Here is a 66,935-nt window from a genome sequence, read left to right as displayed (position 1 = left end):
TAAGAGAGGGAGGGGGAGGGGAAGAGAGGGAGGGGGGAGGGGAAGACAGGGAGGGGTAGGGGGAGGGGAAGAGAGGGAGGGGGAGGGGAAGAGAGGGAGGGGGAGGGGAAGAGAGGGAGGGGGAGGGGAAGAGAGGGAGGAGGGAGGGGAAGAGCGGGAGAAGAGAGGGAGGAGAAGAGAGGGAGGGGGGAGGAGAAGAGAGGGAGGGGGGAGGAGAAGAGAGGGAGGGGAAGAGAGGGAGGGGGGAGGGGAAGAGAGGGAGGGGAAGAGAGGGAGGGGGGAGGGGAAGAGAGGGAGGGGGAGGGGAAGAGAGGGAGGGGGGAAGGGAAGAGAGGGAGGGGGGAAGGGAAGAGAGGGAGGGGGGAGGGGAAGAGAGGGAGGGGGGAGGGGAAGAGAGGAGGGGGGAGGGGGGAGGGGAAGAGAGGGAGGGGGAGGGGGGAGGGGAAGAGAGGGAGGGGGAGGGGGGAGGGGAAGAGAGGGAGGGGGGAGGGGAAGAGAGGGAGGGGGGAGGGGAAGAGAGGGAGGGGGGAGGGAAGAGAGGGAGGGGGGAGGGGAAGAGAGGGAGGGGGGAGGGGAAGAGAGAGAGGGGGGAGGGGAAGAGAGAGAGGGGGGAGGGGAAGAGAGAGAGGGGGGAGGGGAAGAGAGAGAGGGGGGAGGGGAAGAGAGAGAGGGGGAGGGGAAGAGAGAGAGGGGGAGGGGAAGAGAGAGAGGGGGGAGGGGAAGAGAGAGAGGGGGAGGGGAAGAGAGAGGGGGGAGGGGAAGAGAGAGGGGGGAGGGGAAGAGAGAGAGGGGGGAGGGGAAGAGAAAGAGGGGGGGGAAGAGAGAGAGGGGGGGAGGGGAAGAGAGAGGGGGGAGGGGAAGAGAAAGAGGGGGAGGGGAAGAGAGAGAGGGGGAGGGGAAGAGAGAGAGGGGGGAGGGGAAGAGAAAGAGGGGGGGAGGGAAGAGAGAGGGGGAGGGGAAGAGAGAGAGGGGGAAGAGAGAGAGGGGGAGGGGAAGAGAGAGAGGGCAGTAGGGGAAGAGAGAGAGGGGGGGGGAGAGAGAGAGGGGGAGGGGAAGAGAGAGAGGGGGGAGGGGAAGAGAGAGGGGGGGGGAAGAGAGAGGGGGGGGGAAGAGAGAGGGGGGGGGAAGAGAGAGGGGGGGAGGGGAAGAGAGAGAGGGGGGAGGGGAAGAGAGAGAGGGGGGAGGGGAAGAGAAAGAGGGGGGGAGGGGAAGAGAGAGCGGGGAGGGGAAGAGAGAGAGGGGGAAGAGAGAGAGGGGGGAGGGGAAGAGAGAGAGGGCAGTAGGGGAAGAGAGAGAGGGGGAGGGGAAGAGAGAGAGGGGGAGGGGAAGAGAGAGAGGGGGGAGGGAAGAGAGAGGGGGGGGGGAGGGGAAGAGAGAGGGGGGGGAGGGGAAGAGAGAGGGGGGGAGGGGAAGAGAGAGGGGAAGGAGGAGGGGGGTGTACTGGAAAGAGTGAGGAGGGGTGAGGGAAAAAGACACATAGGAACCTAGGGATGTAACTTAGATTGTCAGCTTTTGTGTCAATGCCACTAAATCATGTGTATAAGGATACTGTACATGAGGCAAATATAGTGCCAGCCATGTACACAGCGCGTCACAGCAGTAATACACAACATAATAATATACCACATAGTGGGAATAAACGCTTCAGACATGAAAGTAACAATAGGAAAAGAACAGGGAGTTCCTGCCCCGAAGAGCTTACACTCTAAGTGTGTGCATATATATATATATATATATATATATATACACACACATATACACACACAGAAGTGGGTGGGAGAAAGAACGAAGAGCAGAAACCACACAACGATTAGATTGTGATCTCTGTAGGACAGATTAGTCAGTATTGTACACTGTGTGCTGCTTATACTGTACAGCGTTGTGTATACAGCCAGCGCTATGTAATCGTACCATGCAATGACAAAGAAACGCTGTATACAAAGAGGGGGGGGGGGGAGGGAGCAGCGTGAGAGAGGGGTGGGAGGGTGCAACATAAGAGGGAGGGGGCGAACAGGCAGAGGGAGGGGGCAATAGCAGCGTAAGAGGGAGGGGGGCAGGAGGAAGCTGAGTAAGAGGGAGGGGGAAGAACAGGGAGAGGGGGGAGGAAGCTGAGTAAGGAGGGGGGAAGTAGCGTAAGAGGGAGGGAAGAAGAACAGGGAGGGGGAGCAGTGTAAGAGGGAGGGGGGAAGAAGTAGCAAGAGGGAGGGGGAAGAACAGTGGGGAGTGGGGAGGGGGGAGCAGCAGATGCAGGGATGATTAGGTGGACTGATAGGGGAGGGGAAATGGAGATGGGGTGTTAAATGGAGGGGAGAGAGGTTATTGTATTGTATGTCTTTATTTACATAGCGCCAAAAGTGGACTCAGCGCTTCACAAAGAATACTGTGCGGGGAATTATAATAATACAATAAGTGCAGAAAAATCAGACAATAGGAAAGGTTATGGGGAAAAGCATAGGGCTGGCCATGGGAATTGTGAGTGGAGCAGAGAGCGGCCATGCTATGTGATTGGAGGAGGGAGGAGAGGTGGGATCTGTGAGGGAGAGGAGGGGGATCGAGGATAGCAGAGCGGGAGGGGAGAGATACAGGGGAGGGGGGAGAGATACAGGGGAGGGGGGAGAGATACAGGGGAGGGGGGAGAGATACAGGGGAGGGGGGGAGAGATACAGGGGAGGGGGGAGAGATACAGGGGAGGGGGGAGAGATACAGGGGAGGGGGGAGAGGGAGGAGGAGTATGGGAGAGAGGTGACAATGCCATGCGGGGAGAGGGACAGATAGGACCTTTATAATATAAAGTTTATATACCACATGTTATATTGTACCAGTGACTATCAGAGTAATACATGTAAGCAGGGGAGAATGTAACGGGAATTATAGGGAGCGGTTATAGGAGTAATAGCAATTATAGGGAGGGGGTATATGGGGTAATAGGATTTATAGGGAGTGGTTATATGGGGTAATAGGAGTTATAGGGAGTGGTTATATGGGGTAATAGGAGGGGTTATAGGGAGCGGTTATATGGGGCAATAGGAGGCGTTATAGGGAGCGTTATATGGGGTAATAGGAGTTATAGGGAGCGTTTATATGGAGTAATAGGAGGAGTTATAGGGAGCGGTTATATAGTTTAATAAGAGGCGTTATAGGGAGAGGATATATGGAGTAATAGAAGTTATATTGGGTAATAGGAATTATAGGGAGAGGTTATATGGAGTAATAGGAGGAGTTATAAGGAGGTTATATGGGTACTTATATGGAGTAATAGGAGGAGGTATCGTGAGCGGTTATATGGGCAATAGGAGGGGTTATATGGGGTAATGGAAGTTATAGGGAGCGGTTATATGGGGTAATGGAAGTTATAGGGAGCGGTTATATGGGGTAATAGGAGGAGTTATAGGTAGAGGTTATATGGGGTAATAGGAGGGCTTATAGGGAGCGGCTATATAGGGTAAGAGGAGGACTTATAGGGAGCAATAAGAGGAGTTATAGGGAGCAGTTATATAGGATTATAGGGAGCGGTTATATAGGGTAATAGGAGTTTTAGGGAGCGGTTATATAGGGTAAGAGGAGGACTTATAGGGAGTAGTTATGGAGCAATAAGAGGAGTTATAGGGAGCAGTTATATAGGGTTATAGGGAGCAGTTATATAGGATTATAGGGAGCGGTTATATAGGGTAATAGGAGGAGTTTTAGGGAGCGGTTATATAGGGTAAGAGGAGGAGTTTTAGGGAGCGGTTATATAGGGTAAGAGGAGGACTTATAGGGAGTAGTTATAGAGCAATAAGAGGAGTTATAGGGAGCAGTTATATAGGGTTATAGGAGGAGTTATAGGAGTTACAATTGATGCAACCACATGGAAAATGTTAATGTTTAACCCTTTGGACAGGTTTACAGCTTCCTGTGATCACATGACCACGATCTGCAAGTCCCCCCTCTTAGCCGAGATCTCCATCTCTCCACTACAGGGGAGCGCCACCTAATATGTTACGCCCCAACGTCAGTGCAGCATGCCAAGGGTTAATGGATATCATAATGCTTCATACAGAGGCTGTTAGTGTTGAGCTGGGTCCGTTATTGTGTGACACTGTCACCCCCGCACACACAACTTCACCCACTCACAACCTTACCCCCCCCCCACAAACACTCAAAACCTCACCCCACCTCACATACACCCTATCCCCCCCACAACCTCCCTCACTCACACCCAACCTCACCCCTCCACCCCAAACACCCACAACCTCACCCCCCAACACCCTCACCCACCCCTAACACACACAACCTCACCCCCCATAACCTCACCCACCCACACACACTCATCCCCCACCCAACACACACAACCTCAACCCCACATAACCTCACCCACACCCCAAACCTCACCCCCACATAACCTCACCCACTCACACACAACCTTACCCCCCACCCACTCACACACAACCTCACCCCCCACCCACAACCTCACCCCCCCCAAACACACAACCTCACCCACTCACACACCTCACCCCCACCCAAAACACACACAGCCTCACCCACTCACACAACCTCACCCACTCACACACACACACAACCTCACCCACTCACACCCCCCACAACCTCACCCACCCCAAAACACACACAACCTCACCCACCCCACAACCTCGCTCACCCCCCCAACACACACAACCTCACCCCCAACATACACAACCTCACCCCCAACACACACAGCCTCACCCACTCACACACAGCCTCACCCACACCAAACACATACAAACTCACCCACCCCACAACCTAACCCGCACCCCTAACACACACAACCTCACCCCTAACACACACAGCCTCACCCACTCACACACAGCCTCACCCACTCACACACAGCCTCACCACCAAACACACACAACCTCACCCCACCCCCAACACACACAACCTCACCCACACCAAACACACACAACCTCACCCACACCAAACACATACAACCTCACCCCCACCCCACCCCTAACACACGCAACCTAACCCCTAACACATACAGCCTCACCCACTCACACACAGCCTCACCCCCAAACACAAACAACCTCACCCACACCAAAAACATACAACCTCACCCCCACCCCTAACACACACAACCTAACCCCCACCCCTAACACACACAACCTAACCCCCACCCCTAACATACACAGCCTCACCAACTCACACACAGCCTCACCCACTCACACACAGCCTCAACCCCAAACAGCCTCACCCCCACAAAACACATACAACCTCACCTCCACCCCTAACACACACCATCTCACCCACAGCCTCACCCACTCACACACAGCCTCACCCCCAAACACACACAGCCTCACCCCCACTCACACACAGCCTCACCCCCACTCACACACAGCCTCACCCCCAAACACACACACAGCCTCACCCCCAAACACACACAGCCTCACCCCCAAACACACACAGCCTCACCCCCAAACACACACAGCCTCACCCCCAAACACACACAGCCTCACCCCCAAACACACACAGCCTCACCCCCAAACACACACAGCCTCACCCCCACTCACACACAGCCTCACCCCCACTCACACACAGCCTCACCCCCAAACACACACAGCCTCACCCCCAAACACACACAGCCTCACCCCCAAACACACACAGCCTCACCCCCAAACACACACAGCCTCACCCCCAAACACACACAGCCTCACCCCCACTCACACACAGCCTCACCCCCACTCACACACAGCCTCACCCCCAAACACACACAGCCTCACCCCCACTCACACACAGCCTCACCCCCACTCACACACAGCCTCACCCCCACTCACACACAGCCTCACCCCCAAACACACACAGCCTCACCCCCAAACACACACAGCCTCACCCCCAAACACACAGAGCCTCACCCCCACTCACACACAGCCTCACCCCCACTCACACACAGCCTCACCCCCACTCACACACAGCCTCACCCCCAAACACACACAGCCTCACCCCCAAACACACACAGCCTCACCCCCACTCACACACAGCCTCACCCCCACTCACACACAGCCTCACCCCCACCCATAACACACACAACCTAACCCCCACCCCTAACACACACCATCTCACCCACTCACACACAACCTCACCCACTTACCAACTCACACACACCCTCACCTCCCACTCCTAACCCATTTAGTGCCACTCATGCAGTGCTGCTTAGCATCGTCTCCCCTGGCACGCAATGGGTAACTCAGTCCTGCCGTTGCTAGGTAACAGCACATGCTCTCCGCAGCGCCCAGTAACTACGAGACCCCGCCCACTTCACTCTGATTGACCCACTCGGCCGCCGCTCGCTCACTGTCCCGCCCCCTCGAATTCTGATTGGTTCCACGTCCCCCTCCCTCTCCGGCTGTGTGGTGTCCAGGCCACGCCCCCTGTGTCCTCCCGCCGAACATCCGGGGATCCCCCGCTGCGGGACACCCGCCGGGTACACCGCTCTTAAAGGGGCCGCGGCGCGATCGTCTACTTCCGGATTGGCGACTGCGGGTCCCACACCCCAAAAAGGAGGGCCTATTGATGGGTGAGGCCAGCACAGATCCTATAGGCGCGGCTCAGCCCCCCAGGCACCTATAGACTGAAGGGGTCCCAAACTCAGTCCTCAAGGGCCACAAACAGGTCAGGTTTTATGGGTATCCAATCTTCAGCACAGGTGGCTCAGCCAGTCCCTGCTTCAGCACAGGTGGCGCAATCAGTTGCAGCTTCAGCTCAGGTGGTGCAGTCTCTGCTTCAGCACAAGTGGCTCAGTCTTCAACTTCGGTCTTCGACTGAGCCACTGATTAAGCCACCTATGCTGAAGCAGGGATATCCATAAAAGCTGACCTGTTGGGAGGGACTTCAGGACTGAGTTTGAGACCCCTCTTATATGGCTATGGGGTGTGTGTCTGTGCGTGTTTGTGTGTGTCTGTGTGTATGTATGTGTGTCCGTGTATGTATGTGTGTACACCATACATTTTAAGTTATGGTGGGTGAAAAAGGCGACAGAAAACCTCCACCGTTAGCATATAGCCAATGACATGCCTAGAAATATTGCAAAACAAGTATAAACCAACCTCACACTGATGAGACCCATCAAGGTTGAAACATGTCTGTGAGTGGTTTGACTTGCTTTGCTAGTCCCATGCTGTGCTTAAAAGCGGTGTGAACGACGATGCATCAGCTTAAATGGGCTCCATGTGAATGGATATTCCAGGCAAAAGGAGACGCACTTACCAGAACTCCCTCCTACTGTCTCTGTATGTTCTCCCTACCTACCAATTACACTGTAAGCTCCTCGGGGCAGGGACTCCTCTTCCTTAATGTTACTTTTATGTCTAAAGCACTTATTCCCATGATCTGTTATTTATATTATTTGTTATTTATTTGATTACCACGTGTATTACTGCTGTGAAGCGCTATGTACATTAATGGCGCTATATAAATAAAGACATACAATACAATTTGCATGTCATTTCCCAGAATCCCTTGCTGCAGTGGGAGCACTGTATGCGAGGTGATGATGGTTGAAAGACAGGGTTGCAGACCTGTCTAAGACATGTGAATGTGCTCACAAGTGAATATATATATATATATATATATATATATATATATTTATATATATATATATATATATATATTTATTAAAACATTGTAAGGCTTTACTGTCAGATAAGTGGCCACGTGCTCACAGAACCTTAGGGTCAGGACTAATAACGCAGCTGTCGTTCCCCCGTGGCGTTTAATTGGGTTATCGTAGGGCGATCTGTCCAATGACCCAGTAGGGACACTATGTAACATTTATATTTGTGAGTATTGTGAAGCCTGTTGGCTGCGTTGCAGGGAAGGGTTAATAAAATGGGGTTGTGCAGGTAATGATGATATCGGTGAAGTGCTCAGTAACGGTCCAGCGCTGCAGGTAATGTGGAGTGATGGCCTTATGTGTCATCGATGCCAGCTGTACGGGTTTGTGAATAAGCTTTGGGTTACTTCACTTCTCCTGCCTTAATCTCCTACCCGCTCTGCATGTCAAAATAGTGTGTGTGTGTGTGTGTGTGTGTGTGTGTGTGTGTGTGTGTGTGTGTGTGTGTGTGTGTGTGTGTGACCGATGTGGCAGGCCCTGTATTCCACCACTTCAGAGGCTGTACTTTTGTCACAAACTCTTTGATTCAGAGAATGTCCAGTTTCTTTACTTTCCACCCCCAATTAAATATGACAAAGTGCATATTTCTAACATTCTCAGAGGATTTGGTCTTGGTTGCCGCGACCTGAATCCATGTGTGGACATCACCTGGAGCAGTGTCACTTCAGCTCTGCTGGTCCTTTAGCCCGAGTCCAGCTCTGACTTGCATGTCCTAGGACAGAGTCACTTTCCCTTCTGCAGCTCATCATCCTGCTCCCGGCTTCGCCACGGCCAAAATAACTTCACCTCCCTCTGTGTCCGTCACAGCAAGAGGCAGAGTAAGGTCAGGGTCGGTCACATCTGCCCGTCCTTCCTCTAGGTCTCGTGGCCTTCAGTCCCCGCACCCATATATCTTTGGTTGTTGTGTGCCTTCTGCAGTCGCTTTGTTTACATTTTGTGTCGTTGCAGCTGGGTTTCTTGGTGACCTAAGACTTGGTCCCGCGCCACCTCTCACCCTGATCTCCTTGTCGCAGGCAGCCATGGCGGAGCTGAGGAAGCAGCCAGATGTGGACGAACAGGAGATCGTTTGCTCCAAGCTGGAGTCGGCTCGTTGCATCTCCACCGCCGCCAAGAACCTCGCCATCCTCCAGGAGAGATCCTTCGACATCAACTTCGATGTCGGCGACGAGTACAAGATCATCGAGACCATCGGAACCGGCGCTTACGGCGTCGTGTCCTCCGCCCTCCGAAAGGACACGGGTGAGAGTGCTCTGAGATGTTTAAATGGCTATGGGGCTTCCAATAAACTAGAAAGGCCAGGCTATTCTATGTAGGGCGGGGGACATATAATCCTGGGACAAACGAAACATGACTTTTAGTATGACTGAGGCTCTAACATGAACTCCAAACAGAGCAGGATTTCCAATCTACCCTTTAAGAACCTTAATGGTTGTTTTTTTCCCATATACTGCTTTCCCTACATTACTCTCTCAAATCATTTTAAACGCCATGTTAAACACTAAACAGTTTTTTCTTTTTTTTCTTCTACAAAGGGTACGTTCTTATTTATTTATAAAATGTTTTACCTGGAAGTAATACATTGCGAGTTAGCTCTCGTTTTCACGTATGTCCTGGGCATAGAGTTAAGATGACAGATGGTTACAAATACATAGTTACATTAAGTGAACAGGGTATACATTATATATAAAGACTTTGCATGCACAGTTACAGATAAAATAAGTTATAGGCGTATGTAACAGTTACAGACCAGATTAAAATGTGAGACCGCTTTCAGTTATGAAAGAACTTAGCCTGGTGGCGGCTGTGAGAGTCTTTGGTAGGTTGTTCCAGTTTTGGGGTGCACGGTAAGAGAAGGAGGAGCGGCCGGATACTTTGCTGAACCTTGGGACCATGAACAGTCCCTTGGAGTCAGATCTCAGTAAGCAGGGTGTTCTTCTAACAGGGGCTCCTCCCGTAGGAAAGGGTCTGTCGGATGTTCCTTTTTAGCGAGCATTTTGTGATCGTAATTTCTCTACTCACAGGCCAAAAGGTCGCCATTAAGAAGATCCCAAACGCCTTTGACGTGGTGACGAATGCCAAACGCACCCTGCGGGAGCTGAAGATACTGAAGCACTTCAAACATGACAACATCATCGCCATTAAAGACATCCTGAAGCCCTCCGTGTCCTACGCTGAGTTCCAATCCGTGTACGGAGCCCCAGTGCATGTTTTGCTCCCCTAGTTGTAGGCCGGGGGCTGGGCATTTGGATGGCTTCCATCCCGTCAGTGTCATGCGAATCTGTGATGCACACTGTGCTGCTCAACTGAACCAGGGATATTCCTGGAATCCTTAAAATCTCTCTCTCTCTCTTCTTCCTCTCTTCCTATTCTTCCTCTCTTCATGTTCCCCTCTTCCTCTTCTTCCTCTTCTTCATCTTCCTCTTCTTCATCTTCCTCTTCTTCCCTCTTCCTCTTCTTCCCTCCTTGGAATAGACCATTAATCTTTGGGAAGTGAGCTGTAAATGCTATAAGGGTAATTAATAAGTACACCAATTTTATTTGATAAAAATGCTGTTGCCGCTGGAGTTGGATGGAGACAGGTGGTTTATCTGTGTGGACGAGATCTGGGGATACACGATACAACCCTAGCATCCTTCTGTTCCCTCCCCAGGTACGTGGTGCTGGATCTCATGGAGAGCGACCTGCATCAGATCATCCACTCCTCGCAGCCGCTCACTTTGGAGCACGCGCGCTACTTCCTGTACCAGCTGCTGCGCGGGCTCAAGTACATCCACTCGGCCAACGTCCTGCATCGTGACCTGAAGCCCAGCAACCTCCTCATCAACGAGAACTGCGAGCTGAAGATTGGGGACTTCGGGATGGCGCGGGGCCTCTGCACCAAGCCCGACGAGTACAAGTACTTCATGACGGAGTACGTCGCCACGCGCTGGTACCGCGCCCCTGAACTTATGCTGTCACTCCACGAGTACACGCAGGCCATCGACATGTGGTCTGTGGGGTGCATCTTCGCAGAGATGCTGGGGCGCCGGCAGCTCTTCCCGGGCAAGAACTACATCCACCAGCTGCAGCTCATCATGACTGTGCTGGGGACGCCCTCCAGCCAGGTCATCCGGGCCATCGGAGCGGAAAGGGTGCGGGCGTACATCCAGAGCCTGCCCTCACGCCAGCCGGTGTCCTGGACCAACCTCTATCCACAGGGGGACCGCAAGGCCTTGGACCTGCTGTCCAAGATGCTGCGATTCGACCCGCGAGAGCGGATCTCCGTGCGGGAGGCCCTCAGGCACCCCTTCCTCTCCAAGTACCACGACCCGGACGACGAGCCAGAGTGCGTGCCAGCCTTCGACTTCGGCTTCGACAAGAGGGTGCTGACCAAAGACCAGATCAAAGAGGCCATTGTGGCAGAGATAGACGGCTTCCACCGTAGGAGGGAGGGGTTCCGCAGGCAAATCAGCTTTAAGCCAGTGCTTAGGCCGGCGGTGGAGGGGCCTGTAGGGGATGAGGTGATCCCGGAAGACTCCTTCCAGTCGCCAGAGCTCCCCTCCGTTTCGCAGGGATTGGATGTGGACATGCCCAGCGCCAGCTCCGTGAGGGAGCGGGTGGATTTCCCCATGGAGTCGCCCAGAGCTTCGGCGAAACCGGAAACTATCGACCTGACCTCTCCAGTGGAGGACGAAGAGACGGCGGCGGCACAAGGAGAGAAGGAAGAGGGGGACGAGGAGGCGCCAATGGTCAAAGCAGAGCCGGAGCCTGTGCTAAAGAGGGAAGGGGCCATCTCCGACGACACCAAAGCCGCACTCAAAGCCATCCTCCTGAAGTCGGCTCTGCGGAACAAGAGCAAAGGTAAACGGAGCAAATCGCACACGTCTGTTTATCACACGGGCCTGGAAGGTTAGGGCTTTGTGTGTCCCAGGTCAGAAAAGGCCGGCTCCATTCTTCACGAGCCGGCATTTATGGCACTGGAGATGGTGGTGCGGCTGGAATGAATTCGTCATTAGGTTTCCCTTCGGCACAGCTGCAGGAGGATCGGTTTGTGCTTTTCCCAGAGAAGCAGGAGCCAGTAGGATTAGTTATTAAATGGCGATACACTGCAGCTTCTCTGATACGTCTGGTGTCAAAGTCACAGCTGTCTTATTATAGACTATTCTTATTCATTCCTATAGTGTCCAGTGAACATGGGGTGTATATAGGAATGGGTTGATGCTCAAGTTCTTGGTCCTTTCTTAATAATGATGACTCAATAATAAAAAGGATAACAATAATGGGGACTCTTCACAAGGAACCAACGATTCCAATCACAGTCTTTAACCTGTATTTAGGGCTCTAAGTCACCCTGAAGGTGGGGGGTGGGCATAACTACACCCTTCCCCTCCTCATTGGGGTGGCCCTTAGGTAAAAATGATAATGTACTCACTGTTGTGTCCCCAGGAGTTTTCCTTCAGCGTGCAGCCGAGTCCAGAGAGATCCAAACCGAATGTCTGAGCAGCGCACAGTAAACGGAGAGCAAGGTCTTGCAAAAATAAAAGTGCTTTAGAAACGCGCAGGCGTGTTGCACCTCCCGTTTTTTATGCAGGATCAATAAAGTAGCTTTATTTTTGCAAGACCTTGATCCCTGTTTACGGTGCGCTGCTCATACATTCGGTTTGGATATCTATAGTGTAACGTGTGCATTTCAGTAAATTAAGAGATGAATGGAAAATGCTGCAGGGAAAGAGATTGAGTAATGTCCGGCAGAATTATTAACCCTTTGTAGCACAGAAGCAGGGCCCTGTATGTCAGGGGTGAGCTCCGGTGCTAGAGCTTAACTATCAGTCCCCTTATCTTTCCCACAGACGCCCCCATCTCTGTCTCTGAAAGTCCCAACCTGCGGAAGCCTATAACGGCACAGGAGCGGCAGCGCCAGCGGGAGGACAAGCGGAGGCGGCGTCTGGAGCGCGCCAGGGAGAGGGAGAAAAAACAGAAGGAAAAGGAGCGCCGGGAGGTGAAAAAGGCCGAGGGGTTCGGGGGGCTGGTGCTGAGCGAGAACGATAAGAACCTGCTGGAGCGCTGGTCTCGGATGATCGACCACACGCCGCTGCCGCCGCAACCACTTCCGCCTGCCAGCCAGAAACCAATGGGGTCAAACCCAGCGCCGTGTCCAGTACAAGCAGCCGATACCTGCTGCCCAATGACCCAACCTGTGTCTAAGCCGGTGTATGGCGTAGCTCCGATGGCAGAGGTTGGGCGTCGGCAGAATGGAACCCTACCTGCCCCTGCCGTGCCAGACTCTGGCCTCCAGTTCATGCCTGGGTGCCTGAACCCCTGCCCTGCGCCCAGCCTGCTCCACTACATCCCTGCCCCCCCTGGAAGGTTTCAGATTGGACCGGTGGTGTTGGCACCGCACGCCAAGCAGGAGGCTCCTCCATTGGCTGCCCAGCCAGCCGTTGATGTCAAGTTCATTAGCGGAGGGCAGGTTCTGCCAACTCCATTCCCCGCTCCTGCCAGGTTCAACCCAGCCTGGCCCGGCCACGGACAAGAAGAGAGCTGGCCTGGACCTGACGTGGGGGATGGTGGGAGAGAGACTCTGAGCGTGGACACATCTCTTTTCCTCCATAACTCCACCCATCTAGAACTGGCGTCAAGACCGCCAGGGCCGACGTATCCAGGAGGGGCAAACTGCCATGCACAGGGGGGGCCCAAATCTCAGCATGCCGCCCCGCTCCCGCCCCCTGCGTTCAGCACCGCTGCCACTTCCACCTCTCCGGATATCAACCTGGTGACTCAACAGCTCTCCAAGTCACAGGTCAGACCGGCTTGTGTGTTATCTACAATGTGACTTGCCGTGCCAGAATTTCTCTCCACTGCACCCCAACCCTTAAATGTATGGGAAGCACTGCCAAATGAGCCATGTATTGGGGTGTCCTGTAAGGATCTTTTAACCTTTCCCTGATCTTTCCAGGTGGAGGACCTTCTCCCTCCTGTCTTCTCGGTCACCCCCAAAGGAAGCGGAGCTGGGTATGGGGTAGGGTTCGACCTGGAAGAGTTCCTGAACCAGTCTTTCGAGATGGGATCAGAGAGCCGTGAAAGGTACACGGAGAAACCCAACAGGTTGTCTACCAATGGGCCGGGTCCTTTATCTCTTTGTTTCTCCCCTTCATCATCGCTTTACATTTTTGTTGCTGCCATTAACCTCTGTTTCCAGATCCCAACACTGGGCTGACATTTCTGTCTCGTTAAGATAAAGCCTGTGGTGTCCATAGACGCCCTCTGACCTGTCCTTTTTAATGCCGCCTGGATTTCTTTATTCTGGTATCCCTGATTTCCAGACCATTATTTCCAGGACCACAAGCTGATTTGCCCTGCTGCTGACTGGCATTGAGCTGACACTTGCACACACTGTTTGATCCCCAGACCAGGGTTTGTTATGTTGCACTCTCCGTAGCATTTGCATTGAGACAGCAATGTTTGCTTTTGTTGCGGCTCACATGTCATTCTCTCTCTTTCTCTACAACACAAGCTCCTTATCACTTTACCTTTTTGATTGTCAGGAGTAACTGCTGCCTGACACAGTGCTGACATTGTCATGTCTCTACCATACTAACAACATCGGGGTTCTGTCCCCTATACATGTTCTATCTGTTCGGCACATACCTGCTCTATGCTGGCGCCTTGTTCACGTTGCCCCTATTGTCTCTTGTGGTTCCTGCAGTCAGCTGGCTCGTTGCTGCCATTTTAAAATCCCTGTGTCGCTTTTTCTGCCCTGCAGCCTGGCGGACTCCGCCCCTCTGTCGGCCTCGCTCTTAGCCGATTGGCTGGAAGTTCACCGCATGAACCCCGCAGACATGGCGTCCCTGCAGGAGGATCTCTCGCTGGGGTCTCCCATGATCCTCTCCGATATGCCTGACCTCTAGGACGCCAGCGGACAGGGGCCCTGGTGCATCAGTTTATTCATTTGGGGGTTCAGTGTGAAAAGAAGACCTAGGCTCCGTTACCGTACTCCTTCCTGCGCAGGAAGACCCCTTATAGACCATTCGAGGTCCTGCAGTGGTGGAAGGTGTGTTATAGGAGAAGACTGCTTAGTATATATGGGCCACAATGTATGTTTGTGTGCACATATATAGATACATGTACAGTATGCACACGCAGGGAGGTACAATGCACAGAGACTGCAGCTCTACATCCTTCAGCACTGTTGGGTAAATGGCCCCTGCTTTTATTAAATGTATGTGGCTGTGAGGCAGGGGGTTGGGTTACCTTCTAACCCCTCCGCTTTCTCCTCACCCATCGCAATGTCTCATGGATCTTTCTAGTCCCGATTGTTCTATGAAAATAAGGACTGGGCATTATTGGAGGTAAGAGATTACAAACCAGATCTGGAATACATGGCACCCCTGTACTGCTCCCGCAGGCCCTGCGCGCACGCCTCCCCTGCACTGCTCCCGCAGGCCCTGCGAGCACGCCATCCCTGTACTGCTCCCGCAGGCCCTGCGCGCACGCCTCCCCTGCACTGCTCCCGCAGGCCCTGCGAGCACGCCATCCCTGTACTGCTCCCGCAGGCCCTGCGCGCACGCCTCCCCTGCACTGCTCCCGCAGGCCCTGCGAGCACGCCATCCCTGTACTGCTCCCGCAGGCCCTGCGCGCACGCCTCCCCTGCACTGCTCCCGCAGGCCCTGCGAGCACGCCATCCCTGTACTGCTCCCGCAGGCCCTGCGCGCACGCCTCCCCTGCACTGCTCCCGCAGGCCCTGCGAGCACGCCATCCCTGTACTGCTCCCGCAGGCCCTGCGAGCTCGCCATCCCTGTACTGCTCCCGCAGGCCCTGCGCGCTCACCATCCCTGTACTGCTCCCGCAGGCCCTGCGCGCTCGCCATCCCTGTACTGCTCCCGCAGGCCCTGCGCGCACGCCTTCCCTGCACTGCTCCCGCAGGCCCTGCGAGCTCGCCATCCCTGTACTGCTCCCGCAGGCCCTGCGCGCTCACCATCCCTGTACTGCTCCCGCAGGCCCTGCGCGCTCGCCATCCCTGTACTGCTCCCGCAGGCCCTGCGCGCACGCCTCCCCTGCACTGCTCCCGCAGGCCATGCGAGCACGCCATCCCTGTACTGCTCCCGCAGGCCCTGCGCGCTCGCCATCCCTGTACTGCTCCCGCAGGCCCTGCGCGCTCGCCATCCCTGTACTGCTCCCGCAGGCCCTGCGCGCTCGCCATCCCTGTACTGCTCCCGCAGGCCCTGTGCGCTCGCCTCCCCTGTACTGCTCCCGCAGGCCCTGCCCGCTCGCCATCCCTGTACTGCTCCCGCAGGCTCTGCGCGCTCACCATCCCTGCGCTGCTCCCGCAGGCTCTGCACGCTCGCCGTCCCTGTACTGCTCCCGCAGGCCCTGCGCGCTCGCTATCCCTGCACTGCTCCCGCAGGCCCTGCGCGCTCGCCATCCCTGCACTGCTCCCGCAGGCCCTGCGCGCTCGCCATCCCTGTACTGCTCCCGCAGGCCCTGCGAGCTCGCCATCCCTGTACTGTTCCCGCAGGCCCTGCCCGCACGCCATCCCTGTACTGCTCCCGCAGGCCCTGCGCGCTCGCCATCCCTGCACTGCTCCCGCAGGCCCTGCGCGCTCGTTATCCCTGCAGTGCTCCCGCAGGCTCTGCGCGCTCGTCATCCCTGTAGTGCTCCCGCAGGCTCTGCGCGCTCGTCATCCCTGTACTGCTCCCGCAGGCTCTGCGCGCTCGTCATCCCTGTACTGCTCCCGCAGGCTCTGCGCGCTCGTCATCCCTGTACTGCTCCCGCAGGCCCTGCGCGCTCGCCATCCCTGCACTGCTCCTGCAGGCCCTGCGCGCTCGCCATCCCTGCACTGCTCCCGCAGGCTCTGCGCGCTCGTCATCCCTGTACTGCTCCGCAGGCCCTGCGCGCTCGTCATCCCTGTACTGCTCCCGCAGGCCCTGCGCGCTCGCCATCCCTGTACTGCTCCCGCAGGCTCTGCGCGCTCACCATCCCTGTACTGCTCCCGCAGGCTCTGCGCGCTCACCATCCCTGTACTGCTCCCGCAGGCCCTGCCCGCTCGCCATCCCTGTACTGCTCCCGCAGGCTCTGTGCGCTCACCATCCCTGTACTGCTCCCGCAGGCTCTGCGCGCTCACCATCCCTGTACTGCTCCCGCAGGCTCTGCCCGCACGCCATCCCTGTACTGCTCCCGCAGGCTCTGCCCGCACGCCATCCCTGTACTGCTCCCGCAGGCCCTGCCCGCTCGCCATCCCTGTACTGCTCCCGCAGGCCCTGCCCGCTCGCCATCCCTGTACTGCTCCCGCAGGCCCTGCCCGCTCGCCATCCCTGTACTGCTCCCGCAGGCTCTGTGCGCTCACCATCCCTGTACTGCTCCCGCAGGCTCTGCGCGCTCACCATCCCTGTACTGCTCCCGCAGGCTCTGCCCGCACGCCATCCCTGTACTGCTCCCGCAGGCTCTGCCCGCACGCCATCCCTGTACTGCTCCCGCAGGCCCTGCCCGCTCGCCATCCCTGTACTGCTCCCGCAGGCCCTGCGCGCTCACCATCCCTGCACTGCTCCCGCAGGCTCTGCGCGCTCGGCATCCCTGTAGTGCTCCCGCAGGCCCTGCGCGCTCGTCATCCCTGTACTGCTCCCGCAGGCTCTGCGCGCTCGTCATCCCTGTACTGCTCCCGCAGGCCCTGCGCGCTCGCTATCCCTACACTGCTCCCGCAGGCTCTGCGCGCTCGTCATCCCTGTACTGCTCCCGCAGGCTCTGCGCGCTTGTCATCCCTGTACTGCTCCCGCAGGCTCTATGCGCACGCCGTCCCGTACTACACCTGCACGCGTGACATCCTTGTGCTCCTGCCTGCTCTACGCACACGGCGTCCCTTACTGATCACATGCTAATCACAGGTTCACTATGCACGCTACAAAATGCAGCCATTTTCTTCTAACCCCAGATCACTTCTGCTCAGGCACTGGGCATCCTGTATGAATCCCGGCTTCCCCACACACCTCACATGAACACTGCTAACACCTTCACAATACAAAAGGGGGAGGTGCACAGCTGGGGAGGGGTCCAGGACAGAGGCCGGGAGGTGCACAGCTGGGGAGGGGTCCAGGACAGAGGCCGGGAGGTGCACAGCTGGGGAGGGGTCCAGGACAGAGGCCGGGAGGTGCGCAGCTGGGGAGGGGTCCAGGACAGAGGCCGGGAGGTGCACAGCTGGGGAGGGGTCCAGGACAGAGGCCGGGAGGTGCGCAGCTGGGGAGGGGTCCAGGACAGAGGCCGGGAGGTGCGCAGCTGGGGAGGGGTCCAGGACAGAGGCCGGGAGGTGCGCAGCTGGGGAGGGGTCCAGGACAGAGGCCGGGAGGTGCGCAGCTGGGGAGGGGTCCAGGACAGAGGCCGGGAGGTGCGCAGCTGGGGAGGGGTCCAGGACAGAGGCCGGGAGGTGCGCAGCTGGGGAGGGGTCCAGGACAGAGGCCGGGAGGTGCGCAGCTGGGGAGGGGTCCAGGACAGAGGCCTGGAGGTGCACAGCTGGGGAGGTGGTCTGGAACAGGCCGGGAGGGGTCCAGGACAGAGGCCTGGAGGTGCACAGCTGGGGAGGTGGTCTGGAACAGGCCGGGAGGTGCGCAGCTGGGGAGGGGGTCTGGAACAGGCCGGGAGGTGCACAGCTGGGGAGGGGTCCAGGACAAAGGCCGGGAGGTGCACAGCTGGGGAGGGGTCCAGGACAGAGGCCGGGAGGTGCACAGCTGGGGAGGGGTCCAGGACAGAGGCCTGGAGGTGCACAGCTGGGGAGGTGGTCTGGAACAGGCCGGGAGGGGTCCAGGACAGAGGCCTGGAGGTGCACAGCTGGGGAGGTGGTCTGGAACAGGCCGGGAGGTGCGCAGCTGGGGAGGGGGTCTGGAACAGGCCGGGAGGGGTCCAGGACAAAGGCCGGGAGGTGCACAGCTGGGGAGGGGTCCAGGACAGAGGCCGGGAGGTGCACAGCTGGGGAGGGGTCCAGGACAGAGGCCGGGAGGGGTCCAGGACAGAGGCCGGGAGGTGCGCAGCTGGGGAGGGGTCCAGGACAGAGGCCGGGAGGTGCACAGCTGGGGAGGGGTCCAGGACAGAGGCCGGGAGGTGCACAGCTGGGGAGGGGTCCAGGACAGAGGCCGGGAGGTGCGCAGCTGGGGAGGGGTCCAGGACAGAGGCCGGGATGTGCGCAGCTGGGGAGGGGTCCAGGACACAGGCCGGGAGGTGCACAGCTGGGGAGGGGTCCAGGACAGAGGCCGGGAGGTGCACAGCTGGGGAGGGGTCCAGGACAGAGGCCGGGAGGTGCGCAGCTGGGGAGGGGTCCAGGACAGGCCGGGATGTGCGCAGCTGGGGAGGGGTCCAGGACAGAGGCCGGGAGGTGCGCAGCTGGGGAGGGGTCCAGGACAGAGGCCGGGAGGTGCACAGCTGGGGAGGGGTCCAGGACAGAGGCCGGGAGGTGCACAGCTGGGGAGGGGTCCAGGACAGAGGCCGGGAGGTGCGCAGCTGGGGAGGGGTCCAGGACAGAGGCCGGGATGTGCGCAGCTGGGGAGGGGTCCAGGACACAGGCCGGGAGGTGCACAGCTGGGGAGGGGTCCAGGACAGAGGCCGGGAGGTGCACAGCTGGGGAGGGGTCCAGGACAGAGGCCGGGAGGTGCGCAGCTGGGGAGGGGTCCAGGACAGAGGCCGGGAGGTGCGCAGCTGGGGAGGGGTCCAGGACAGAGGCCGGGAGGTGCGCAGCTGGGGAGGGGTCCAGGACAGGCCGGGATGTGCGCAGCTGGGGAGGGGTCCAGGACAGAGGCCGGGAGGTGCGCAGCTGGGGAGGGGTCCAGGACAGAGGCCGGGATGTGCGCAGCTGGGGAGGGGTCCAGGACAGAGGCCGGGAGGTGCACAGCTGGGGAGGGGTCCAGGACAGAGGCCGGGAGGTGCACAGTTAGGGGAGGGGTCCAGGACACAGGCCGGGAGGTGCACAGCTGGGGAGGGGTCCAGGACAGAGGCCGGGAGGTGCACAGCTGGGGAGGGGTCCAGGACAGAGGCCGGGAGGTGCACAGTTAGGGGAGGGGTCCAGGACACAGGCCGGGAGGTGCACAGCTGGGGAGGGGTCCAGGACACAGGCCGGGAGGTGCGCAGTTAGGGGGGGGGGTGTCACAGCTGCTCCCTCTAGCATTTCTGACATACTGTAATTTTCCAATTACTGTCAATAAAATGATATTTATTTAACCCGCGTGGTATAGTATACACAGGCGTATGTATGTGTCTAGTAAACGGAGGGATGTCGTTATAAGCCTTTCCTCTGCATGGAAACAGTAATCTCTCATCTCCTTAACCCCTTCACTGCTGTGCAGGCCCCTCTGGCAGAGAAGGGGTTAATCAGAGTGAGAGCACAAGGTGAGAAGCGTCTCAGACAGAGGTATTGTGTACAAGTCCCTTCCCTGAGGCTGGGAATGAGCACGGGTCTGCGCTCTCTCACTGCAGGCTGTGCGCTCTCACTGCAGGCAGAGCGCTGTCTCACTGCAGGCTGCGCGCTCTCTCGCTGCAGGCGGCGCGCTGTTGCTGCAGGCGGCGCGCTGTTGCTGCAGGCGGCGCGCTGTCGCTGCAGGCGGCGCGCTGTCGCTGCAGGCGGCGCGCTCTCTCGCTGCAGGCGGCACGCTCTCTCGCTGCAGGCGGCGCGCTCTCTCGCTGCAGGCGGCGCGCTCTCACTGCAGGCTGTGCGTTGTCTCACTGCAGGCGGCGCGCTCTCACTGCAGGCTGTGCGCTCTCTCACTGCAGGCGGCGCGCTCTCTCACTGCAGGCGGCGCGCTCTCTCACTGCAGGCGGCGCGCTCTCTCACTGCAGGCGGCGCGCTCTCTCACTGCAGGCGGCGCGCTCTCTCACTGCAGGCGGCGCGCTGTCTAAATGCAGGCGGCGCGCTCACTGCAGGCGGCGCGCTCTCACTGCAGGCGGCGCGCTCTCACTGCAGGCGGCGCGCTCTCACTGCAGGCTGTGAGCTGTCCCCCCCGCAGGCTGTGCGCTGTCTCACTGCAGGCGGCGCGCTCTCACTGCAGGCGGCGCGCTCTCACTGCAGGAGGCGCGCTCTCACTGCAGGCGGCGCGCTCTCACTGCAGGCGGCGCGCTCTCACTGCAGGCGGCGCGCTCTCACTGCAGGCGGCGCGCTCACTGCAGGCGGCGCGCTGTCTCTCTGCAGGCGGCGCGCTGTCTCACTGCAGGCGGCGCGCTGTCTCACTGCAGGCGGCGCGCTGTCTCACTGCAGGCGGCGCGCTGTCTCACTGCACGCGGCGCGCTCTCTCACTGCAGGCGGCGCGCTGTCTCACTGCAGGCGGCGCTCTCGCTGCAGGCGGCGCGCTCTCGCTGCAGGCGGCGCGCTCTCGCTGCAGGCGGCGCGCTGTCTCGCTGCAGGCAGCGCGCTCTCGCTGCAGGCGGCGCTCTCTCGCTGCAGGCGGCGCGCTCTCACTGCAGGCGGCGCGCTCTCTCACTGCAGGCGGCGCGCTCTCACTGCAGGCGGCGCGCTCTCTCGCTGCAGGCGGCGCGCTCTCTCGCTGCAGGCGGCGCGCTCTCACTGCAGGCGGCGCGCTTTCTCACTGCAGGCGATCCGTTGACTTTACACACCAGCCATATAAACAGGTTCTTGTTGTCTGGGCTCCTAGTCAGATGACCATCTGTGTTCCCCGAGCTTCACAATCAGGATTGGTCTAATGTTCCCTGAGCTTCACAATCGGGGCTGGTCTAATGTTCCTGAGCTTCACAACCAGGGCCGGCCTAATCCCGAGCTCCACAATCAGGGCCGGCCTAATGTTCCCCGACCTTCACAATCAGGGCTGGCCTAATGTTCCCCGACCTTCACAATCAGGGCTGGCCTAATGTTCCCCGACCTTCACAATCAGGGCCGGCCTAATGTTCCCTGAGCTTCACAATCAGGGCTGGCCTAATGTTCCCTGAGCTTCACAATCAGGGCCGGCCTAATGTTCCCGAGCTCCACAATCAGGACTGGCCTAATGTTCCCGAGCTTCACAATCAGGGCCGGCCTAATGTTCCCAAGCTTCACAATCAGGACTGGCCTAATGTTCCCAAGCTTCACAATCAGGGCTGGCCTAATGTTCCCAAGCTTCACAATCAGGGCTGGCCTAATGTTCCCAAGCTACACAATCAGGGCCGGCCTAATGTTCCCAACTTCACAACCAGGGCCGGCCTAATGTTCCCCACGCTTCATAATCAGGACTGGCCTAATGTTCCCCAAGCTTCATAATCAGGGCTGGCCTAATGTTCCCGAGCTTCACAATCAGGACTGGCCTAATGTTCCCCGAGCTTCACAATCAGGGCCGGTCTAATGTTCCCTGTGGCGAAAATGGGGGTAATCAGCGCATTAATAAAGGCAGTGTGCTCAGCTGGTTACCCCTATTTCGTATTGGGGATGAAGGGGTTAATTTGATATGCTGTTCCCATGTACCATTCTCCCCTCTATGCATTGTTGTCCCCTTGACTGCTAATTTAGGAACGGAGTGAGCCAGCACCCTGATTTTTGGTGTGCAGCCTCAGTGTAACCCCCCAAGAACACACATATTAAAAATATAACTTTGTCATAAGGGAAACATATATTTTTGATAAAGTGCCTTTCTGTTGGAGTTTTAAAATGTACCGGCAGGATGCTATTGTTTCTGCCTACCTTTGTAATGCATTAAGGAACAAATGTTATGCATATGTGGACCCCCTGTTGGGAGATGCCGATGCGTCTAGGGACGTGTGGGGGGGATGAAAGACCCCAGAGTCTTAAAGTGTCACTTAATCAGGATGTTTCTGAGTAGCAGATCCTGTTACTCATCCTGGATATTTGACACCTTGGGACCAAACTCCAGATGTTACATCCCCAGAAATGAGTGGCCCCTTTTTACTTAGCAGTGCTACCAAGCTGCTTACTGAGCATGCTGAGTTACCTGGGCTGGCTGTAGGATTTGCTCATGTGACAGCTACGATTCCAGAATGCAAGGGGTTAAAAATATTGCAATACGGAAACTTGCCCTGCTTCAGGATTTCGTTAGCCTTGGGGATTCTAGAACGAACCCCAGAGAACCAGAAAAGACTTTGCACTTTCACAGAAGGATTGGACTGGCTATTTATTTGGCAATTTGCAAAAGGACTACATTTTAAAAGACAATCTTCTGGTGTTGCACCTTTCTGGACATTATCCCCTGTTCCTATACCCGTAAGTATAATTATTAAGTTTATTCTGCAGTTGTCGTGTGTTTGCCTATCAAGGGAATAAATCTCAGTTTATTTTGCTCAACCTGTTCTGCTCAATCAGGATCCACGAAATATAAATGTGTTATTAAGCGCGTCTCCCGTCACATTCCCCAAGCTTCATAATCAGGGCTGGTCTAATGTTCCCCGAGCTCCACAATCGAGGCCGGCTTAATGTTCCCCGAGCTCCACAATCAGGGCCGGCCTAATGTTCCTGAGCTCCACAACCAGGGCCGGCCTAATGTTCCTGAGCTTCACAACCAGGGCTGCCTAATGTTCCTGAGCTTCACAACCAGGGCTGCCTAATGTTCCTGAGCTTCACAATCAGGACTGGCCTAATGTTCCCGAGCTTCACAATCAGGGCCGGCCTAATGTTCCCCGAGCTTCACAATCAGGACTGGCCTAATGTTCCCCAAGCTTCACAATCAGGGCTGCCTAATACTCTACTTTTTAATGTAATATAAATCTGATTATAAATGCAGAATTTGTATTCGTACTAGTGCACGTTTTCTAAATTTAATTGGGGGGGGAAGGGGGTTAATTTTCTACTTTTTCCTTAATAGAAGTTCCATCATCCCAGGGTCACAGATCAGGGGTCAGTGCTCCTTTACTGAGGTCATGTGAGATCAGAGGGTCAGCGCTCCTTTACTGAGGTCATGTGAGATCAGTGTCAGCATTCCTTTACTGGGGTCACAGTGAGATCAGAGGGTCAGCGCTCCTTTTCTGGGGTCACAGTGAGATCAGGAGGTCAGCGCTCTGTTACTGGGGTCACAGTGAGATCAGAGGGTCAGCGCTCTGTTACTGGGGTCACAGTGAGATCAGAGGGTCAGCGCTCTGTTACTGGGGTCACAGTGAAATCAGAGGGTCAGCGTTCTGTTACTGGGGTCACAGTGAGATCAGGAGGTCAGCGCTCTGTTACTGGGGTCACAGTGAGATCAGAGGGTCAGCGCTCTGTTACTAAGGTCACAGGGAGATCAGACGGTCAGTGTTCCTTTACTGGGGTCACAGTGAGATCAGAGGGTCAGCGTTCTGTTACTGGGATCACAGTGAGATCAGAGGGTCAGCGCTCTGTTACTGGGGTCACTGAGATCAGAGGGTCAGCGCTCTGTTACTGGGGTCACTGAGATCAGAGGGTCAGCGCTCTGTTACTGGGGTCACTGAGATAAGAGGGTCAGCGCTCTGTTACTGGGGTCACAGTGAGATCAGAGGGTCAGCGCTCTGTTACTGGGGTCACAGTGAGATCAGGGTCAGCGCTCTGTTACTGGGGTCACAGTGAGATCTGAGGGTCAGCGCTGTTACTGGGGTCACTGAGATCAGAGGGTCTGCGCTCTGTTACTGGGGTCACAGTGAGATCAGGGGTCAGCGTTCCTTTACTGGGGTCACTGAGATCAGAGGGTCTGCGCTCTGTTACTGGGGTCACAGTGAGATCAGGGGTCAGCGTTCCTTTACTGGGGTCACTGAGATCAGAGGGTCAGCTCTCTGTTACTGGGATCACAGTGAGATCAGAGGGTCAGCGCTCTGTTACTGGGGTCACAGTGAGATCAGAGGGTCAGCGCTCTGTTACTGGGGTCACAGTGAGATCAGAGGGTCAGCGCTCTGTTACTGGGATCACAGTGAGATCAGAGGGTCAGCGCTCTGTTACTGGGGTCACAGTGAGATCAGAGGGTCAGCGCTCTGTTACTGGGATCACAGTGAGATCAGAGGGTCAGCGCTCTGTTACTGGGATCACAGTGAGATCAGAGGGTCAGCGCTCCTTTACTGGGGTCACAGGGAGATCAGAGGGTCAGCGCTCCTTTACTGGGTTCACAGGGAGATCAGAGGGTCAGCGCTCCTTTACTGGGGTCACAGGGAGATCAGAGGGTCAGCGCTCTGTTACTGGGGTCACAGTGAGATCAGAGGGTCAGCGCTCTGTTACTGGGGTCACAGTGAGATCAGATCGTCAGCGCTCTGTTACTGGGGTCACAGTGAGATCAGAGGGTCAGCGTTCTATTACTGGGGTCAAAGTGAGATCAGGAGGTCAGCGCTCTGTTACTGGGGTCACGGAGATCAGAGGGTCAGCGCTCTGTTACTGGGGTCACAGTGAGATCTGAGGGTCAGCGCTCTGTTACTGGGGTCACAGTGAGATCAGAGGGTCAGCGCTCTGTTACTGGGGTCACAGGGAGATCAGAGGGTCAGCGCTCTGTTACTGGGGTCACAGGGAGATCAGAGGGTCAGCGCTCTGTTACTGGGGTCACAGTGAGATCTGACGGTCAGCGCTCTGTTATTGGGGTCACAGGGAGATCAGAGGGTCAGCGCTCTGTTACTGGGGTCACAGGGAGATCAGAGGGTCAGCGCTCTGTTACTGGGGTCACAGTGAGATCTGACGGTCAGCGCTCTGTTACTGGGGTCACACGGAGATCAGAGGGTCAGCGCTCTGTTACTGGGGTCACAGGGAGATCAGAGGGTCAGCGCTCTGTTACTGGGGTCACAGGGAGATCAGAGGGTCAGCGTTCTATTACTGGGGTCACAGTGAGATCAGGAGGTCAGCGCTCTGTTACTGGGGTCACGGAGATCAGAGGGTCAGCGCTCTGTTACTGGGGTCACAGTGAGATCTGAGGGTCAGCGCTCTGTTACTGGGGTCACAGTGAGATCAGAGGGTCAGCGCTCTGTTACTGGGGTCACAGGGAGATCAGAGGGTCAGCGCTCTGTTACTGGGGTCACAGGGAGATCAGAGGGTCAGCACTCTGTTACTGGGGTCACTGAGATCAGAGGGTCAGCGCTCTGTTACTGGGGTCAACTTGCCCTGCTTCAGGATTTCGTTAGCCCTGGGGATTCTAGAACGAACCCCAGAGAACCAGAAAAGACTTTGCACTTTCACAGAAGGATTGGACTGGCTATTTATTTGGCAATTTGCAAAAGGACTACATTTTAAAAGACAATCTTCTGGTGTTGCACCTTTCTGGACATTATCCCCTGTTCCTATACCCGTAAGTATAATTATTAAGTTTATTCTGCAGTTGTCGTGTGTTTGCCTATCAAGGGAATAAATCTCAGTTTATTTTGCTCAACCTGTTCTGCTCAATCAGGATCCACGAAATATAAATGTGTTATTAAGCGCGTCTCCCGTCACATTCCCCAAGCTTCATAATCAGGGCTGGTCTAATGTTCCCCGAGCTCCACAATCGAGGCCGGCTTAATGTTCCCCGAGCTCCACAATCAGGGCCGGCCTAATGTTCCCCGAGCTCCACAATCAGGGCCGGCCTAATGTTCCTGAGCTCCACAACCAGGGCCGGCCTAATGTTCCTGAGCTTCACAACCAGGGCTGCCTAATGTTCCTGAGCTTCACAATCAGGACTGGCCTAATGTTCCCGAGCTTCACAATCAGGGCCGGCCTAATGTTCCCCGAGCTTCACAATCAGGACTGGCCTAATGTTCCCCAAGCTTCACAATCAGGGCTGCCTAATACTCTACTTTTTAATGTAATATAAATCTGATTATAAATGCAGAATTTGTATTCGTACTAGTGCACGTTTTCTAAATTTAATTGGGGGGGGAAGGGGGTTAATTTTCTACTTTTTCCTTAATAGAAGTTCCATCATCCCAGGGTCACAGATCAGGGGTCAGTGCTCCTTTACTGAGGTCATGTGAGATCAGAGGGTCAGCGCTCCTTTACTGAGGTCATGTGAGATCAGTGTCAGCATTCCTTTACTGGGGTCACAGTGAGATCAGAGGGTCAGCGCTCCTTTTCTGGGGTCACAGTGAGATCAGGAGGTCAGCGCTCTGTTACTGGGGTCACAGTGAGATCAGGAGGTCAGCGCTCTGTTACTGGGGTCACAGTGAGATCAGAGGGTCAGCGCTCTGTTACTGGGGTCACAGTGAGATCAGAGGGTCAGCGCTCTGTTACTGGGGTCACAGTGAAATCAGAGGGTCAGCGTTCTGTTACTGGGGTCACAGTGAGATCAGGAGGTCAGCGCTCTGTTACTGGGGTCACAGTGAGATCAGAGGGTCAGCGCTCTGTTACTAAGGTCACAGGGAGATCAGACGGTCAGTGTTCCTTTACTGGGGTCACAGTGAGATCAGAGGGTCAGCGTTCTGTTACTGGGATCACAGTGAGATCAGAGGGTCAGCGCTCTGTTACTGGGGTCACTGAGATCAGAGGGTCAGCGCTCTGTTACTGGGGTCACTGAGATCAGAGGGTCCGCGCTCTGTTACTGGGGTCACTGAGATAAGAGGGTCAGCGCTCTGTTACTGGGGTCACAGTGAGATCAGAGGGTCAGCGCTCTGTTACTGGGGTCACAGTGAGATCAGAGGGTCAGCGCTCTGTTACTGGGGTCACAGTGAGATCTGAGGGTCAGCGCTGTTACTGGGGTCACTGAGATCAGAGGGTCTGCCCTCTGTTACTGGGGTCACAGTGAGATCAGGGGTCAGCGTTCCTTTACTGGGGTCACTGAGATCAGAGGGTCTGCGCTCTGTTACTGGGGTCACAGTGAGATCAGGGGTCAGCGTTCCTTTACTGGGGTCACAGTGAGATCAGAGGGTCAGCTCTCTGTTACTGGGATCACAGTGAGATCAGAGGGTCAGCGCTCTGTTACTGGGGTCACAGTGAGATCAGAGGGTCAGCGCTCTGTTACTGGGGTCACAGTGAGATCAGAGGGTCAGCGCTCTGTTACTGGGATCACAGTGAGATCAGAGGGTCAGCGCTCTGTTACTGGGGTCACAGTGAGATCAGAGGGTCAGCGCTCTGTTACTGGGATCACAGTGAGATCAGAGGGTCAGCGCTCTGTTACTGGGATCACAGTGAGATCAGAGGGTCAGCGCTCCTTTACTGGGGTCACAGGGAGATCAGAGGGTCAGCGCTCCTTTACTGGGTTCACAGGGAGATCAGAGGGTCAGCGCTCCTTTACTGGGGTCACAGGGAGATCAGAGGGTCAGCGCTCTGTTACTGGGGTCACAGTGAGATCAGAGGGTCAGCGCTCTGTTACTGGGGTCACAGTGAGATCAGATCGTCAGCGCTCTGTTACTGGGGTCACAGTGAGATCAGAGGGTCAGCGTTCTATTACTGGGGTCAAAGTGAGATCAGGAGGTCAGCGCTCTGTTACTGGGGTCACGGAGATCAGAGGGTCAGCGCTCTGTTACTGGGGTCACAGTGAGATCTGAGGGTCAGCGCTCTGTTACTGGGGTCACAGTGAGATCAGAGGGTCAGCGCTCTGTTACTGGGGTCACAGGGAGATCAGAGGGTCAGCGCTCTGTTACTGGGGTCACAGGGAGATCAGAGGGTCAGCGCTCTGTTACTGGGGTCACAGTGAGATCTGACGGTCAGCGCTCTGTTATTGGGGTCACAGGGAGATCAGAGGGTCAGCGCTCTGTTACTGGGGTCACAGGGAGATCAGAGGGTCAGCGCTCTGTTACTGGGGTCACAGTGAGATCTGACGGTCAGCGCTCTGTTACTGGGGTCACACGGAGATCAGAGGGTCAGCGCTCTGTTACTTGGGTCACAGGGAGATCAGAGGGTCAGCGCTCTGTTACTGGGGTCACAGGGAGATCAGAGGGTCAGCGTTCTATTACTGGGGTCACAGTGAGATCAGGAGGTCAGCGCTCTGTTACTGGGGTCACGGAGATCAGAGGGTCAGCGCTCTGTTACTGGGGTCACAGTGAGATCTGAGGGTCAGCGCTCTGTTACTGGGGTCACAGTGAGATCAGAGGGTCAGCGCTCTGTTACTGGGGTCACAGGGAGATCAGAGGGTCAGCGCTCTGTTACTGGGGTCACAGGGAGATCAGAGGGTCAGCGCTCTGTTACTGGGGTCACTGAGATCAGAGGGTCAGCGCTCTGTTACTGGGGTCAACTTGCCCTGCTTCAGGATTTCGTTAGCCCTGGGGATTCTAGAACGAACCCCAGAGAACCAGAAAAGACTTTGCACTTTCACAGAAGGATTGGACTGGCTATTTATTTGGCAATTTGCAAAAGGACTACATTTTAAAAGACAATCTTCTGGTGTTGCACCTTTCTGGACATTATCCCCTGTTCCTATACCCGTAAGTGTAATTATTAAGTTTATTCTGCAGTTGTCGTGTGTTTGCCTATCAAGGGAATAAATCTCAGTTTATTTTGCTCAACCTGTTCTGCTCAATCAGGATCCACGAAATATAAATGTGTTATTAAGCGCGTCTCCCGTCACATTCCCCAAGCTTCATAATCAGGGCTGGTCTAATGTTCCCCGAGCTCCACAATCGAGGCCGGCTTAATGTTCCCCGAGCTCCACAATCAGGGCCGGCCTAATGTTCCCCGAGCTCCACAACCAGGGCCGGCCTAATGTTCCCCGAGCTCCACAATCAGGGCCGGCCTAATGTTCCTGAGCTTCACAATCAGGGCCGGCCTAATGTTCCTGAGCTCCACAACCAGGGCCGGCCTAATGTTCCTGAGCTTCACACCAGGGCTGCCTAATGTTCCTGAGCTTCACAATCAGGACTGGCCTAATGTTCCCGAGCTTCACAATCAGGGCCGGCCTAATGTTCCCCGAGCTTCACAATCAGGACTGGCCTAATGTTCCCCAAGCTTCACAATCAGGGCTGCCTAATACTCTACTTTTTAATGTAATATAAATCTGATTATAAATGCAGAATTTGTATTCGTACTAGTGCACGTTTTCTAAATTTAATTGGGGGGGAAGGGGGTTAATTTTCTACTTTTTCCTTAATAGAAGTTCCATCATCCCAGGGTCACAGATCAGGGGTCAGTGCTCCTTTACTGAGGTCATGTGAGATCAGAGGGTCAGCGCTCCTTTACTGGGGTCACAGTGAGATCAGAGGGTCAGCGCTCCTTTTCTGGGGTCACAGTGAGATCAGGAGGTCAGCGCTCTGTTACTGGGGTCACAGTGAGATCAGGAGGTCAGCGCTCTGTTACTGGGGTCACAGTGAGATCAGAGGGTCAGCGCTCTGTTACTGGGGTCACAGTGAGATCAGAGGGTCAGCGCTCTGTTACTGGGGTCACAGTGAGATCAGAGGGTCAGCGTTCTGTTACTGGGGTGATAATGAGATCAGGAGGTCAGCGCTCTGTTACTGGGGTCACAGTGAGATCAGAGGGTCAGCGCTCTGTTACTAAGGTCACAGGGAGATCAGACGGTCAGTGTTCCTTTACTGGGGTCACAGTGAGATCAGAGGGTCAGCGTTCTGTTACTGGGATCACAGTGAGATCAGAGGGTCAGCGCTCTGTTACTGGGGTCACTGAGATCAGAGGGTCAGCGCTCTGTTACTGGGGTCACTGAGATCAGAGGGTCAGCGCTCTGTTACTGGGGTCACTGAGATAAGAGGGTCAGCGCTCTGTTACTGGGGTCACAGTGAGATCAGAGGGTCAGCGCTCTGTTACTGGGGTCACAGTGAGATCAGAGGGTCAGCGCTCTGTTACTGGGGTCACAGTGAGATCTGAGGGTCAGCGCTCTGTTACTGGGATCACAGTGAGATCAGAGGGTCAGCGCTCTGTTACTGGGATCACAGTGAGATCAGAGGGTCAGCGCTCCTTTACTGGGGTCACAGGGAGATCAGAGGGTCAGCGTTCCTTTACTGGGGTCACAGGGAGATCAGAGGGTCAGCGCTCCTTTACTGGGGTCACAGGGAGATCAGAGGGTCAGCGCTCTGTTACTGGGGTCACAGTGAGATCAGAGGGTCAGCGCTCTGTTACTGGGGTCACAGTGAGATCAGATCGTCAGCGCTCTGTTACTGGGGTCACAGTAAGATCAGAGGGTCAGCGCTCCTTTACTGGGGTCACAGGGAGATCAGAGGGTCAGCGCTCCTTTACTGGGGTCACAGGGAGATCAGAGGGTCAGCGCTCTGTTACTGGGGTCACAGTGAGATCAGAGGGTCAGCGCTCTGTTACTGGGGTCACAGTGAGATCAGATCGTCAGCGCTCTGTTACTGGGGTCACAGTGAGATCAGAGGGTCAGCGTTCTATTACTGGGGTCACAGTGAGATCAGGAGGTCAGCGCTCTGTTACTGGGGTCACGGAGATCAGAGGGTCAGCGCTCTGTTACTGGGGTCACAGTGAGATCTGAGGGTCAGCGCTCTGTTACTGGGGTCACAGTGAGATCAGAGGGTCAGCGCTCTGTTACTGGGGTCACAGGGAGATCAGAGGGTCAGCGCTCTGTTACTGGGGTCACAGGGAGATCAGAGGGTCAGCGCTCTGTTACTGGGGTCACAGTGAGATCTGACGGTCAGCGCTCTGTTATTGGGGTCACAGGGAGATCAGAGGGTCAGCGCTCTGTTACTGGGGTCACAGGGAGATCAGAGGGTCAGCGCTCTGTTACTGGGGTCACAGTGAGATCTGACGGTCAGCGCTCTGTTACTGGGGTCACACGGAGATCAGAGGGTCAGCGCTCTGTTACTGGGGTCACAGGGAGATCAGAGGGTCAGCGCTCTGTTACTGGGGTCACAGGGAGATCAGAGGGTCAGCGTTCTATTACTGGGGTCACAGTGAGATCAGGAGGTCAGTGCTCTGTTACTGGGGTCACGGAGATCAGAGGGTCAGCGCTCTGTTACTGGGGTCACAGTGAGATTTGAGGGTCAGCGCTCTGTTACTGGGGTCACAGTGAGATCAGAGGGTCAGCGCTCTGTTACTGGGGTCACAGGGAGATCAGAGGGTCAGCGCTCTGTTACTGGGGTCACAGGGAGATCAGAGGGTCAGCGCTCTGTTACTGGGGTCACTGAGATCAGAGGGTCAGCGCTCTGTTACTGGGGTCACTGAGATCAGAGGGTCAGCGCTCTGTTACTGGGGTCACTGAGATAAGAGGGTCAGCGCTCAGTTACTGGGGTCACAGTGAGATCAGAGGGTCAGCGCTCTGTTACTGGGGTCACAGTGAGATCAGAGGGTCAGCGCTCTGTTACTGGGGTCACAGTGAGATCTGAGGGTCAGCGCTGTTACTGGGGTCACTGAGATCAGAGGGTCTGCGCTCTGTTACTGGGGTCACAGTGAGATCAGGGGTCAGCGTTCTGTTACTGGGGTCACAGTGAGATCAGAGGGTCAGCTCTCTGTTACTGGGATCACAGTGAGATCAGAGGGTCAGCGCTCTGTTACTGGGGTCACAGTGAGATCAGAGGGTCAGCGCTCTGTTACTGGGATCACAGTGAGATCAGAGGGTCAGCGCTCTGTTACTGGGGTCACAGTGAGATCAGAGGGTCAGCGCTCTGTTACTGGGATCACAGTGAGATCAGAGGGTCAGCGCTCCTTTACTGGGGTCACAGGGAGATCAGAGGGTCAGCGCTCGGTTACTGGGGTCACAGTGAGATCAGAGGGTCAGCGCTCCTTTACTGGGGTCACAGGGAGATCAGAGGGTCAGCGCTCCTTTACTGGGGTCACAGGGAGATCAGAGGGTCAGCGCTCTGTTACTGGGGTCACAGTGAGATCAGAGGGTCAGCGCTCTGTTACTGGGGTCACAGTGAGATCAGATCGTCAGCGCTCTGTTACTGGGGTCACAGTGAGATCAGAGGGTCAGCGTTCTATTACTGGTGTCACAGTGAGATCAGGAGGTCAGCGCTCTGTTACTGGGGTCACGGAGATCAGAGGGTCAGCGCTCTGTTACTGGGGTCACAGTGAGATCTGAGGGTCAGCGCTCTGTTACTGGGGTCACAGTGAGATCAGAGGGTCAGCGCTCTGTTACTGGGGTCACAGGGAGATCAGAGGGTCAGCGCTCTGTTACTGGGGTCACAGGGAGATCAGAGGGTCAGCGCTCTGTTACTGGGGTCACAGTGAGATCTGACGGTCAGCGCTCTGTTATTGGGGTCACAGGGAGATCAGAGGGTCAGCGCTCTGTTACTGGGGTCACAGGGAGATCAGAGGGTCAGCGCTCTGTTACTGGGGTCACAGTGAGATCTGACGGTCAGCGCTCTGTTACTGGGGTCACACGGAGATTAGAGGGTCAGCGCTCTGTTACTGGGGTCACAGGGAGATCAGAGGGTCAGCGCTCTGTTACTGGGGTCACAGGGAGATCAGAGGGTCAGCGTTCTATTACTGGGGTCACAGTGAGATCAGGAGGTCAGCGCTCTGTTACTGGGGTCACGGAGATCAGAGGGTCAGCGCTCTGTTACTGGGGTCACAGTGAGATCTGAGGGTCAGCGCTCTGTTACTGGGGTCACAGTGAGATCAGAGGGTCAGCGCTCTGTTACTGGGGTCACAGGGAGATCAGAGGGTCAGCGCTCTGTTACTGGGGTCACAGGGAGATCAGAGGGTCAGCGCTCTGTTACTGGGGTCACAGTGAGATCTGACGGTCAGCGCTCTGTTACTGGGGTCACAGGGAGATCAGAGGGTCAGCGCTCTGTTACTGGGGTCACAGGGAGATCAGAGGGTCAGCGCTCTGTTACTGGGGTCACAGTGAGATCTGACGGTCAGCGCTCTGTTACTGGGGTCACACGGAGATCAGAGGGTCAGCGCTCTGTTACTGGGGTCACAGGGAGATCAGAGGGTCAGCGCTCTGTTACTGGGGTCACAGTGAGATCTGACGGTCAGCGCTCTGTTACTGGGGTCACACGGAGATCAGAGGGTCAGCGCTCCTTTACTGGGGTCACAGGGAGATCAGAGGGTCAGCGCTCTGTTACTGGGGTCACAGGGAGATCAGAGGGTCAGCGCTCCTTTACTGGGCTTAGGTAATCACTTTTCCTTAAAAGTGAATCCAGTGCTGCATATATAAACACAAAAGAAAATAATATACCTCTCACAGCTTCTGTAATGAGACTACAACTCCCATGAGCCCCTTCCTCCCTTCTTCACTGGTCCCATTCCCAAGTGGACTACAACTCCCATGAGCCTCCTCCCTCCCTTCACTGGTCCCATTCCCAACTGGACTACAACTCCCATGAGCCTCCTCCCTCCCTTCACTGGTTCCATTCCCACCTGGACTACAACTCCCATCATTCTCTCCTTCTTTGTTCCACTGTTTCTTTTTCTATCGCATCTTCCCAAACGGAACTACAACTCCCATGAGCCTCTAGTCCCCAAGCCCCGCCCCTTGCTGCGCTGCTCCAGTAGGATTTGCCCCTGGCTGATGGACAGCTGGCCCTTGCACAGTGCCCACGTCAGCCGGTCCGGTGGTCAGTGAGTGGGGACCATGGCTGTGCCCGGCTGGGAGAGGGCGGCCAGGCTGCTCCTGTGCGCCCTGGGCATCGCCCTGTCAGTGTATGCCTACCACGTGGAGACCTCCAAGGAGAGGGACGGGGGCTACACTGCGCTGTGTGACATTAACCCCTCCATCAGCTGCTCCAAGGTGTTCACCTCCAGGTGAGGCGGGATCCGACACAGACAGGGTTAATAGGGAGTGCGGGATCTGGCACTGAAGGGGTTACTCCTCATTGCTGGGAGTGCGGGATCCGGCACTGAAGGGGTTACTGCTCATTGCTGGGAGTGCGGGATCCGGCACTGAAGGGGTTACTGCTCATTGCTGGGAGTGCAGGATCCGGCACTGAAGGGGTTAGTCCTCATTGCTGGGAGTGCGGGATCCGGCACTGAAGGGGTTACTGCTCATTGCTGGGAGTGCGGGATCCGGCACTGAAGGGGTTACTGCTCATTGCTGGGAGTGCGGGATCCGGCACTGAAGGGGTTACTTCTCATTGCTGGGAGTGCGGGATCCGGCACTGAAGGGGTTACTGCTCATTGCTGGGAGTGCGGGATCCGGCACTGAAGGGGTTACTGCTCATTGCTGGGAGTGCGGGATCCGGCACTGAAGGGGTTACTGCTCATTGCTGGGGGTGCAGGATCCGGCACTGAAGGGGTTACTGCTCATTACTGGAGGCGTTAAATGGAATCGCCATACAATGGGCTAATGTGGAATATAGCTACTTCTAGCACTGTAGGGGTTAATTATATTAGCAATGCTTCGCTAGGGAATACATCCCCCCACCCCCACCCCACATGGAAGGGGTTAATTGTAAATAACTTGTACTTTGTGTACTAGAAATACTTGTGTCTGGTACAGAGGGCAGATTACAGTCAGTGTGCGCTGTGGTAATAGGGGAAACAGGCAGTGATGGGGTTAATTATAATCACTATTGCGTAGTAATAGGATAGAGCAGAGGCGGCCAACTCCAGTAATCAGGGGCCAACAACAGGCCAGGTTTTCAGGATATCTCTGCTTCAGCACAAGTGATGCAGTCAAAAACTGAGCCACTGATTGAACCACCAGTGCTGAAGCATGGATATCCTAAAAACCTGACCTGTTGGCCGCCCCTGCGGTATAATGTACAGAGATCACAATGCATTGTTCCTATAAAGGTGACACAGTACCACTGATTTTTTTTATTCGGGGGAAACATTCACACATTCATTTGATAAACCAGGCCCGTTACTGTGTACATAACCCTGAGCGTGTCTGACCGCGGACTTTGCTCCCGTAACGCCACACAGTGTCAGAGGTGAACGGAGCACATTAACCACTACACCATGTGACTCCCCATTCTAATCACACCCCCGCCTCCCCCCGGGGGGGGCGTCCTGCTTTATTCCAGGTGGGGCCGCGGATTTGGGCTGCTGGAGAACATCTTCGGGCCGCAGAGTGTGGTGAACCAGCCAAACAGCGTCTTCGGGGTTCTGTTCTATGGGCTGCAGGTCCTGCTGGGTAAGAGAGGAACACGTGTGTGACGTGTCATTACCAGCCCGGGTCCCGCTGGGTAAGAGAGGGACACGCGTGTGACGTGTCATTACGAGCCCGGGTGCTGCTGGGTAAGAGAGGAACACGCGTGTGACGTGTCATTACCAGCCCGGGTGCTGCTGGGTAAGAGAGGAACACGCGTGTGACGTGTCATTACCAGCCCGGGTCCTGCTGGGTAAGAGAGGGGACACGCGTGTGACGTGTCATTACCAGCCCGGGTGCTGCTGGGTAAGAGAGGAACACGCGTGTGACGTGTCATTACCAGCCCGGGTGCTGCTGGGTAAGAGAGGAACACGCGTGTGACGTGTCATTACCAGCCCGGGTCCTGCTGGGTAAGAGAGGGGACACGCGTGTGACGTGTCATTACCAGCCCGGGTGCTGCTGGGTAAGAGAGGAACACGCGTGTGACGTGTCATTACCAGCCCGGGTCCTGCTGGGTAAGAGAGGGACACGCGTGTGACGTGTCATTACCAGCCCGGGTCCTGCTGGGTAAGAGAGGGACACGCGTGTGACGTGTCATTACCAGCCCGGGTCCTGCTGGGTAAGAGAGGGGACACGCGTGTGACGTGTCATTACCAGCCCGGGTCCTGCTGGGTAAGAGAGGGGACACGCGTGTGACGTGTCATTACCAGCCCGGGTCCTGCTGGGTAAGAGGGGACACGCGTGTGACGTGTCATTACCAGCCCAGGTGCTGCTGGGTAAGAGAGGAACACGCGTGTGACGTGTCATTACCAGCCCGGGTCCTGCTGGGTAAGAGAGGGACACGCGTGTGACGTGTCATTACCAGCCCGGGTCCTGCTGGGTAAGAGAGGGACACGCGTGTGACGTGTCATTACCAGCCCGGGTCCTGCTGGGTAAGAGAGGGGACACGCGTGTGACGTGTCATTACCAGCCCGGGTCCTGCTGGGTAAGAGAGGGGACACGCGTGTGACGTGTCATTACCAGCCCGGGTCCTGCTGGGTAAGAGAGGGGACACGCGGGTGACGTGTCATTACCAGCCCGGGTCCTGCTGGGTAAGAGAGGGGACACGTGTGTGACGTGTCATTACCAGCCCGGGTCCTGCTGGGGAAGAGAGGGTACTGGGGACGTGTCATTACCAGCCCGGGGCCCGCTGGGTAAGAGAGGAACACGCGTGTGACGTGTCATTACCAGCCCGGGTCCTGCTGGGTAAGAGAGGGCACTGGGGACGTGTCATTACCAACCCGGGTCCTGCTGGGGAAGAGAGGGGACACGTGTGTGACGTGTCATTACAAGCCCGGGTCCTGCTGCGTAAGAGAGGGGACACGCGTGTGACGTGTCATTACCAGCCCGACACCTTCTCCCTTTATCTGCTTTGTGTCATGTAACCTTTGTAGTATCTCCCTGCAATAATGTAACAATACGTAGCATGCAAGCGGTTGTGTAACGATCTGTGTACACGCGTGACTGACGGCTATCTGTAGTATGCGAGTGCACATATATGACCTATGTGTAAAAATATATATGTAACAGGCATGACAATGAAAAGCATCCGTGGTTGAGGAGATTCATTTGGGACAAGGCAACACAGTTAGAAGCCAAGTCCTCAACCATCCGTGGTTTGCGTGTCATCTCACCACCATCACCTCTCTATAGTCCTCATCTCTCCCTCCCTCATATAACAACCTTTCTTCCCCGTGTGCCAGGATTCCAGGGGACGGTGGCGGCAGCGGTGGCACTGCTGGGGACATCGCTGGCGTCCATCGCTGGCTCTCTCTACCTGGCCTACATCCTCTTCTATATCCTGGAAGACTTCTGCGTTGTCTGCATCACCACGTACATCCTGAACGTCGCTCTCCTCCTCCTGAACGTCCAGCGGCTCCGAGGACTCGGGGCGGAACCCGTGAAGCAGAGAGCCAAACACAAGAAGAACTGACGGGGTTAGGGGCGTTCACTCGGCCTCCCCATCGGAGGTTTCCTTCTCCGGTCTCCAACATCACAACCTAAACCAGCAGTGGCCATCTCCTGTCCTCAAGGGCCACCAACAGGTCAGGCTTTCAGGCTGTACCTGCCTCAGCACATTTCGGTCAATCATTGAGCTACCTGTGCTGAAGCAGATATTTTCTTAAGTTGACCTGTTGGTGGTCCTTGACCGGAGTTGTCCACCCCCGACCTAAACCACCTGCCCTCGGAGAAAACCACCTCGGGACAGCACGCATCACGGAAAACGCGGCCATTTTATTGCAGAAATCTGCGTCGCCGCATAGACACGTCTGCTAAGGGGGTTTTAGGTCTCAATTCTCCAACTATTTTTTTTATAATGCCAAAGAAATGGTTTTGAGCTGCGAGTCGGTGACCCCATAACTGAGGAGCAGGAACCCAGAGCCGGTCACGCATTAACTCCCCATCATTCACCAGACGGTGACACATGGGCCGCGGCAGCCATCCTGATCCCTTAGGTCAGGGGGGCGCAAACTTTTTTCCCTGCGCCCCCCTGACGGCTGTCCCCTCGCTCCCGCGCCCCCCCCCCAACCCCAACTTACCCGCGCTCCGGCGTAATGACGTCACGTTGCCATAGCATTTTGACGCCGCGTTGCCATGGCGCCGCAGGGAGGAAGCCGCCGGAGCCACGGTAAGTTAGGTTTACAGAGGCCCTGCAGCTCCCCCGGCACTTAATTTAAGTGCCTTCGGGAAGCGCGCGGGGCCTCTGTAAACCCCGCGCCCCCCGTCGGCAGTGTCGCGCCCCCCCTGGGGGTCGCGCCCCACAGTTTGCGCACCGCTGCCTTAGGTTACCGAGTTAAAGTCCCAATTTGATTGTTGCTGTACCGCCCTCTACAGGCGGATAGGTCACAGTGCAGTTAATGCACGGGTCAAACTCTGTGCCGTCCGATGAAATGGTTAATGACAAATGTTACCCAAACATTCCGTTTTCTATGGGATTTTATAATAAACTGTAATGTTTTACCATATGGAGGTGTGCGCTACTGATGTGCTTAGGTGTGCGCTACTGATGTGCTTAGGTGTGCGCTACTGATGTGCTTAGGTATGCGCTACTGATGTGCTTAGGTGTGCGCTACTGATGTGCTTAGGTGTGCGCTACTGATGTGCTTAGGTGTGCGCTACTGATGTGCTTAGGTGTGCGCTACTGATGTGCTTAGGTGTGCGCTACTGATGTGCTTAGGTGTGCGCTACTGATGTGCTTAGGTGTGTGCTACTGATGTGCTTAGGTGTGCGCTACTGATGTGCTTAGGTGTGCGCTACTGATGTGCTTAGGTGTGCGCTACTGATGTGCTTAGGTATGCGCTACTGATGTGCTTAGGTGTGCGCTACTGATGTGCTTAGGTATGCGCTACTGATGTGCTTAGGTGTGCGCTACTGATGTGCTTAGGTGTGCGCTACTGATGTGCTTAGGTGTGTGCTACTGATGTGCTTAGGTGTGCGCTACTGATGTGCTTAGGTGTGCGCTACTGATGTGCTTAGGTGTGCGCTACTGATGTGCTTAGGTGTGCGCTACTGATGTGCTTAGGTGTGCGCTACTGATGTGCTTAGGTGTGCGCTACTGATGTGCTTAGGTGTGCGCTACTGATGTGCTTAGGTGTGCGCTACTGATGTGCTTAGGTGTGCGCTACTGATGTGCTTAGGTGTGCGCTACTGATGTGCTTAGGTGTGCGCTACTGAGGTGCTTAGGTGTGCGCTACTGATGTGCTTAGGTGTGCGCTACTGATGTGCTTAGGTGTGCGCTACTGATGTGCTTAGGTGTGCGCTACTGATGTGCTTAGGTGTGCGCTACTGATGTGCTTAGGTGTGCGCTACTGATGTGCTTAGGTGTGCGCTACTGATGTGCTTAGGTATGCGCTACTGATGTGCTTAGGTGTGCGCTACTGATGTGCTTAGGTGTGCGCTACTGATGTGCTTAGGTGTGCGCTACTGAGGTGCTTAGGTGTGCGCTACTGAGGTGCTTAGGTGTGCGCTACTGAGGTGCTTAGGTGTGCGCTACTGATGTGCTTAGGTGTGCGCTACTGATGTGCTTAGGTGTGCGCTACTGATGTGCTTAGGTGTGCGCTACTGATGTGCTTAGGTGTGCGCTACTGATGTGCTTAGGTGTGCGCTACTGATGTGCTTAGGTGTGCGCTACTGATGTGCTTAGGTGTGCGCTACTGATGTGCTTAGGTGTGCGCTACTGATGTGCTTAGGTGTGCGCTACTGATGTGCTTAGGTGTGCGCTACCGATGTGCTTAGGTGTGCGCTACCGATGTGCTTAGGTGTGCGCTACCGATGTGCTTAGGTGTGCGCTACTGATGTGCTTAGGTATGCGCTACTGATGTGCTTAGGTGTGCGCTACTGATGTGCTTAGGTGTGCGCTACTGATGTGTTTAGGTGTGCGCTACTGATGTGCTTAGGTGTGCGCTACTGATGTGCTTAGGTAGCATTTGTGTGTGTGGCTATGTATCCTTTTTGGCTACTAATCTACCCTGCCTAACACATAAACCCAGGTACCAGTGCAGGAAGTGTTAGGGTTAATCTGGGTTTTCCCCTGCAGTAAGATGCTCCCTTGAGTGACGGGGGTGGGACTAGGTCTGTGTTCTGCCCAATCAGGGGCTCAGACCTAAGACCCTCATCCTGGGCACAAAAGATGCTGCAGAGCCTAAATTTAGTGCAGTTCTGGAAGCCTTTCAAAGTGGGCTCTGTTGGAAGCGCGGAGCCAGGGTCTCTGTGTGGGAAGCGCGGAGCCAGGGTCTCTGTGTTGGAAGCGCGGAGCCAGGGTCTCTGTGTTGGAAGCGCGGAGCCAGGGTCTCTGTGTTGGAAGCGCGGAGCCAGGCTCTCTGTGTGGGAAGCGCGGAGCCAGGGTCTCTGTGTGGGAAGCGCGGAGCCAAGGTCTCTGTGTTGGAAGCGCGGAGCCAGGGTCTCTGTGTGGGAAGCGCGGAGCCTGGGTCTCTGTGTTGGAAGCGCGGAGCCAGGGTCTCTGTGTTGGAAGCGCGGAGCCAGGGTCTCTGTGTTGGAAGCGCGGAGCCAGGGTCTCTGTGTTGGAAGCACGGAGCCAGGGTCTCTGTGTTGGAAGCGCGGAGCCAGGGTCTCTGTGTTGGAAGCGCGGAGCCAGGGTCTCTGTGTTGGAAGCGCGGAGCCAGGTTCTCTGTGTTGGAAGCGCGGAGCCAGGGTCTCTGTGTTGGAAGCGCGGAGCCAGAGTCTCTGTGTTGGAAGCGCGGAGCCAGGGTCTCTGTGTGGGAAGCGCGGAGCCAGGGTCTCTGTGTGGGAAGCGCGGAGCCAGGGTCTCTGTGTTGGAAGCGCGGAGCCAGGGTCTCTGTGTTGGAAGCGCGGAGCCAGGGTCTCTGTGTGGGAAGCGCGGAGCCACGGTCTCTGTGTTGGAAGCGCGGAGCCAGGGTCTCTGTGTTGGAAGCGCGGAGCCAGGGTCTCTGTGTTGGAAGCGCGGAGCCAGGGTCTCTGTGTTGGAAGCGCGGAGCCAGGGTCTCTGTGTGGGAAGCGCGGAGCCAGGGTCTCTGTGTTGGAAGCGCGGAGCCAGCGTCTCTGTGTTGGAAGCGCGGAGCCAGGGTCTCTGTGTTGGAAGCGCGGAGCCAGGGTCTCTGTGTGGGAAGCGCGGAGCCAAGGTCTCTGTGTTGGAAGTGCGGAGCCAGAGTCTCTGTGTTGGAAGCGCGGAGCCAGGGTCTCTGTGTTGGAAGCGCGGAGCCAGGGTCTGTGTGTTGGAAGCGCGGAGCCAGGGTCTCTGTGTGGGAAGCGCGGAGCCAGGGTCTCTGTGTTGGAAGCGCGGAGCCAGGGTCTGTGTGTTGGAAGCGCGGAGCCAGGGTCTCTGTGTTGGAAGCGCGGAGCCAGGGTCTCTGTGTGGGAAGCGCGGAGCCAGGGTCTCTGTTGGAAGCGCGGAGCCAGGGTCTCTGTGTGGGAAGCGCGGAGCCAGGGTCTCTGTGTTGGAAGCGCGGAGCCAGGGTCTCTGTGTTGGAAGCGCGGAGCCAGGGTCTCTGTGTTGGAAGCGCGGAGCCAGGGTCTCTGTGTTGGAAGCGCGGAGCCAGGGTCTCTGTGTTGGAAGCGCGGAGCCAGGATCTCTGTGTGGGAAGCGCGGAGCCAGGGTCTCTGTGTTGGAAGCGCGGAGCCAGGGTCTCTGTGTTGGAAGCGCGGAGCCAGGGTCTCTGTGTTGGAAGCGCGGAGCCAGGGTCTCTGTGTTGGAAGCGCGGAGCCAGGGTCTCTGTGTTGGAAGCGCGGAGCCAGGGTCTCTGTGTTGGAAGCGCGGAGCCAGGGTCTCTGTGTTGGAAGCGCGGAGCCAGGGTCTCTGTGTTGGAAGCGCGGAGCCAGGGTCTCTGTGTTGGAAGCGCGGAGCCAGGGTCTCTGTGTTGGAAGCGCGGAGCCAGGGTCTCTGTGTTGGAAGCGCGGAGCCAGGGTCTCTGTGTTGGAAGCGCGGAGCCAGGGTCTCTGTGTTGGAAGCGCGGAGCCAGGGTCTCTGTGTTGGAAGCGCGGAGCCAGGGTCTCTGTGTTGGAAGCGCGGAGCCAGGGTCTCTGTGTTGGAAGCGCGGAGCCAGGGTCTCTGTGTTGGAAGCGCGGAGCCAGGGTCTCTGTGTTGGAAGCGCTGAGCCAGGGTCTCTGTGTGGGAAGCGCGGAGCCAGGGTCTCTGTGTTGGAAGCGCGGAGCCAGGGTCTCTGTGTGGGAAGCGCGGAGCCAGGGTCTCTGTGTTGGAAGCGCGGAGCCAGGGTCTCTGTGTGGGAAGCGCGGAGCCAGGGTCTCTGTGTTGGAAGCGCGGAGCCAGGGTCTCTGTGTTGGAAGCGCGGAGCCAGGGTCTCTGTGTTGGAAGCGCGGAGCCAGGGTCTCTGTGTTGGAAGCGCGGAGCCAGGGTCTCTGTGTTGGAAGCGCGGAGCCAGGGTCTCTGTGTGGGAAGCGCGGAGCCAAGGTCTCTGTGTTGGAAGCGCGGAGCCAGGGTCTCTGTGTTGGAAGCGCGGAGCCAGGGTCTCTGTGTTGGAAGCGCGGAGCCAGGGTCTCTGTGTTGGAAGCGCGGAGCCAGGGTCTCTGTGTTGGAAGCGCGGAGCCAGGGTCTCTGTGTTGGAAGCGCGGAGCCAGGGTCTCTGTGTTGGAAGCGCGGAGCCAGGGTCTCTGTGTTGGAAGCGCGGAGCCAGGGTCTCTGTGTGGGAAGCGCGGAGCCAGGATCTCTGTGTTGGAAGCGTGGAGCCAGGGTCTCTGTGTTGGAAGCGCGGAGCCAGGGTCTCTGTGTTGGAAGCGCGGAGCCAGGGTCTCTGTGTTGGAAGCGCGGAGCCAGGGTCTCTGTGTTGGAAGCGCGGAGCCAGGGTCTCTGTGTTGGAAGCGCGGAGCCAGGGTCTCTGTGTGGGAAGCGCGGAGCCTGGGTCTCTGTGTTGGAAGCGCGGAGCCTGGGTCTCTGTGTTGGAAGCGCGGAGCCAGTGTCTCTGTGTTGGAAGCGCGGAGCCAGGGTCTCTGTGTTGGAAGCGCGGAGCCAGGGTCTCTGTGTTGGAAGCGCGGAGCCAGGGTCTCTGTGTTGGAAGCGCGGAGCCAGGGTCTCTGTGTTGGAAGCGCGGAGCCAGGGTCTCTGTGTGGGAAGCGCGGAGCCTGGGTCTCTGTGTTGGAAGCGCGGAGCCTGGGTCTCTGTGTTGGAAGCGCGGAGCCAGTGTCTCTGTGTTGGAAGCGCGGAGCCAGGGTCTGTGTGTTGGAAGCGCGGAGCCTGGGTCTCTGTGTTGGAAGCGCGGAGCCAGGGTCTCTGTGTTGGAAGCACGGAGCCAGGGAATCTGTGTGGGAAGCGTGGAGCCAGGGTCTGTGTGTTGGAAGCGCGGAGCCAGGGTCTGTGTGTTGGAAGCGCGGAGCCAGGGTCTCTGTGTTGGAAGCGCGGAGCCAGGGTCTCTGTGTTGGAAGCGCGGAGCCAGGGAATCTCTCCTGTCTGATTATCTGCTCTGTGTTTGTGAGAGATGTGTTACCCCTCACTGTGTGTGTGAGGGAGATGTGTTACCCCTCACTGTGTGTGTGAGGGAGATGTGTTACCCCTCACTGTGTGTGTGAGGGAGATGTGTTACCCCTCACTGTGTGTGTGGGAGATGTGTTACCCCTCACTGTGTGTGTGGGAGATGTGTTACCCCTCACTGTGTGTGTGGGAGATGTGTTACCCCTCACTGTGTGTGTGAGGGAGATGTGTTACCCCTCACTGTGTGTGTGTGTGTGTGTGTGTGTGTGTGTGTGTGTGTGTGTGTGTGTGTGTGTGTGTGTGTGTGTGTGTGTGTGTGTGTGGGAGATGTGTTACCCCTCACTGTGTGTGTGTGTGTGGGAGATGTGTTACCCCTCACTGTGTGTGTGTGTGTGTGGGAGATGTGTTACCCCTCACTGTGTGTGTGTGTGGGAGATGTGTTACCCCTCACTGTGTGTGTGAGGGAGATGTGTTACCCCTCACTGTGTGTGTGTGTGTGTGGGAGATGTGTTACCCCTCACTGTGTGTGTGTGTGGGAGATGTGTTACCCCTCACTGTGTGTGTGAGGGAGATGTGTTACCCCTCACTGTGTGTGTGGGAGATGTTACCCCTCACTGTGTGTGTGAGGTAGATGTGTTACCCCTCACTGTGTGTGTGGGAGATGTGTTACCCCTCACTGTGTGTGAGGGAGATGTGTTACCCCTCACTGTGTGTGTGTGTGTGTGTGTGTGTGTGTGTGTGTGTGTGTGTGTGTGTGTGTGTGTGTGTGTGTGTGTGTGTGTGTGGGAGATGTGTTACCCCTCACTGTGTGTGAGGGAGATGTGTTACCCCTCACTGTGTGTGTGTGGGAGATGTGTTACCCCTCACTGCTTATTCTAGTACAGACTCACACAGGACACACACAGGTAATTGTATAGGTTTTATTGTAATCATTATCCTCTTTATATAGCGTTTCCTGTATAATAATTAAGTGCACGTGCTGCTAATTACAACCTGTTACAGTCGCATACATTAGCAGTTCTGCCTGCTATACAATTAGTATCAGATTAGATACAGTAGCACCCGGCGGGGAATTTCCAGATCCGCCGCCCTCCGGCACTGCCTTGGTGCCGCGTCCTCCTCTGTCTTTGAAATTCCAGCATCAGGACGTCACCAACATGACGTCACACGGCGTCTTATTACCTCCATGGCAACGCAACGTCATTTGGCGCTGCAGAAAGAAGGGGAAGGCAGCTGCAGGTAAGGATCTTCCCATCAGGCCCGAGAGCGCGGCCTCTGCCCGGCGCTGGGCGCGGCCTCTGCCCGGCGCTGGGCGCGGCCTCTGCCCGGCGCTGGCTTCGGCACTCTAGGCCCGGGCCTAATGGGAAATCCGCCTTATAGAAAGTCAGATTGGCACATATATCGTATACTATATTAGTGAAAGCACTGTATGCCTGTCTGGATGTCCGGTGTCCCTAGGGGAAATCTAATTGGTCCCTTGGGCCGCCCGCCCCCGCACACCTCTTATTGGCCTGAGGCGGAGTGACGGGCCAAACACACACACACACACACACACACACACACACAAGGTAGGGGGGCGCGAGCAGCTTGCAGGGAAACCTGGGGGCGCTCCGTGCTGCTTCTATGTCTTTGTCTTGCAGAGGGGGCGGGGCCAGAAGATCCGTGCTGCTGCTTCTATGTCTGTCTTGCAGAGGGGGCGGGGCCTGCAGAGGGGGCGGGGCCAGAAGCTCCGTGCTGCTGCTTCTATGTCTGTCTTGCAGAGGGGGCGGGGCCAGAAGATCCGTGCTGCTGCTTCTATGTCTGTCTTGCAGAGGGGGCGGGGCCTGCAGAGGGGGCGGGGCCAGAAGCTCCGTGTTGCTGCTTCTATGTCTGTCTTGCAGAGGGGGCGGGGCCAGAAGATCCGTGCTGCTGCTTCTATGGCTGTGTCTTGCAGAGGGGGCGGGGCCAGAAGATCCATGCTACTGCTTCTATGTCTGTGTCTTGCAGAGGGGGCGGGGCCTGCAGAGGGGGCGGGGCCAGAAGATCCGTGCTGCTGCTTCTATGTCTGTGTCTTGCAGAGGGGGCGGGGCCTGCAGAGGGGGCGGGGCCAGAAGATCCATGCTGCTGCTTCTATGTCTGTGTCTTGCAGAGGGGGCGGGGCCTGCAGAGGGGGCGGGGCCAGAAGATCCGTGCTACTGCTTCTATGTCTGTGTCTTGCAGAGGGGGCGGGGCCTGCAGAGGGGGCGGGGCTTCTCTCTGCACACAGCCCCTCCTTCTCTTCCTGTCTGCTTCCCGTTTTCAGCAGCATGGGGGGTTGGGGGATCGGAGCATGTCGCCCCCCCAGGTGAAATTGTGGACTGATTAAGTGTGTGTGTGTTGGCGGTGGTGGTGGGGGGGAGTGATTGTGTGTGTGGGGGGTGGGGGGGATTGAGTGTGTGTGTGTGGGGGGGAAGTGTGTGATTGTGTGTGTGTGTGTGGGGGGGGGGATTGTGTGTGTGGGGGGGGGGGTTGTGTGTGTGTGTGTGGGGCGGGATTGTGTGTGTGTGGGGGGATTGGGGGGGGGGGATTGTGTGTGTGTGTGTGGGGGGATTGTGTGTGTGGGGGGGGATTGTGTGTGTGTGGGGGGGGGGGGATTGTGTGTGTGTGTGTGTGGGGGGGGGGGGATTGTGTGTGTGGGGGGGGGGGGGGTTGTGTGTGTGTGTGTGGGGCGGGATTGTGTGTGTGTGGGGGGATTGGGGGGGGGGGATTGTGTGTGTGTGTGGGGGGGGATTGTGTGTGTGGGGGGGATTGTGTGTGTGTGGGGGGGGGGGATTGTGTGTGTGTGTGTGGGGGGGGGGGGGATTGTGTGTGTGTGTGGGGGGGGTCGAGTCTCCTCCTCCCTGCCCTTTGCCCCCCCTCCCTGCCCTTTGCCCCCCCTCCCTGCCCTTTGCCCCCCCCCCCCTTCCACTCCATGCCCCCTGCCCTTCCACGCCCGGGTAACGCCGGGTATATCAGCTAGTATATATATATATAAATAGTGCTGCTGTATCTAATCGGATACTTCTTGTATAGGGTCAGAACTTGCTGAGATGAGTACAGTAGCACTATTTAAGATTTGTAATATATAGTCAGATTAGCACTATATAAGGTTAAATTAGGTAGAGACGTGGAGGAAAGGAACCACCCAAAAAAAACAGCTCAAGAGCATGTGAGTAGGCACTTTGTATGATGATATAATTGAATATAATCAATCCAGTATAATTTCATCCATAATACAATGATCTGGACCCTATTGTGCTCCTATGTAAGGTTCTCGAACCCAATAAGTATAGGGATGTTGTCTGAGAAGACCCTGTAACAGGCGACCAGACCCCAAACTTGTTGGTGATTAAGTTCCTGGAACTGGATCACAACATGTGAGTAGAAAAACACAGAAATGAGTGTGTACTCACTGATTCTTTTCCTGGATGAGCGTGCGACAGCTTCAACGACAGCCGCAGGATAGTATTTCTCCCATCAAGGAGAATGTGGGCGTGCCCGGCATTCGTGTGTGTGCCGAGGAAAGGGGGATATCGCCGGGTCACTCAAATTTGGTTTATTTGCATCTTCAATCCATAAAGCAGCTGCGGGTGCCTCGAGGAGAACGCTCTGACGCGTTTCGTGCCGCCGGGCACTTTGTCAGAGACTAGCGTTCTCCTCGAATGTGCCGGCATGTGTAGTGATTGGTTGCTGGATGCTCCGCCCCCAAACGTCATCCTTTGGGTCTCCAGTAATGCAAGATCGCGGGAGGCTGTCGGTGACGCGGCGGGAGGCTGTCGGTGACGCGGCGGGAGGCTGTCGGTGACGCGGCGGGAGGCTGTCGGTGACGCGGCGGGAGGCTCTCGGTGACGCGGCGGTAGAGATAACTCCGGTTGACATTATACAAAAATGTCTAAGCACATCTAGTATATACGTTAAAAACAATACGTATACACAATTAAATAAAACAAAGAAACACACATACACAGATAAATGATATGGTCAGCTGACCTACAACATAGCAAAAAGAATCAAACAAATTATAACAACTTTAAGAATATATATAATCCTACACAAATAAAGTATATAATCAATAGCGGACTATGAGAACAAGTCTCTCTATGTACAAAGACACACACACACACACACACACACACACACACACACACACACACACACACACACACACACACACACACACACACACACACACACACACACACACACACACACACACACACACACACACACACACACGTTGACAAATCACCCAAAAATCTACTCGCCGAACCAAAAACTCTACTCGCCACCTAGTCCCGCCCCCTTATCCCACCCTGCTTGGGCGGCCATGAGGAGGTCTCCACGGGGTCAAATCCAGTCGCCACGGGCCTGTAGTTTACTTGATTTGTCGAACACTGTAATATATATATATATAATGTGTATGTGTATATAGCAAATGGAAATATAACTGTATGCTCATTTGCATGTCTTAGGGAGGTCTGCAACCCCGCCTTTCACCATTATCACCCAGCACACAGCACTTCCACTGCAGCAAGGGATTCTGGGAAATGACATGCAAATGAGCACACAGTGCCACTTTTTGCTTCAAAACCATTTTAAACATGGTTCCCTATAGGCTTAAGCTTGCTGGATGGTCACAGCTTTAAGCACAGCCAGGGTTAAGATGCATAGCCAGTAAACCCACCCACAGACAGCCGTTTCGACCTTAATGGGTCTCATCAGTGTGGGGTTGGTTACTGGCTTTGCAACGCTGAAGCAATAAGGATGGGGTTTACCATACTTAGTTAAGTTATGGTGAGTAAAAAAAGTGACAAAAACCCTCCACAGCAAAGCTTATAGCAAATGAGGGTTTTTGTCACTTTTTTTACTCACCATACCTTAACTAAGTATATATATATATATATATATATATATAAACAGTGGTTGACAAATCACCAAAAAATCTACTCGCCACACAAAAAAATCTACTCGCCACCTAGTACCAAACGTGTGCTGCTTGGGCCAATATTTTCTCGCCCGGGGGTTAAATCCACTCGCCCGGGGCGAGCAAATGTATAGGTTTGTCGAACACTGTATATAAATATAATCACTAATGGAGATACTTAATGATTTTATTTATTTATTTATAAAATGTTTTACCAGGAAGTAATACACTGAGAGTTACCTCTCGTTTTCAAGTATGTCCTGGGCACAGAGTTAAGACAAATAATACATGGTTACTAATGCAGTTACATAAATGAGCCGGGTATACATTATATACAAGACATTGCATGCACAGTTAGAGAAGATGTATACTATGGGCGTATGTAACCGTTACAGACCAGATTAAAATGTGAGACGGCCTTAGCTATGAAAGAACTTAAACTGGTGGCGGCTGTGAGAGTCTGCGGTAGGTTGTTCCAGTTTTGGGGTGCACGGTAAGAGAAGGAGGAGCTGCCGGATACTTTGTTGAACCTTGGGACCATGAACAGTCTTTTGGAGTCTGATCTCAGGTGATAGGTGCTGCGTGTGGTAGGGGTGAGGAGCTTGTTCAGATAGCTGGGTAGCTTGCCCAGAAAGTATTTGAAGGCAAGACAGGAAAGGTGAACTTTGCGCCTAGACTCTAGTGATGACCAATCTAGTTCTTTGAGCATTTCACAGGGATGTGTGTTGTAGTTGCATTGGAGAACGAAACAACAAATTGAATTGTAGAGGGTGTCAAGTTTGCCAAGGTGGGTTTGGGGTGCTGAGCCATATACTATGTCTCCGTAGTCAATAATTGGCATTAGCATCTGCTGTGCAATACGCTTTCTGACCAGCAGGCGTAGGGAGGATTTGTTCCTGTAAAGTACACCTAGTTTGGCATAGGTCTTGGTTGTCAGGGTATCAATGTGCATTCCGAATGTTAAGTGGGAGTCAAACCATATGCCCAGGTATTTGAAACTAGTAACAGGAGTAAGGGCGGTATTAACGTTGGTTCTAATCAGGAGCTCAGTCACTGGAAGCTTTAAAAATGTAGTCTTGGTCCCAAATACCATTGTTACAGTCTTGTCAGTGTTTAAAAACAGTTTGTTTTGGGAAATCCAGTTTTCGAGTCTCAAAAAGTCAGACTGAAGTATGTGTTGAAGGTCAGAGAGGCTATGGCTGTGTGCATACAGGATTGTGTCATCTGCATACATGTGTATTGAGGCTCCCTTACAAGCTGTGGGAATATCATTGATGAACACTGAGAAGAGTAGGGGCCCCAGAACAGAGCCTTGTGGGACGCCACAGGTGATATCCAGGGGGTTGGAATTAGCGCCTGAGATGACACATGTCGGGATCTTCCTGATAGTGATAATGATCATAGTTACCTTAATATTATTATTTTTTAAACACTGTTAATGTTGATATTTAAAAAAAAATTAATTTACACTTAGACGTAGATAGTTATATATAATTATATTAAGGACTGGACTGTAGCAACTCATATCGTTAAGGAGAAACAAAGACCAAAGGAGTATTGAGATAGTTATAATTCAAACCCTTTTGAATAATCTTAAACAATATGTGCAAAGTTCATTCGTTTAATTTTGCTCTTCATTCTAATAAATGTGACCAGAATGGAAATAGTCAATAGATAACTTGCAAAATACTAGATGTTAGTTCCTTATTTGTCATAACAAAAGAGGACACCAGAGTTCACTAAAGTGAAGGAAATTCGCATAATTGATGTATTATCTTATAACTTGTAACTGTTTACAACAGACGACAGAGAAGCCCGATGCTACATCCAACATGACAGAAATACACAGTAAAATACTTATATATTCTCTTGAAATAGGGTCATTTAGTTTAACCCTTTGGCCAAAGCGTTGTAAGCTTGCGAGCCACGTCAAGGCAGACACCTTTAGGTGGAAGGAAACCTTTAGTGGTTTTTTAGGGGTTGTAAAAAGACTCTGTGACAGATATGTAGAGAGGGTGTTCGCTCTCCTAAAAGTAAATTTAGGTGGATTACTCACAAAAGGTCTTAAGGCCGTATCTAATTTCAAAACATGCCAATGTTTTAATACTATTGATTTTATGTAATTTGAATGATGACTGTATTGAGTAATAAACATATAAACAATGGGTTATCAGTGAATTTTTCTTTGGTCATTCTTCCAAACTCTGCTTTAGATTTTTTCGATGTACTCTTTAATAAATCTGTTTGTGGTGTGTTAAAGGCATTTTCAAAGGATGTTTGTATTTCGTCACATCTGTACCCCCCTTTTTCTCTGAACCTTTGGGCCAATTCTTTGGACTGCTCAATGAACATCTCGGTATTAGAGCAAATTCTCTTTATTCTTAGAAACTGAGCTTCTGGAATCCCTTTTATGGTTGATTTCGGGCGGCTGCTCGTAGCGCTGAGGAGAGTATTTCTTGAGTTTTCTTTTTGAAATATGTTACTCTGAATTGAGTTGTCCATATCAATAAATAGAAGCATGTCCAAGTATTTAATATGTGCAGTGTGTGTGCAGTGTGTGTGCAGTGTGTGCAGTGTGTGTGCAGTGTATATTCTTCATTCCTTTCACAGCTGAGCGGAGTTCTTGATTTGGGAATCCTTTTACAAGTCATTAATAATAAAGAGACGGCCTTTTTGTCCCCCACTGATCCTGTGGTTCCAATCTTTCACCATCTCCCACAGATCCATAAGTATCTGACCTGCCCTCCTGGCAGGTCAGTCACCCACTCAGCCACTCACCCACCCAGCCACTCACCCACCCACCCAGTCACTCTCATCCACCCACCCAGTCACCCACTCAGCCACTGACCCACTCCCCCAGTGAGCTGCCACCGCACAACCCTCCCGCCCACCCCCCCAGTGCGCCGCCGTCGCACAACCCTACCGCCCACCCCCCAGTGCGCCGCCGCCGCACAACCCTCCCGCCCACCCCCCCAGTGCGCCGCCGCCGCACAACCCTCCCGCCCACCCCCCCAGTGAGCCGCCGCCGCACAACCATAAGTGAGCCGCCGCCGCACAACCCTCCCGCCAGATAGGGGGTGAGCGGAGAGCGAGGAGCAGCGGGAAAATTACATCCCGGGCAACGCCAGGTATCTCAGCTAGTATTGTATACACCCCCCATGCTATGTAGCAGCAGCAGATCCATCTCCACCCGTCCCCTGGGGGGAAGAGATCTCTTAATAAGCCAATCACGTGTGTTCCAGGACCCACTGATTAAGCTCAAAACCCAGCACATTGTACATATCTTTGTGCCATACAGAGCGCTACGGGGTTTATTTCACTGTAATTATTAGGACACTAACACTGTAACACTGCCACGCTGTGCTCACCACAAACCAGGCGGACCACGGTGCGGAGGTGGGAATGGATATGACGCCAGCCACGGGGACACGTCTTGAGTGTAGATTGGTCTGGATAGCCGGGCCGGGGTAGGAGAGGTACGGGTAGTTGAAGGTACTGTTAGCCGTATCCGGGGTTGGAGAGGGTGACGTAGTCGTATTGCCGTAGCCAAGGTCGGGTGCGGAGAGAGCGGCGTGGTCGATGCCGAGGTCGGGTGCCAGGGGTTCAGAGTAGTCGAGGAGGAAGCCGGTTAAGTACACCGGGACGGGACTAGGGAGGCCGAAGTGCAGTGGCACAGCCGAGCATAAGTAGGTGAGAGAGTCCAATGGGAGAACGGCAGCGTGGAGGTGTGCGCAGGAGTGAGGCTGCGATAGGAGGGGGTAAGCAGATTCAGGTCAGCTCCCTTGGGTGGAGCTTGAGAGGGCCGCGCGTCCGTCCGTGCGTGCGTGCGTGCTTGTGCGTCTGCCGTCCTCGAGGCGGTATGCCTTTAAGAGGCAGAAGTGGGTGGGTGTGCGCGTGCGGCAGGCATTGACGTGCGCCGGAGGGACAGGCGGGACCTGCGGAGGCAGGAGCGGGGAGAGCCGGGACCGGTGAGCGGGGATTGCGCCGAGGGCGGCGTGGCGCCCCGAGCCTTACAAACACATATAGAGCTTCTTACATTTTAACCCGTGAGGCACCACATATGTCACCCCCCCGCCCCCTCCATGCTGTATGCTGCAGCGTGCGTTTCCTGCTCTCTATGCAGCGTTAGAAATACATAACAGAGTATGATATTGGTAGTAACAGAGTATGATATTGGTAGTAACAGAGTATGATATTGGTAGTAACAGAGTATGATATTGGTAGTAACAGAGTATGATATTGGTAGTAACAGAGTATGATATTGGTAGTGTAGGACCTACTGACATGGGGTCACCGGGACCTGGTCGCAGGCGGAACATATTTTGGCCAAAGTATTGAACCAAATGACCCATATTTATGATGAAAGAATATTGGTAAAATAAATAGTAATGTGCTAATGATTTGTCCTACTGGGTGTAGCATTGGGGCCTCGTCTTTCACTGCACGGGTTTATAAATAAAAGCAGTACTGGTACCCCACACACACTGGTACCCCACACTCACTGGTACCCCACACTCACTGGTACCCCACACTCACTGGTACCCCACACTCACTGGTACTCCACTCTCACTGGTACCCCACTCTCACTGGTACTCCACACTCACTGGTACTCCACAATCACTGGTACCCCACACTCACTGGTACTCCACACTCACTGGTACCCCACACACACTGGTACTCCACACTCACTGGTACCCCACACTCACTGGTACCCCACACACACTGGTACCATTACACCAAGGCCATTGATTTCAATCCTACTTGAAGTCCACTCTCACTCTCCTCTCCAGGTCTGGATGGGAGTAGCGCCATCTTCAGATGCGACTCAACTAACGTCAGCTTAAATCCGTGTGTTAACGTTAGCGGGAATCTGTGGCCAGGCGCTGATAAGGGGGAGGCCTCCTGTACATATACTGATCACTAACATCCATTATATTTAACACAATGAAAACCTGAGCTGTTGGGGGGCTTGAGGACTGGAGTTGAGCCCCCTGCATTACAGTATGTATTTTTCCAACCTCATCTACTATGTAACTATGTAACTACTGTGTGTAACTATGCAACTACTGTTTGTAACTATGTAACTACTGTGTGTAACTATGTCATTAGTGTGACAGGGCTGAGCAGTGGGAATCATGGCAGGTATTCCTTCTACTTAGGTTTCTAGAGCCTTGTGTTGATCTTGGCCTGGGTTTCAGTGTCCCCAATCTTCACCCCATGTTTCCCTTTACTGGTCTTGGTAGTAGGTGGGTGGCTAAGAAGCACAAACAATACAATCATGGGGAAGTAAGATAATCACTGGCTTGCCGCCCTCAATGTGTCACCTCTGAATAAGTGTCATATCTGTGTGTGACATCTAAAGACGTTTATCACTTCTGAGAAGGCCACTTTCTTGGTGTCACTCCCGAAGAGGTCATAAACAAAGGCCTGCCCGTATGAGGTGTCAGCACATCGGCTGGTCCAGGGCTGCGTGTATTTATTTATCACTTACACATCGAGTGTGTTACTTCTCTTTTAAATTGAAAAGGAACTTTTTTTTGTTGATCTGAGTTTGAATTTGACATAAAAAGAACAAGTAACATACAGAATAGCAATAATATATATATATATATATATATATATATATATATATATATATATATATATAGGATTGGAGGTATGTGCCTAAAGGAGGCACCAAAAGATCCCTTTTGAAAGGCGCACAGCAAAACCTAGGTTTTAGGCACATACCTCCAATCCTATATGTACACTCCCTTGGCAGCACGCTAATACCACCTAGGGGGTTTTTTTGAGCGAGGTTTTTCTCCACAGTAATTATATATATATATATATATATATATATATATATATATATATATATATATATATATATATGTAGCCAGGTCCCCTCTGGCTCCCCGGTTCCCCCTTTGCCCCTCCCTTACTTATTAATAACCTTTCCATTTACATATCAACCATGGCAGGTCACCTGGGGATTTATTCACGCATTGCGCAAAGAATAGATTATATTTAATAACCATCTCGCTAAAATCACATAATACCCTCGGCATTTAAATCTTTTCAGGCCCCTATGGAACTCAAGGGCTTTTAATACTGTGCCTATTGTACATACTGTGCCTATTGTACATACTGTGCCTACTGTACATACTGTACCTATTGTACATACTGTACCTATTGCACATACTGTGCCTACTGTACATACTGTACCTATTGCACATACTGTGCCTATTGTACATACTGTGCCTATTGTACATACTGTGCCTACTGTACATACTGTACCTATTGTACATACTGTGCCTATGGTACATACTGTGCCTATTATACATACTGTGCCTATTGTACATACTGTACCTATTGCACATACTGTACCTGTAAGAGAAACTGTCCTGTCCATAGGAGAACGGCTGGAGTCCTGTGACTGGATACACACACAACACTGCACCTTGCAGACTTTCCCGGGAAGACTTAGCACGTCCTGACACTGCCCGCTCTGATCAGATAAGACGGACGGGCCCGGGAAATCGAAGAAATGAAACGAAACACAAGCCAGGTTTCAAATCCTTTGTCTCAGTTTATTAATCATAGGGTAATGACTTTTATACAGGAAAAAGAAGATATTGATTAGAGGCGTAACATAGGCGTAACTTGGGCGTGCTTTAGGGGCAGGACATAGTGGGCGTAATTCTCACAAGACAGGCACTGTCTGAAATACATAGCCCTTTCATTGTCCATGTTACAAAACATCCTTGAATTAGCAACTATGTAAGGTACATTTTGCCTTTCCCAGACAACGAGTCTATGGCTTACTTGTTTAAAACAGCAGAAAGCTGACTGTCATGGGAGAGGGGGTTTGGCCCGGTATTAAAGGGGTTACACCCCATTTGGCCACCCCCTGATCTCACTTGGGAAGCAAGGGGTTAACTGGACTGCGGTCCAGTAGTGTGTTTTTACCCTGCTTCAGCAACCAAATGTATATTCCCCTATAACTGTGTATTGTTCCCATTCCAGTGTTTGCACCAACACATACACTGGGATTGGTGCGGGAGGGAAAGGGTTAATGTTAATTCAACTTTTATAGCCCTTTGTTCCATTTTCCTGCCTTTTCAGGCTCCATTTTGCAGCTCTCCATAGGTCGCCATTGCAGCCCAATGCAACCTTATGGAGATTCCGGCGATTTGGCCCGTTTCGGAAGAAGACCAGCAGGTGGCACCCGAGAGGAGGAGCGGCGGTTCCCCATTGTAAGTCAATGGAGCCATTCAGTTCAATGGGGATTCCTGGACGCCGACCTCCAGGAACGGGTTGGCAGCCATCCAAACCGCAGACCGCAGAAGCGGATACATTTTCTTAAAAAGAGCTTTTATCACACTAGTTCAAGGTCGAACACAATTGGCGTGGGAAACTTAGGTGCTAGGGCACCCAGGAATAAAATTCTTTTTGCCCCTAGATCCTAGGAAACCCCACACTCGACCACCACCGGGTCCGAGGATTAAGGACCCCCGTAAAGGGTCGCGCCATTGACTCTAATGGCGGAGCGGAGGTCCCATTGGATCCAATGGCGGCGCTGGCCCATGCATTTCCTATGGCGGCGCCGCCGCCATGTTGATTACAATGGGGGAAAGCCGCCTGGCGTTAAAACAGCTAAGTCCGAAAGTGTAAAATGTGTAAGCCCATATCTCCGGTTCTGTGAGGACCAGAGGGCTGGGATTTGGGTCGCATGTAGTCACTGTTCCGGCATGACTGCATGGCCATTTCCAGCCCTCTCCGAACAAACAGACGGAGTATGGGCAACTGTGAAAAATTGTGGTTTCCCTATAGACTTCAATGGCGGAGTTGCTCCATTGAAAGACTATAGCGGCGGGGCCCATAGACTTCAATGGCGGAGTTGCTCCATTGAAAGACTATAGCGGCGGGGCCCATAGACTTCAATGGTGGAGTTGCTCCATTGAAAGACTATAGCGGCGGGGCCCATAGACTTCAACGGCGGAGTTGCTCCATTGAAAGACTATAGCGGAGGAGCCCATTGATTTCAATGGGAGAGTGAAAAGCAGAGATTTATTTTAGCTATGGCGGAGAATCCTGTATTAAAGTTAATGGGGGATTTTAACTTGTTTTTTGTATCTCCGGTTCTGGGGGTCGAGGTAGGCTGAAACTTGGCCACTATGGCAAAGGTCCTCCGGCATGAGGACCTGGCAAATTTCAGCCCGCTCAGACCCACAGAACTGATTATTTTAATATGTGAAGATATTAAAGAGTGAATTGTATTTTGGGTCTGGTATAAAAACTCAGAGCCCCTATGTTATGTTAATGCTCAGGGAGGGAGACAAATGGTCTGCAATAAAACCCCTGATCAAAGACTCCCCCACCCTGCTTGTGTATGCGAGCACAACAGCAAGCAGGACGTGGGTACTTGAGGATAAGTGTTATAAGTCACACCCTAGGACAAAGGGTTTCCTGGCCCAGGTAGACATTCAGGCACCGGGCTTGTGGGCGGGGGGCTAGGGAAATAAGCCCCTGATTAGAATAATACCCACCCAGTGGGCAGGTATTACGGTGCCCCTCAGGTGAGGTGGCAAGGAGAGATTGGGTGCAGGTGATTGTTCTCCAATGACCTGCACTCAATGATAAGGTAAAGGACTGGAATTACATATAAACCAGTGACAGTCCTATGCTTGTGTTGTTCCTGTTTTCGTGACTTCAAGTTTATCAACTATTTGATGCCTGATGAATTGCTAATCCTGTTTCCTGATTACTTCATCATCCCCATTCCTGAGTAAGTGTCTATATTTTGCCTGTTATTTGTATATCTTGAGTTCACCTTCTTTAAGGAATAAACTATATTTATTATATCTAAGTCGTGTTCAATTCAACCCAGATATTTTGGTGTGTATTATTATAACCTATCACTAGCTACCGTGACACTGACAGCATAGCAAAAATGTATCTCAGCAAAAAGCTGAGTAAAGAGAAAAATGCATCCTGGCAGAAACTGAATATATGGGAAATAATATTTCAGCAAAAGGCTGACTACATGATTTTAACTGGTTATGAACAGACGAAATGGATGATTTTACACAAAGCAGCTTCTGGCCTACTGTTCCTAACACACCGCGTTCGTTTTTTTACAAAAAATTAAAAACTATATATAGTTTATTAAAAACGCGACAAAATTGACATTTATATTAAAACGACGGGACGATCAGGAAATATGAAATAAAAACGGTACTGTCCCGTTTTAAACCGGTACGTATGGTCAGCCTACTATATACAGTATATGTATACTGCTGGCAGTGCTGTATATGTGTACTGTATATAGCGCTGGTGGTGTATGCAGTATCATGGCTATATACAGTATATGTATACTGCTGGCAGTGTGGGCAGTGCTGTATATGTGTATATAGCACGGTGGTGTATGCAGTATCATGGCTATATACAGTATATATATACTGCGGGCAGTGCTGTATATGTGTATATAGCGCTTGTGGCGAATGCAGTATCATGGCTATATACAGTATATGTATACTGCTGGCAGTGCGGGCAGTGCTGTATATGTGTATATAGCACGGTGGTGTAAGCGGTATCATGGCTATATACAGTATATGTATACTGCTGACAGTGCTGTATATGTGTATATAGCACGGTGGTGTATCAATTATAAAATCACACAGCATGACATGTTTGGGACATGTTACCCATCTGTAGACAGCCGATCACCAGTGGCAGAGGCTCGCCTGGATCAGCTCGCCGCTGGAGGTCACTCAGCAATGGCAGAGGCTCGCCTGGATCAGCTCGCCGCTGGAGGTCACTCAGCAATGGCAGAGGCTCGCGTGGATCAGCTCGCCGCTGGAGGTCACTCAGCAATGGCAGAGGCTCGCGTGGATCAGCTCGCCGCTGGAGGTCACTCAGCAATGGCAGAGGCTCGCGTGGATCAGCTCGCTGATGGAGGTCACTCAGCAATGGCAGAGGCTCGCGTGGATCAGCTCGCCGCTGGAGGTCACTCAGCAATGGCAGAGGCTCGCCTGGATCAGCTCGCTGATGGAGATCACTCCTAGAGTCTGGCGATGTCACCGTAGTCTCTGAGGAACTCCTTCGCTTCCTGACACGTGCGCAGTGGCGTCTGACGTCATCAGATGGCGTCCGGTAGTGTCTCAGTGTCTTGGGTTCGTCGCGCTAGATGGCGCCACACCGGCGAAAAAGTCACAGAAGGACAACAGGTCCCAGGCAGGCAGTGTGATGAAAAATACCACAATGGGTATATAGAGCATAAGTAGGGAATGCGCCCACTCCTACGCGTTTCGTTATAGAAAACTTCTTCACGCGACGAACCCAAGACACTGAGACACTATCGGACGCCATCTGATGACGTCAGACGCCACTGCGCACGTGTCAGGAAGCGAAGGAGTTCCTCAGAGACTACGGTGACATCGCCAGACTCTAGGAGTGATCTCCATCAGCGAGCTGATCCACGCGAGCCTCTGCCATTGCTGAGTGACCTCCAGCGGCGAGCTGATCCAGGCGAGCCTCTGCCATTGCTGAGTGACCTCCAGCGGCGAGCTGATCCACGCGAGCCTCTGCCATTGCTGAGTGACCTCCAGCGGCGAGCTGATCCAGGCGAGCCTCTGCCATTGCTGAGTGACCTCCAGCGGCGAGCTGATCCACGCGAGCCTCTGCCATTGCTGAGTGACCTCCAGCGGCGAGCTGATCCAGGCGAGCCTCTGCCATTGCTGAGTGACCTCCAGCGGCGAGCTGATCCACGCGAGCCTCTGCCACTGGTGATCGGCTGTCTACAGATGGGTAACATGTCCCAAACATGTCATGCTGTGTGATTTTATAATAGATGTACGTGCAATACTCACCTTTTAATTATAAACTGAATTTCTAAATATACTACACTATGAGGTTTTTCTTTGCGCTGTTCTCTTTCTTTTTTTCTGTATTAGCCTGGAGCGCTGACCTCTATATTTGAACAGCTGCATCAAACCTCATCCTTACAAGGTTGTATTCACATTTATTTTGTTTTTTGAATCACTTCACTTTTATTTTATTTATTCCATATATGAGCGCAGTTTTTTGTTACTTCACGGTGGTGTATGCAATATCATGGCTATATACAGTATATGTATACTGCTGGCAGTGCTGTATATGTGTATATAGCACGGTGCTGTATGCAGTATCATGGCTATATACAGTATATGTATACTGCTGGCAGTGCGGGCAGTGCTGTATATGTGTATAGCACGGTGGTGTATGCAATATCATGGCTATATACAGTATATGTATACTGCTGGCAGTGCGGGCAGTGCTGTATATGTGTATATAGCACGGTGGTGTATGCAGTATCATGGCTATATACAGTATATGTATACTGCTGGCAGTGCTGTATATGTGTATATAGCACGGTGGTGTATGCAGTATCATGGCTATATACAGTATATGTATACTGCTGGCAGTGCGGGTAGTGCTGTATATGTGTATATAGCACGGTGGTGTATGCAGTATCATGGCTATATACAGTATATGTATACTGCTGGCAGTGCTGTATATGTGTATATAGCACGGTGCTGTATGCAGTATCATGGTTACATATACAGTATATGTATACTGCTGGCAGTGCTGTATATGTGTATATAGCACGGTGGTGTATGTAGTATCATGGCTATATACAGTATATGTATACTGCTGGCAGTGCTGTATATGTGTATATAGCACGGTGCTGTATGCAGTATCATGGCTATATACAGTATATGTATAGTGCGGGCAGTGCTGTATATGTGTATAGCACGGTGGTGTATGCAGTATCATGGCTATATACAGTATATGTATACTGCTGGCAGTGCTGTATATGTGTATATAGCACGGTGGTGTATGCAGTATCATTTCTATATACAGTATATGTATACTGCTGGCAATGCGGGCAGTGCTGTATATGTGTATATAGCACGGTGGTGTATGCAGTATCATGGCTATATACAGTATATGTATACTGCTGGCAGTGCGGGAAGTGCTGTATATGTGTATATAGCACGGTGGTGTATGCAGTATCATGGCTATATACAGTATATGTATACTGCTGGCAGTGTGGGCAGTGCTGTATATGTGTATATTGCACGGTGGTGTATGCAGTATCATGGCTATATACAGTATATGTATACTGCTGGCAGTATGGGCAGTGCTGTATATGTGTATATAGCACGGTGGTGTATGCAGTATCATGGCTATATACAGTATATGTATACTGCTGGCAGTGTGGGCAGTGCTGTATTTGATGATTACTAATCTCTGGATGAGGATTTGTTGCTAGAGGAAAATACAGAAGGTGTTGATTCCCACAGCTCACGTCACGTGCAGCCACCTCTTGTCCACATCCTGTGTGAGCATTATGATCAGAAGAAAGAGATCTCATTTCCCAGCCAGCACGTCGGCAGCAGGTAAGATCGCCAATGTGACAGCGTGCGCCTGTATAATATAGCGCGCCTGTATAATGTAGCGCGCCTGTATAATATAGCGCGCCTGTATAATATAGCGCGCCTGTATAATATAGCGCGCCTGTATAATATAGCGCGCCTGTATAATATAGCGCGTCTGTATAATATAGCGCGCCTGTATAATATAGCGCGCCTGTATAATATAGCGCGCCTGTATAATATAGCGCGCCTGTATAATATAGCGCGCCTCTATAATATAGCGCGCCTGTATAATATAGCGCGCCTGTATAATATAGCGCGCCTGTATAATGTAGCGCGCCTGTATAATGTAGCGCGCCTGTATAATGTAGCGCGCCTGTATAATGTAGCGCGCCTGTATAATATAGCGCGCCTCTATAATATAGCGCGCCTGTATAATGTAGCGCGCCTGTATAATGTAGCGCGCCTGTATAATATAGCGCGCCTGTATAATATAGCGCGCCTGTATAATATAACGCGCCTGTATAATATAGCGCGCCTGTATAATATAGCGCGCCTGTATAATATAGCGCGCCTGTATAATATAGCGCGTCTGTATAATATAGCGCGCCTGTATAATATCGCGCGCCTGTATAATGTAGCGCGCCTGTATAATGTAGCGCGCCTGTATAATATAGCGCGCCTGTATAATATAGCGCGCCTGTATAATATAGCGCGTCTGTATAATATAGCGCGCCTGTATAATATAGCGCGCCTGTATAATATAGCGCGCCTGTATAATATACGCGCGCCTGTATAATATAGCGCGCCTGTATAATATAGCGCGCCTGTATAATGTAGCGCGCCTGTATAATGTAGCGCGCCTGTATAATATAGCGCGCCTGTATAATGTAGCGCGCCTGTATAATATAGCGCGCCTGTATAATATAGCGCGCCTGTATAATGTAGCGCGCCTGTATAATGTAGCGCGCCTGTATAATGTAGCGCGCCTGTATAATATAGCGCGCCTGTATAATATAGCGCGCCTGTATAATATAGCGCGCCTGTATAATGTAGCGCGCCTGTATAATGTAGCGCGCCTGTATAATGTAGCGCGCCTGTATAATATAGCGCGCCTGTATAATGTAGCGCGCCTGTATAATGTAGCGCGTCTGTATAATATAGCGCGCCTGTATAATATAGCGCGCCTGTATAATATAGCGCGTCTGTATAATGTAGCGCGCCTGTATAATGTAGCGCGCCTGTATAATGTAGCACGCCTGTATAATATAGCGCGTCTGTATAATGTAGCGCGCCTGTATAATGTAGCGCGCCTGTATAATGTAGCGCGTCTGTATAATATAGCGCGCCTGTATAATATAGCGCGCCTGTATAATATAGCGCGCCTGTATAATATAGCGCGCCTGTATAATGTAGCGCGCCTGTATAATATAGCGCGCCTGTATAATGTAGCGCGCCTGTATAATGTAGCGCGCCTGTATAATATAGCGCGCCTGTATAATGTAGCGCGCCTGTATAATGTAGCGCGCCTGTATAATATAGCGCGCCTGTATAATATAGCGCGCCTGTATAATATAGCGCGTCTGTATAATATAGCGCGCCTGTATAATATAGCGCGCCTGTATAATATAGCGCGCCTGTATAATATAGCGCGCCTGTATAATATAGCGCGTCTGTATAATGTAGCGCGCCTGTATAATGTAGTATAATATAGCGCGCCTGTATAATATAGCGCGCCTGTATAATATAGCGCGCCTGTATAATGTAGCGCGCCTGTATAATGTAGCGCGCCTGTATAATATAGCGCGCCTGTATAATATAGCGCGCCTGTATAATATCGCGCGCCTGTATAATATCGCGCGCCTGTATAATATAGCGCGCCTGTATAATATAGCGCGCCTGTATAATGTAGCGCGCCTGTATAATGTAGCGCGCCTGTATAATGTAGCGCGCCTGTATAATGTAGCGCGCCTGTATAATGTAGCGCGCCTGCATAATGTAGCGCGCCTGCATAATGTAGCGCGCCTGCATAATGTAGCGCGCCTGCATAATGTAGCGCGCCTGCATAATGTAGCGCGCCTGCATAATGTAGCGCGCCTGCATAATGTAGCGCGCCTGTATAATGTAGCGCGCCTGTATAATGTAGCGCGCCTGTATAATGTAGCGCGCCTGTATAATGTAGCGCGCCTGTATAATGTAGCGCGCCTGTATAATGTAGCGCGCCTGTATAATGTAGCGCGCCTGTATAATGTAGCGCGCCTGTATAATATAGCGCGCCTGTATAATGTAGCGCGCCTGTATAATGTAGCGCGCCTGTATAATGTAGCGCGCCTGTATAATATAGCGCGCCTGTATAATATAGCGCGCCTGTATAATATAGCGCGCCTGTATAATATAGCGCGCCTGTATAATATCGCCTTATTATTACCGTGTATCTGCGAAGCGCCGAGCCCGGCTCTGTACTGGAGAGATGAAAGGCTGACATTGTACTTCCATAGCTCAGCCTGTAGGGCACCAGCTGCTTCATGCAGCAGACTCAGGGCCCATGCACTAAGCGCCGATAAAAAAATGGCCGGCCTGTTTAAATCGCCATGTTTGGCCACGTTGCTATCACGGTGCAGAACGCCCAGAATACCTGGGATAGCAACATTTGCTAAACTGACGAGTAGCCGGCGATGTGCTGATCGCGCCTCTGAAAGGGGCTCACCCGCCGAGTTCTCTCTGCTGCAGAGAGCGCCGCCGCTCCCCGCGAACACCTCGCCAGAGAGCAAACATTTTGAACATAAAATGTAAAACTAGTGTATTGTAGCAGGGGTCTGCAGAGCAGAATCTCGTTGATTTCAGGTCCAGGGACCCCCTTCTTCCCGAGATACAGGCCTCGTTATGGGGTGCCGGTATCTCCTATGCATTTAAATGTCCCGCTGCACGTGACCGTGGGAATAAAATGCACCCCATATCGGGGCCAGTATCTCAGGAAGCAGGGGGTCCCCGGACCTCAAATCAACGCGGTTCTGCTCCGGGGAGACCCCCTACTACAATACACTTGTACTAATAAAAAAGAGAGAACGGTAGTGTTAGTGGGAACAGAGAGAGGGGGAGTGTAAGAGTAAAGAGCGAGATGGGGGAAAGAGAGAGAGAGAGGGGTGGACAGGGTGGAGAGAGACAGGGGGGAGAGGTTGAGGCTCCCCAAAATTTCCCAATATAATTCTAGGGTTCCGTAACCAAAAAAAGGCTGGGGACTGCTGCCCTGGCCGTTCCTCTTCTCTCTGTCTTTCGTCCACTCCTCCCGTCTCTGTTTCCTGCTCTCTCACATTCTCCGTCCCACAAACACATCTCCTCTAACCTGCGGTTTTCTTTCCCTTGTCCCAGGACAAACCCTTCTGCACGTCCATCAGACCATGCTCTCTCTCCTCGCTCTCCTTTCCTCCCTCCCAATTTGCTCCTCTTCCACCTCTTTGCCCCCCCTTGCCTACTCCTGCCGCCCTGGCACATGGTCAGAATGCAAGAAGGTCCCCTTCGTGCCGGGTCACACCCTCCTGGGTGAGGGGTTCGACATTGTGACCATGAAGAAAACCAGAGCCTTCCTGTTAAATCTGCAAAGATATGCTGCTCCTGATAAGACCTGCACCGTGTGCAATAACCCTCACAAGAAGGGGGCGCTACAGAAGCTGCCCCTTGCCCTCGTGGACTGGAGGCCCCAGTCCTCCTGCTCAAGGAAGATCACCAGCGAGGTCTCCCGCTCCACCCTTTCATTGGCGAAGGAATCCGCCTCCAGCGTGCAGAATGACTGGGAAGCCGGGCTGGAGCTGCAACACAAGGCTGGGAGTGCTAAACTAGTGCTGGCCGGGTCTCAATCAGAGCTAGCCCGCTTCACCCAGGGCAAGACCAGCACTGACCGATACAGCTTCGTCCGGCACCAGCTGAGCTGCAGCTATTACAGGTACATGGATCTAAGGAGGCCCCTCGCCATGGATCTAAGGAGGCCCCTCGCCATGGATCTAAGGTGGCCCCTCGCCATGGATCTAAGGTGGCCCCTCGCCATGGATCTAAGGTGGCCTCTCGCCATGGATCTAAGGTGGCCCCTCGCCATGGATCTAAGGTGGCCCCTCGCCATGGATCTAAGGAGGCCCCTCACCATGGAGAGCTTTAGGGTTCAACTTTCCGAGGCCGGCAGAGAACTCGGATTGTCCTTACCAATGCTGAGAACTGACGCCCCATTGGCTAATTGGAGACTGTGGGGAATATTCAGGGAAACTGCAATAGTGCCGATCAGGATACTATTACACTGAAACACTGATTGAAGTGATCAGGAGTTTCCGTACAATAGCGTCCCAATTGGCACTATTGTAGATGAATAAATAACGCACTGACTATCAAGTTGTGGGTAACATGTATTGTATGTCTTTATTTACATAGCGCCAAAAGTGTACTCAGCGCTTCCCAAAGGGAATTATAATAATACATTAAGATCAGAAAAATCAGACAATGGGAAAGGAAATCCCTGTCCCGAAGAGCTTACAATCTAAGAAGAGGTATGGTGGGAGACTTACAGAGACAGCAGGTGAGGGAATAAGTGCTGTATATGGCAGGGCTTGGTCACAATGGGTGGTAGGAGTGGCTGGGTGTGGGACAGTAGCTATGAGTGCAGGTTATTGGGATGCTTAACTTGTGGGGGGAGTTTTAAGGTTACTCAGTGTTAAAATGAGAGGGTTAGCACACTTTAAAGGTGAAGAGATGGCAGGGAGGTGTGGGTGAGATCAGGGGTGTATGTCTGGCTTCAGGCTTAGGGGAGATCCCCAGCAGCAGGAAGGAGTAGATAGAGGGTGTGAATAGTGGATGTGTGGGTGTTTTTTATTGAGGGGTAAAGAAGTTGTTGGGAGAGAGGTGTATAAATAATGGTGGAGTGGGGAAGTTGGAGAGAACAAAAACGTTCAAATGAGTGAGGAAACAGTAAACACAAAGCAGTAGGGAGGGCACAGTGAGATGCAGGAGGGAGGGCACAGTGAGATGCAGGAGGGAGGGCATAGTGAGATGCAGGAGGGAGGGCATAGTGAGATGCAGGAGGGAGGGCATAGTGAGATGCAGGAGGGAGGGCACGGTGAGATGCAGGAGGGAGGGCATAGTGAGATGCAGGAGGAGAGGGCATAGTGAGATGCAGGAGGAGAGACTTCACAGGTACTGGAGGATAGGAAGAGTACAAATAATCTCAGCGTTTAGAAAGTTAAGGTCTCACAGCTGCAGAGTTGTTGTTGTGCAGAGTCCAGATCTTCCTCTAATCTTCTCCTCCAAAATTAACTCAAAAATGAACTCCAGACACTTTCAATGTTACACAGCCATATGGCTCACAGCCAAGAGAGCCTGCCTTATATAGCCTGCATTATATAGTCTGCCTTATATAGCCTGCCTTATATAGCCTGCCTTATATAGTTACCCACATTCACTTGGCTAACAATTAAGGGAGGGGTCTGCCTATTCAGCTCATACCAGTAAGGCCCGGGCCATAGAGAGGTGAGGAGATCCGAGCCGCGCTGAGGCTCGCCTGCTGAAATCTCCGCGATTTCATGCCCATACAGGCGAGCCAGCGGGCGCGATCGGAGCCGGGGGGAGGTGGTTGGAGGCGGGGCAGTGACGTCGCTGGGCCAATCGCCCGCGACGCACTGACGGCGCCGTGACGTCGACACTGCTGTGCTGTGATTGGAGGTTTTCAGCCGACAGCGCGCTGAAAAACAGCTTGGCGCTCGGCTGAAACCTCCAACTCGTCAGCACGCCTGCGGACGCTCACGTGAGCCACCTCGCAAGACATCCTCATTGAGGATGCCGGGGCTCAGCGCGGAGCGTCCGCACGCCTCAGCACGGCCTGTCCTTGTATGGACTCGGCCTAAGATGTTAATTTGATTAAAGTTCTTTCAATTGATAGATGAAAATCAGATCACAGTCATACCTGTTTGAAGAAATTAATCAGAATATTAGTTCAGATATTCAGAACGCATCCATGATTAAAGATTAATCTCCAAAATTAACTCCAGACACTTTCAATGTATCTATTAACATTAATGTGACTGGGTGTAGGATCATTTTGAACAGGCATCTATGAACATCAACACATCAAGGCCCTGCTGGAATTTCCTCTCAGTACGGGGGCGAGTTAGGAACAGTTAGAATAGGAAGTCTTTCACACACAGGACATGGTGAAATGAGACATTTTCACAGGTCTTGTTGTCCCTGTCCATGCATCAGAATTACATACTGTAGCAGATGAGCTTGAAGAAAGACGTACGTCCATCAAGTTCAACCTATGCTAAATGTAGGCGACAGATACTTTATCCTATATCTATACTTC

General features: G+C 53.7%; 4 protein-coding genes across 8 annotated transcripts; all 4 read left to right on the top strand.

Moving 5' to 3' along the window:
* Nucleotides 1-6,359: 6,359 nt before the first annotated feature.
* Nucleotides 6,360-14,966, top strand: MAPK7 (mitogen-activated protein kinase 7). 3 transcript variants are annotated; one of them, XM_075566516.1, is made up of 7 exons: nt 6,360-6,526; nt 8,570-8,860; nt 9,643-9,808; nt 10,272-11,461; nt 12,451-13,400; nt 13,557-13,705; nt 14,364-14,966. In XM_075566516.1, exons 1-7 carry the CDS (start codon nt 6,523-6,525, stop codon nt 14,506-14,508), a joined length of 2,895 nt encoding a protein of 964 aa, XP_075422631.1. In that variant the 5' UTR covers nt 6,360-6,522; the 3' UTR covers nt 14,509-14,966. The 3 variants fall into 3 exon arrangements, with proteins under 3 accessions (XP_075422631.1, XP_075422634.1, XP_075422633.1); XM_075566519.1 differs by having other exon boundaries at nt 6,361-6,526; nt 8,635-8,860; XM_075566518.1 differs by having other exon boundaries at nt 6,361-6,526; nt 13,557-13,684; nt 14,364-14,965.
* Nucleotides 14,967-14,979: 13 nt separating this feature from the next.
* LOC142463582 (uncharacterized) lies at nt 14,980-18,480 on the top strand. The gene is made up of 2 exons (XM_075566520.1): nt 14,980-17,624; nt 18,308-18,480. Exon 1 carries the CDS (start codon nt 14,980-14,982, stop codon nt 17,470-17,472), a length of 2,493 nt encoding a protein of 830 aa, XP_075422635.1. The 3' UTR covers nt 17,473-17,624; nt 18,308-18,480.
* Nucleotides 18,481-33,788: 15,308 nt separating this feature from the next.
* VKORC1 (vitamin K epoxide reductase complex subunit 1) lies at nt 33,789-38,339 on the top strand. 2 transcript variants are annotated; one of them, XR_012787459.1, is made up of 4 exons: nt 33,789-34,046; nt 35,270-35,379; nt 37,077-37,829; nt 38,159-38,339. XR_012787459.1 is itself a non-coding variant. In XM_075566537.1 (3 exons), exons 1-3 carry the CDS (start codon nt 33,877-33,879, stop codon nt 37,304-37,306), a joined length of 510 nt encoding a protein of 169 aa, XP_075422652.1. In that variant the 5' UTR covers nt 33,789-33,876; the 3' UTR covers nt 37,307-38,339. The 2 variants fall into 2 exon arrangements, 1 of the variants encoding a protein (XP_075422652.1); XM_075566537.1 differs by having other exon boundaries at nt 37,077-38,339.
* A 7,821-nt stretch (nt 38,340-46,160) lies between these two features.
* LOC142463587 (uncharacterized) lies at nt 46,161-64,983 on the top strand. Of its 2 annotated transcripts, XM_075566533.1 has the most exons (7): nt 46,161-46,439; nt 52,985-53,195; nt 54,591-54,744; nt 55,302-55,432; nt 59,132-59,186; nt 60,524-60,619; nt 63,965-64,983. In XM_075566533.1, the coding sequence occupies exons 4-7, from the start codon at nt 55,343-55,345 to the stop codon at nt 64,882-64,884; spliced, it is 1,161 nt and encodes a 386-aa protein (XP_075422648.1). In that variant the 5' UTR covers nt 46,161-46,439; nt 52,985-53,195; nt 54,591-54,744; nt 55,302-55,342; the 3' UTR covers nt 64,885-64,983. The 2 variants fall into 2 exon arrangements, with proteins under 2 accessions (XP_075422648.1, XP_075422647.1); XM_075566532.1 differs by lacking the exon at nt 52,985-53,195.
* Nucleotides 64,984-66,935: the final 1,952 nt, after the last annotated feature.

The sequence above is a fragment of the Ascaphus truei genome, chromosome 11 (assembly GCF_040206685.1).
Source record: "Ascaphus truei isolate aAscTru1 chromosome 11, aAscTru1.hap1, whole genome shotgun sequence".
Lineage (NCBI taxonomy): Eukaryota > Metazoa > Chordata > Amphibia > Anura > Ascaphidae > Ascaphus > Ascaphus truei.
The sequence above is the reverse complement of the archived record's forward strand: the minus strand, read 5'-3'. Positions and strand labels throughout refer to the sequence as shown.

Bases quoted from the DNA above. Each gene is read 5' to 3' on its own strand.
- MAPK7 (XM_075566516.1), top strand. The intron at 11,462-12,450 runs GTAAACGGAGCA...TCTTTCCCACAG, and splicing joins TCTGCGGAACAAGAGCAAAG to ACGCCCCCATCTCTGTCTCT. The intron at 13,401-13,556 runs GTCAGACCGGCT...TGATCTTTCCAG, and splicing joins AACAGCTCTCCAAGTCACAG to GTGGAGGACCTTCTCCCTCC.
- LOC142463582 (XM_075566520.1), top strand. From the start codon at position 14,980: ATGGCACCCCTGTACTGCTCCCGCAGGCCCTGCGCGCACGCCTCCCCT.
- VKORC1 (XM_075566537.1), top strand. From the start codon at position 33,877: ATGGCTGTGCCCGGCTGGGAGAGGGCGGCCAGGCTGCTCCTGTGCGCC. The intron at 34,047-35,269 runs GTGAGGCGGGAT...GCTTTATTCCAG, and splicing joins TCCAAGGTGTTCACCTCCAG to GTGGGGCCGCGGATTTGGGC. The intron at 35,380-37,076 runs GTAAGAGAGGAA...CCCGTGTGCCAG, and splicing joins TGGGCTGCAGGTCCTGCTGG to GATTCCAGGGGACGGTGGCG.
- LOC142463587 (XM_075566532.1), top strand. From the start codon at position 55,343: ATGCAACCTTATGGAGATTCCGGCGATTTGGCCCGTTTCGGAAGAAGA. The intron at 55,433-59,131 runs GTAAGTCAATGG...TTTCTGTATTAG, and splicing joins AGGAGCGGCGGTTCCCCATT to CCTGGAGCGCTGACCTCTAT. The intron at 60,620-63,964 runs GTAAGATCGCCA...CCCTTGTCCCAG, and splicing joins AGCCAGCACGTCGGCAGCAG to GACAAACCCTTCTGCACGTC.